The sequence below is a fragment of the Phaenicophaeus curvirostris genome, chromosome 5 (genome assembly GCF_032191515.1).
Source record: "Phaenicophaeus curvirostris isolate KB17595 chromosome 5, BPBGC_Pcur_1.0, whole genome shotgun sequence".
Taxonomy (NCBI): Eukaryota; Metazoa; Chordata; class Aves; order Cuculiformes; family Cuculidae; genus Phaenicophaeus; species Phaenicophaeus curvirostris.
This window is the reverse complement of record NC_091396.1, coordinates 53,435,741-53,507,829: the sequence shown is the minus strand read 5'-3', so window position 1 is coordinate 53,507,829 and position 72,089 is coordinate 53,435,741. Positions and strand designations below refer to the sequence as shown.

The window sequence follows — 72,089 nt, the reverse complement described above, 5'->3', positions numbered from 1 at the left end:
CTGTCTGCTGCCATAAGGCGTTTGCTTTTTCTGCAATCAATTAGTATGGAACTAGATGGCAGGAAGTTTTGTTTCTTGAATCTTTAGGTTCATTGTCACTAGTGTAACACAGTTCCACAACAGTTAGCAAGAGGGAAGCGAAGCTGGTGTTGGGTTTTGAGTGGCAGTCAAAAACCTGTTGAATCCAATTTGCTCACATTCTGTAACGTAGGCTGTCACAATGGATGACAACTGTGTACTCATGCCAGCTTTAATACTCACCTGATCCCCATCAACTACTTAATTCAGCATGCTGAACCAGCAGAAAACTTGCTTAGGTCAAGAAAAAATTATTTGGTTACTGTGCTGAACTGTTTCTTTCCCAAAGAGTCATGCAAGTGTCAAAGCTGTTCAGAGGAGGCAAGGAGCAGTGAGAGTGGGCATCTAGTGCTAGGTTGCCATGGGATTGGATCTGCAGTCTTGTGAAATCTAATCTCAAAATACTACTTTCTACTTGATTGTCATCCTTACTGTAAGAATAATGGTTTTGCACCTGTTCATTAATTTTTTCATGTATCCTCCCTCTGTACTCGGCACTGGTGAGACCGCTCCTCGAATACTGTGTTCAGTTCTGGGCCCCTCACCATAAGAAGGATGTTGAGGCTCTGGAGCGAGTCCAGAGAAGAGCAACAAAGCTGGTGAAGGGGCTGGAGAACAGGCCTTATGAGGAACGGCTGAGAGAGCTGGGGTTGTTTAGCCTGGAGGAGACTGAGGGGAGACCTCATTGCTCTCTACAACTACCTGAGAGGAGGTTGTAGAGAGGAGGGTGCTGGCCTCTTCTCCCAAGTGACAGGGGACAGGACAAGAAGGAATGGCCTCAAGCTCCGCCAGGGGAGATTTAGGCTGGACATTAGGAAAAAATTCTTTACAGAAAGGGTCATTGGGCACTGGAACAGGCTGCCCAGGGAGGTGGTTGATTCACTATCCCTGGAGGTGTTTAAGGCACGGGTGGACGAGGTGCTGAGGGATATGGTTTAGTGTTTGATAGGAACGGTTGGACTCGATGATCCAGTGGGTCTCTTCCAACCAGGTTATTCTGTGATTCTGCGATTACAGTAACCTTGCGGGTTTTTTATATGTGAATCATTTGTTATAAATCCAGGATATGAACCAAAGGGGGTGGGGAGGAAGCCTATGGTGTGTTATGAAAATGGAAGAAAAATTCCATTAGATTTAACTAGATTTCTTTAGTGAGTAATGGTCTGAGGCTTAACAACTTTTAATGAAGATGACAACTGTCAGAAAGTGCAGTGATTGAGATGGAACACTTAGGCTTTAGCAATTAGCTTGGGAAATTTAGATCCAAAGATATGCCTAGTTTAAAAACCTCATTTTTCCCTAGTGGTAATTGAAGTCACAACTCTGTAATTAAGGAGCTGTGCAAGAAACTGCTTTAAATTTTAGGACATATTTTCCAGTTTTCCTCAAGCGTAGTAATCCAAGGTGGCAATATAATCAAATGAAAATCAAAGCCTAATAACCTAAAAAATTAATATTTTCCTCAATCCAGTTTTTCTTTTCTTGTGAAAGTGATAGAGTGGGGTTTTTTTGTAATTTTGTGTTCAAGTTCACAGGCACACTGTGATTGGTTTTGAAAGCTCTTAAAACCGGAGTGGTTAGGCTTCAGTGAGGGAGAGGCAAATCATTGTCCTGATTAAGAAAACCCCAAAAGACAAGCACCTCCCCAAGGCCTGAAAAACTACACACAAACAAAACTCAAACCAAATCCAAACAAGCGACTCCCTAGTTTGTTTACCATCAACATGGTACAGATTTGTAATTCTTAGTTTGAAATCAGAGCCTTCGGGATGCTGTGCTATCCACAACAGAGGCCTTAAAATAACTCTGTTGGAAGTTCAAAAGCAAGAAGTTGGACTAGTTGAGAGAGGCAACTCACCTTTGTAGGTCAGGAAAAAGCCCCAATTCTCATTTTTTCCCCAGCTTGAGTGAGGTTCTGTTTCACCCCACCCTATAAATTTACTTTCAGAGTAGAACTGAGGGTTAAGCTATGCAAATTTTCCAGACCATTGTTTTTTCCAATAGACTAAACTTGAGTTTATGGTGAAAATTGACTGTGGTTTTTTTTTTCTTAAAACATGCAATCGAGTGGCAATAGTACAGTTATGACACATGAAATCTTTGAGCAAGAGTATCCAAAATGTAAACAATATGCCTTTCAGTGTTAGGAGTTCAGCACTTTAAGTGTGGGCTAAACTTTTGTATCCCATTGGATTTGTGGGATAAATGATATTTACAAGTTTTAATTATAGGTATATTTCTTAGAATATCAGTTGACTGTATGAATAACTTTCATATGAAATAGTAGCCAGTACTTAGTGCAGAATTATTTAAATGTAAATGATGCTATGATGCTGTTAGGCATCTGGGGTGCATAAACAGTATCTTGGGCTGTAGTTTGACATGCATTTTAGATGGAATTTCTGCCTATAGGGAAAATATTTGTGCGTCCCCAGCCAGATGTATTTGTTGTGAAGCTTTATGGGTTCCAGCATTCCTGAAATTGTATGGTAAAGTGGATTAAGGAGCCTAATTAATATAATGAAGTTTTAGTGTGATTTCTTTGTTCTGTTTTGTTCTGTCTCTAGATGTGGTCACAGATTACCTGAAAACAGTTATTCTAGTGTAAGAGAAGGTTGGAGGCAGTGTGTCGGTTGAAAAGTGAAGAAGAGTTATGTTGTTGTATGTGCAGCAGTGCCACATTAAATGCGTGTTAAGCTGTGGTCTGGGAGCCTTTATTGTACAGCACTTTGTCTTGCTGCTGGGTGAAAATGAAAGAAAAGTGACAAAATACAAAGTGACTTTCCTGTATCTTGTCGACTCCAGGGCTATCATATTTCTTCTGTGATTATTTTATAAAAGTTTGTACAACCAGACAGATTTTTATGAGCATATATGAGAAAGCTAAAATGAAATACCAATCTGGTGAATTTACGGTATGTTAAATCGCTGCATATGCTCTTTGTGTAATCCTACTAGAAGAGGAATAAGGTCACTCTTCTCAGTGACAGCTTGCCTGTAAGTACTTAACGTGCTTTTCCTTTTTAAATGAACTTCATTGCCTTAGTTCGTTAGTCTCAGTTCCTCTAAGCTCTTGTTTGTGCAGCGAAGTCAAAGTTTTGAAAATAGTATACCTTAAAAATTTCATTTTGAAACTATTCTTATTTGGAAGTCTTAAACGTCTAGACTTATAGCCTGGGATTTTGGTTTCAGGTTGTGTTTTTTCACCAGTTAGTTTTAGTATGTGCTTGAAAGATGCTGAAGTAGCTTAATTTGTAAGTTATGAACATGACCATTTTCAGATGAGAAAGGGAAAGTTTGAGTGTCAAAATTGTGCCTTACCTTCAGTAAGTATCTGCCTATTCAGTCCTGAAAATGGTGAGAACTAACTGTGTTTTTCCAGAGTACCGCTTTTGATTTTTGTTGTGCCAGAATGCTGTTGTAACTAATGTGTTAAGTAGGGAAAAGGTAGACATTTCCTTATGTTAGAGTTGAGAAAGCAATGCTGAGGAAGAAGTGGAGTGTCTTTCAAATCTCTACCGAAAGTTAGGCGTGTAATCTGCTTAAATCATTCTGTAAGTCGTACCAATCCATTATCTGCCTCTTTAGGCATCTTAGTGCATCTGTTTATGCCTACTCAACTAAGTCAGTTCATTAATTATACCCGGTAAAAGCATGATTAGTCGAAGAAATTGAAAGCTGGGGGTATTTAAATATTTACTTTGTGTAATATGAAATGTATTTATTATTATAACTTTAAAATATATTTGCATTGAGTGTAAATGATTTACAAATGCATTGTTATGCGTAATAGGCATGGGGGAAATTGGTCTACATAATGGAATATACCAATTAATAAGCTAAATGATGTAACTACTTGAATGTTAATAATGCTGTGACATTACCTTCCTAATTAGTCAGATACCTGTATTATTCTATGATTCTATTTGATAGTTGCAAGTCAAGTTAAATAATAACAATATGGAAGCACCTGTTTCTAAAGAAAACTACAAAACCGAAATTGATTTCTAACTGATTGAAGGGTTAGTTACGTAAGAAACCTCATGTGTAAGGTTTCCCAATATAAATCAAGATTAAATTGAGGGGTGTTAATGCCTTCAATTTAATCAAGCTTTTTCTGTATTGGGATGTTATGATGGAGTAATTTACCTTAAAATGCGCATTTTCCCACTTTTAAACAAAATTATTTGGTATCTTAAGAAATTCAGTGAAGTTGTTTGTTTCAAGCAGAAGTTTCTCTGCTTTTTCAAGACTTTTGTTGTTTTCTTGGTTTGCTTATAGAAACTTGCTCCTTTCCTTTTGTTCCCTCATAGATTGTATTCTTTGTGATTCAAGCACTGGCCGTTTTTCTTCTAATCCTACCTAAAAGGATACGTATTTATTACAGCTACTCTGCTTCTCATCCCTTTCTGTGCTACTTCATGGATGCCTTCAGAGGGTCTGAATCTGGTTGACCTTTGCAGAACTACATATTCAGTCTGACCTGTTAATACTGGCCACCTATGGGGTACTGTGAGGATAAATCATAACATCGTAGAATAGGTAGCATCTTGTTCCGAGCCCCCTGCCATGGGCAGGGGCATCCCACTAGATCAGGCTGCCCAAGGCCCCGTCCAACCTGGCCTGAGACTAATGAACTAGGGCAATGAAGTTCATTTAAAAAGGAAAAGCGTGTGAAGTACTACAGTGCAAGAAAGTACTCCTAATCCAGTACTCAGTCACTAAGGGAAGGTATTGAAGTATTGAAGTATTTGTAGAGTTGCCCCCAAAAAGGTGCCAAGGAATGTTTCTGCAATGTGTATGCCCTAGAAAGAGGTGTAAGATGTTGTACACTGGATTTTCTCAAATTAACCCAGATTGGAAGAACGGTGTGGTGATACTTTCAAAAGATAATGTGTGAATCTGTGCTTTTGCAAATTCAAAATGGTGGAGATGAGTTTTACCACTTTTTTTATTTTTTGTAGGTTAGGATACCAGCAGAAACAGACTAGGTTGTGCTGATGCAGCTGTCAGGTAAACCTACAGAATTTGGCTATTTTTTCTGAAAGCTCAGAACTAATGAAATAGTAGAACACCTCAGGGTTTCTGCTGATGATTTCTTGATGTTGGGTGTTTAATGTTGCTGCAGTCAAGTAACCTATAAAATGTCTGGTATTATACTTCCAGTACAGGCATAGTTCTGACATTAGGCATAATAATAGGTGGCTTAACAACTTCTGTGCAAACTACAACTGTTGTGGTAGAAAATAAGATAGAGTTCTTTATTTTGCTTCATATTTCCTATATTTTGACACTACTGTTATTCAAAAAACAGTGCTGTGGAGATGGAAATTCTGGTAAAGCAAAATCATTAGTGATATTTTTAGAAAAGAGGCTTTACTGAAACTAGTATATTTGTGTTCTGTCCTGAAAATGCAGTTCACAACTGATCGAATTATACCTTTAGACATTCTCACATATTCGAAGAAGAAATTGGTAGAATATGGAAATGTTTTACTTTATGATTCAGCTTTCTTCAGTGAACTGAAAGAATCAATGAACTATATTTTGAGGTTGGTTCCACTTGTACCCTCATCCCCTGCTCCCGGTTGGATTCTGTGGCATCTGAGCAGATTTGAATGTCTAATTGTTATAAACACACTCTGGAAACTAAAATTCCTAGTCTTTTATTGTGTAATAAAGTTAGCAAAGCAAGGTATACAGCACTGGGCACATGGCTGAGGCCACACCCCGTCTAGCCAGCGGTGCACTTGGTCCCGGCTCCTATCCCCTTCTATACATTTCTTTTGGTGGGAAAGCAGTTGCTCCTCCGACCCCCATCAGCACGTGTTTGGGGGCCTCTTGCCACTTGGGTCAGCCCAAGTAGTCCAGTGTGGGGAAGAAGGGAGGCGAGCATTGCCTGCTGCTGCAGAACTGCCCCTTCACTGAACCCGGCACTGCTGGTGCCACCAAAGAAAGAAGACATGCCCCCCATGACCCAAGCATTTGTCCTAAACAAATTTGTACAGCGATCACGATCAATACATTTGGATCTACACCTCCCCCGTGTTCCTTTATTCAAGCCAAAACACTGAATAGCCTGTTTTTCACAATTCCCCCCTAATATTTGATCTAATTTTTGGCTTGAAAATATAACAATCCATTAAATATAACCCATCCTGTGTCTGATTTTTAATTCCACCACTTTCCTTTCCACCATTTTTCTAACCCATCCCATGTCAGAACTAAAACGTGATCAAATCACTAAACCTAAATCAACAATTAGTGAACCCTACTTATCCCAACCATTTCAATTTCCTTTTAAGGTTCTTCCAGCAGAACCTTGCGTTTGATTAAGTTCAGGGTGACTGTTGGGATCTCAGACTTGGCCCCTGCTTTTGGGGTTTTTTTTGCAAAACCGAATATCCCGTTGTTTCGCCAGTTTACTCTTTCCCACTTATTGTTCCTTCACATTCGTAATGAGTGTGGTATATTAGGGGTTCGGTGACCTTCTCACCTGAATTTGTTTCAACTCTCAAACGACTCATCACTGTAAGAAGGGGTGTAAAAATTCACTGACTCATCTCTCCACCCATCTCTTGGCCTGTTAGGTTGCAGCTAACAGCCAAGGCTTGGTGGCAGAGAATTTTTGCCTGTAGGACTGACTGCTTCTTGATGAGAGTCAGAGGTTATAGTTTTTAATGGATTTCCATTTAAAGCGCTTTTTGCACCTTTCAGTGGTCTTTTAAAGCTGTGTGCCAAGTTTGAGTCCCTTCGCCTCCTTGAGGTTCTAAATTCCCACAAATAAATCAAGGGATATGCATCCTCCCAATCAAAGGTTACTACCCAGTTTAAAGGGGTCAGGTAAATTCCCTCAGGTCCCCTTTTCCCTACCACATTAAGGAATTTCAGTTATTCAGTACAAACCACCATAATAAGTTTGTTTCCGATGGCTCTGTAAGTCTTCTCCTTTACTTCTGTAGCGTGAATCTCAGTGCATCCTGGGAAGCTTTGATTGTCCACTCGGATTCTGGCTCATCCACCGTCCCTCAGCCTGCGAGGCATGAGTCTGCCCTCATCTCCTGGTCCATACAGCAGCTTCTGTAGTCAGGAGAACCTGAAAGGCGCCTTCCCATTCTGGCATTGGAGATTTTCTGAGTTCCAGTTAGCTCTTTTTGGTGAGTCCAAACAGCATCTCATAGGGTGACGCCCCTACATCCACACGGGGACGTGTTTGGATCCTCAAGAGAGCGGCTAGAGGGAGACACTGTATTCACGACAAATGAGTCTCTATATTCATTTGTTCTACTCTGCTGTGTAATTCTCTGGCTATGGGCTTGTTTAACATCTTTCTCCCATGTGGTAAGTCCCATAACCCTTCTGAGCTCTTGCTTGCCCTCAGTTTTAGCAGTACTCTTTCTTCCTCTTCACTAAATATAGAGGGTGCTGAAGGTTCAAGGTGCTGTTACAATACTAGCAACAGCTTTTCTTTTTCCCTTTATTGCCACCTGCCAACAGCCCAGTCCCTGCAAAATGCTGTGTTGCAACAGTTCCTCCAGAACCTGCCCGAGTAAGTTGGGAGACTCAGCAAGCCCCCGAGGCAGCCCGGTGCATCTCAACCACTGCTCTTGCCCTGTGTCTGGGTCCTCCCATTCAAAGGCGATCCCTACTACTCAAAAGAGTGTAGGGGTTAGGGACTACAGGGTATCAGTTCCATGCCCCCCATGCCAACTGGCTGGAGGTCCTGCACCAGAACCAACCCCCTCCTCACAGGGAGGACAGGAATATTGCAGGGCGCCACACACAGCTCCAAGGTCCCACGCTGCAATAAGCCCTCAGTAACTAGTTCTAAAAAACCTACTCTGCCAGTGCAATCTAGCCCCAAAATAAAGGGAATCTCGAGAACTTCACAGTACAAAGACTTCACAGCAGCTCTCGGTCTGCTCCCATGTTGGACTGCCCCATGGGGCAAGCTTTAACCTCTCATTCTTGCTCCATGCTCCTAGTAGGGGGGGCAAGCTTTTGTCCGGGGGCTGCTGCTTTTTTTGCCAACCGGTGCAGGTCAGCTAGGGGCAGGACTGGCATTCCTGCTCCCAAAATCCATTTCCTCCACTCCAGCAAAGTACTCTTTGAATCACAATGCATAGTGGACCTCAAGGTTCTGCAGTCCAGCCAGCTCTGTTAGGGCACATGTGTTTGCTTTCCCTACAGGAGAGGTTTCAGACTTCTCCCCTGTATCATTAATAATTAGGGGGTTGAGTTTGAAATCAGGATCTGTGTCAAGAGCAAGATCAGGTTCTGCCACACCCTCATTAATAATAATCAAGGGTTGGAGGTCAGGATTCGAATCAGGAATAGGACCTGATTTCACCACGCTATCCTCCCATGCTCCAAACTGGAAAAAAGTTTCACAACACCCCTGCCTCCGTCCAGCAGTGGCAATCTGATCCCTTCTGTTTCACCCCCAGCGCCCCGCTGCTGAGCCACACAGTCAGCCTTTGGGTCTGCATCCAACGGCAAAATCATTCCTCATCTGTAGAGTCCCTCAACTTCTTGCTCAGGAAGTCTAATCATTTGCCTAATAAGCAACCTCTGTTTTAATCAGGGGTTGGAGCTTGGGGTCAGGATGAGGCAGCCACCCTCTCATCCCAATAGGTGGCTGCTTCCCCTGACAGATCAGAAGCCTCATCTGTAAAACTTGAAAAAACAGGTCACACCCCTGAGATATAGTAATTACACAAGTCCTTTCTGCCCCCGTATCTCCACAATAATTTCACATGGGGGCAGCTCCCCCATTCTCCACACCATGAGTTCTCTTTACCCCTATAAGGGTTCCCTCCCATTTTGGAGTACCCTTAGGGGCTGCAGGGACCCTCGGGGAGGAGTCCCCAGGAGTGGAATCCTTCCCTTTTCTGTTGCTGCCTGTATGGTCTTGTATCAAATCTTTGGCTCATTAAGTCCTCTGGTGTGCCAGTCTTCTAGCTCCCTCTCCAACCATTCTGTTGGAGTCTCTTCCTTATACTGTCGAATGCCCAAGTACCATTCTGTCCCTGGCATTATCGTATGCCCCCTCCACCCCAGTTGGTGGCCTGTGCACCAATTCCCTTAATGTCCTCTCTTATGGACTGTCTGGAGGGATGTATATCAGCTTTTTCCCGGGATTAGGTTTACCTGCCCCCTGCCCCATTTCCCTCGGGAACCACACACCAACCCATTTGCTTCGTCCCTTCAGCGGCCAGGTCCCTTACGGGAGGCTGGAAGTGCAGCACTCGGGACTCCTCACTCACTTCTCAGATCTGTATCAGCCTCATTCACTCCACCCTTGCCACCCTGAACCCGCCCAACTGAATAGTACTTCCCAGTCCGGGGTTTTCCTATCTGGATCTTCGTGCACAAGAATTACAGGCAACCACAGTACCTTTCCCTTAAAAAAAAAAGGTGTTGATTTGCGAATTCCACCTCGTGGGAGATGGAGCAGCTGCCCCGGGCTGCCCACGAGGCCCAGTGAGACACAGGAACTGCCGTGGGGTGCAGCGCTCACCGAGACCCGGTGAAACAGTCAGAGCGTGGGTCGAGACATCCCGGACGAGCCCCCAAAGTGTTATAAACACACTCTGGAAACTAAAATTCCTAGAGTCTTTTATTGCGGAATAAAGTCAGCAAAGCAAGGTATACAGCACTGAGCGCATGGCTGAGGCTGCACCGCATCTAGCCAGAGGTGCACCTGGTCCCGGCTCCTCTCCCATTTTATACATTTCTTTTTGGTGGGAAAGCAGTTGCTCCTCCGACCCCCATCAGGACGCTTTTGGGGAGCTCTTGCCACGTGGGTCAGCCTAGGCAGTCTGGCGGGTGGAGGAAGGGAGGCGAGCATCACCTGCTGCTGCAGAACTGCCCCTCCACCAAACCCGGCACCACAGACACGCTGGTGCTACCAAAGGAAGAAGACATTCACCCCATGACCCAAGCATTTATCCTAAACAAATTTGTACAGCGATATGGATCAATACATTTGGATCTCCACCTCCCTTGACCCTCCCCCACGTTCCTTTATTCAAGCCAAAATACTGAATAGCCTGTTTTTCGCATTCTGAATTTGGGGGCAAATATAAGTCACTTTATACTACCTGTTTTTGTGAACTTAGTATTGACTTTGTCCCAGCTTCACAGGAAAGAAAATTCCAGTAGTATGCCCACGTTTTTGCAGGAAAAGAACATGTGCAGATGTGTAACTGGTGAGAAGCCTTGCTTTTTTAGGTACACTTATTAAAACCTACAAAACCCAAAATGTACAGGTGTAAATAATGTGCAAACCAATACATAATATAATAATTCCATATTTTAAGATTGCATTAGGATAAGTTAGTTTGTTAATAATAAATACTTTTTTTTAAAAATAAGCCAATTGTTTGTGCACTGTTTCTTAGGTGATACGTGAATTGGTATTATGGCCAGCTATTTGAACTCTCATTTTAGACTTGGTAGAAATTCTAGAGGGTGACTTAAACCCCAAATATCAGTAGGCCTTGTATCATACAATTAATGACTTCAGGGAAAGCCTTTTGTAATGTAAGAGTCAGTAATTTTGGCACTGAGATAATAGAAAACTACCAAAAAACCAATGTTCTGGGCTGTTTGACTTTTTGCAGTGTGGAGAGAAATGATTTATGTTTATGTATACATGGGCTTGAGATCCCCACATGGGGTTACTTTCAGAGGATAGTTGCTGCTTTTACTTATAAGCAAGAATAATTAGCGTTTCAGAACTGTTGCCTCACAGTTTGCCTCTGGATCGGGCAAGAGAGAAATCGTTGCCCTAATGTCGCCTTAACTGCTTTTGTGTTGAACATAATCTTTAAATAAACTAAATCACAAGTTAATAATTTGGTACTCAAGTGGGAGATCAAATCTTAAATAATTTCACAGATATGGTCAATTATCCTTTCTTGAGATATTGATATAATATTAGTACAGTTACCTACATAAATTGGGATCTGTAAACTTAACTGTAATTTTTCTGTGGCTTAGTTTTTCAAGCAGGAGCTTTAAAAAAAGAATGAAGTATTACATGGAATAATTTAATTCTAGTTGCTGTTTCAAATGTGTTTCACGGTATAGCTCAGATTTTTTGTTGAGATGAGTCCTGAATGAAACCTTTTTTCCTGGACTTTCATGGAGAAGACTTAATTCCTTGGATGCTAAGAGTATTTTGTTTCTGAGTTAACCTGAAGCAGCAGGGAGTTTTGTACTGTGGTTGCTAACTAACTTCATTATATGTACCATAATAAGCCAAAGAAAAATATTTGAAATATAAGATTGCTGGAATAACACATGGAAGAGAAGGATGAGTTCTGTTTTATAGTCCCCCCTGTGCACCCTCTCCTCTCCAGCATCTGTGACCAACTGTAATTACAGAGGGAGGAGATGGACTTTTCCCTTCCAGTCATAGTTGTAGTTTTTACTTTACCCCTCAGATGCTGCACTACTTTAATTCACGCTGGAATTAATTTTTTACTTGTATGCAGTTAATTCACTTCCTAGCTCTATTGTGAGTTTGAGTGCAGTTGCATGGATCTTGCAAGGTAATTTTCAAGTTGTTAATAGTTTGACTAGTGGTTTAATTAAATATTAACATCATTTTGGGATGAAGGGAATAGTTGGATTTCAAATTGTGGATGATGTTGATGAGCAGGAATGTTGATAGCCTTTGTTTCAGATTCAGCTGTTGCCCGTAGTGTGTCAATACGTCTTCTAAAATTTAATCCTTTTTCTGTCCATCTTTTTTTAGTAGCAATAGTTAGGTATCACATTAACATGATCATTTTCACATACTGAATTACAAAACCAGAAAATAAAAGTAAATTTGTTGATACATGCATCTGATCACTCTAATCTATTTGGATCTTGGGTTTTGGCTAACTGACAAATAGCTGAGAGACTTGACTATATTGGCTGAGATTTGTTGAAGTAACTAGTGGTCACTTCCAGGTTCCTAGAGCACTGGAGATCTCCAGAAGCAGTTGGTGTCGTTTCTTGGATGCTCCTCCTGATGTCTTTATAGGAGCTGATTTTTTTATTTTGTTGCAACTGCTTTATCCTTTGACTACTGGATGGTTTTGTGACATGTCTAGTTGAGCACTCCAAATGGCTACTTAGTTATCTTGGAACTCTCACCCTCCATCTTTGGATGAAATATGTGAATGTTGAGCTCCTAATAGAAACTTTCTTTTCTTTTTTTTTTAATGTTTGTCTTACTTTTCGAAAGAAGACATTCTAGAAGTCTTAATTTTCAGCAATGACAATGTAATTGATTTTTTTCTTTTTGTCCATTTTGTTTTCTTTCAACAAGATTCCCACTCACTGTAGAGTAAAATGAGATACATGTATAATTTTTTTTAGTGTGGTAAAAAAAATCGTGTCAGATTGGGCTCCAATGTTATAGTTAACAAAACCAATCCCTCCAGCAGGTATTATTCACTGTAGTAGCCCCTAGCTGTGTCCATTTTGTAGCTCGGATCCTTGGCAAGCAGCACATGCTTTTCGCCTGCAGAAGAGAAGATTTGGGAAGAATTGACTGTCTAGGGCAATGGGCTTTTGTCTAAGTGGGTGCACCAACACCATTTAGATGCTAATGTGATATAAGCTCACTGTTTTGTACTAGAACTTGACTGCATCTCAGGAATGTGGCCTGTCTGGTTTTATGTTGGTTTCAGCCTTAAAAGAGCCTTGTGTAATTGATGTCTGCCAATCGATTAAAGCTGCAATCTTCTGGCTTAGTGCTTCGATGTGCCAAAGGAAATTGTTGGCATTGGCGGAGAACTAAATACCAGATCGTACCTGCTGATCTGTGTGTTTTTGTTTGCCATCTCTGATTAGGGAATAAAGTAAATTTTATTTTTTCTGTTCATGTTTGTTATATGGTGGAGTAACTAAATGCTATATTGTTCCTTTAGGCATTTCTTAAAAATGTGGAGTATATTACCGAAGGTGTGACAGTTTTCTGTTAGGCTGTTTTCTGGTTCAGTGTGTTAAGAGGCAGTGAATAAATGAATAATCTAGGCATATCGGGAATGTCTTCTAATGAATTTAAGTTCTGCTTGCTCCCTCTTAGCAGCAATTTGCTGTATTCTGTGCAAAGCAAAAAGATGCGTATGTGGTACAAATGAATTAAAAAAGTAGCCCTGGGAATAAATTTTTGTGGGTCTGTTTTGTACGTGAATGCAGTGCTAATCAGATTTTCTGTGCTGTGCTCCCTGCATATTCTTGTTGTTAAACAAAGCAGTAACTGTTTATATTGTTTTTGCAAAGTATCATTATGATATTTTTTAAAATGTGTTGAATTAGAAGTTTCTTTAATATTTCATTACTGTATTAGGTGTAACATGCATGGAGGGAGCACAGGGAAGGAAAACTGTAAATCTAGTTGGACTCAGCTAGTAATTACTTTAGCAGATAAAACAAAATATGCAAATATCTCCTGAGCATTCTAAGGCAGATCTTTCAGACACTGACTGTCTGTATCCCTAGCCAAAAAGAGACAGATGATAATTAGATTTTGAAGGACCATGTGCTGTTGCTACAGAGCTAAATATTAAAGTGCAAGAAAGCAGACTACCACATGGCACAATTGACTTTTATGGTAGTTCACGTTAAAATGCTCTCTTTTTATATTGCCTTTTAGGTTACCTAGGGTGAAACAAAATTACAGGCTTGGAGACTCTGGAAAAGCTCAGCATCAGCATTTGAGGTAAAAATGAACATACTGAAGTAATCTTGGGAGTGTCCTTGTTAACTTCATGGAATTGATTGGAGTAGAAATTTTCATCAAGATCCATTTTGCATTTAAGTTTTCAGTAGTGATTTAAAAAAATTTGACTTCAGAATCCTTTTTTTGGTCTGGGGATACTCATACTTTAGGTGCATGTATTGTGTAAATTTTCTGGTTTAGAGCTTTGAAAACATTGTAATTCTGCTTAGATGCAGTATCTTTGTTTTAAGTTGTAGTTTTATAGAATGATTAATATAGCTATGGAATTCTGTGTCATAAATGACTGTCTTTCCTAATTCTGCTGGCATAGCTAAATGTATTTTTATGCAAATCACCATCTTAATAGTGCAATATTTTTACTTTTATTAAAAAGTGCGTGTTAATGTATTTAAGAAGTGATTGTTGCTTTATTGTGGGTATACTGTATTTGTGGCTTCAAATTGAAAGTTTCAGTTCTGATTTTTTTAACACTTAACTAGTGAAATGAAAATACTTGTGCATGAAAAAAACAGTACAATTATACACAACACAGTGAAATTATGTAGAGCATACTAAAACATAGAATATATTCTATTATACTACTGCTGTATTTGTCTCATGAACCAATTATTGACATTAATTGTTGTAACCTTTTAAGTGGGATTAGGGAAGTACACTTTACTTGCATATTTAAACTATGAAAAATTAGCTTTTAAATCACACTTTTAAATTTTTGCTTCTAAGAATAAACTAAAATAATTCATATTCAGGATAGAGTTAAATAGTTCGTTTTCTGTCAGGGTGTTATAGTGTAGGGTTGATGTGTTTTAAAGCTTTATAGGCAACTGCATTAACTGTGTTACTGTAGTTCCCTTTTCAAGTAGTTTTTATAGCTCATAGGTTTTGTTGTTATTGTTTTTAAGAGCCGAAGCTTGCAAATTATGTGATTAATCTACAAGCTGATATCATGATTTCAAGATGCAGTTCGGGAAGCGTGAACTCAGAGACTGCGGAAATTAAAACGGTAAGACTATACTTTGTAGTATGGGAGAAGCAGGTTTTTATGTATTGCTTCACCGTATTCTCCTATTTTGTATTTAAAGCTTCTTCAGGACCATAGAGTGAAGTAACTTTCTGTGTAAGGTTGTAGAAATTTACTCTGAATTTCTTTTAAAAGAATAATATAATTTCTTTTTATTTTATCCATACATGATTAGATGCAGATATGGCATTAGAAAAATTGTTGTTATGAACATGTGCTTTGATATTTCTTATGAAGCTGAAGATTAGAAACTGTTCATTTTTTAAAAGTGAGTTGTGTGTGTGTTTACATATTTCTTGTGGATTTTATATTTAAATGTGGTCATGTTGGTGGAATGCCATCAATTTTTTTAAAAAGAGTGGGAAGAGGGAAGATACGAAGGATTCGAATTAGAATTGAATTTACATGTTTTTCCACACAGAAGATATAAAGTAAATGGTGAAGAGGGTAAACGGCAGGTAAGTCATCAAGGCTTTAGTTTAAGTACTATGCTTCAGTTTGAGCTATGAGTTCAGCAAAAACAAGAGGAAAGACTGTGCAATTAAAACTATATAGACGAAAAATTGGTATGTAGTTTGATAACATAGTGAAGACAGAAACTGATCTTTTTTCACTGGTCCTCAGCTTGTCTTGCATCTTGGATGCCGTACACTTCACATTTTATCTTGTGTCCTTTGTGTTAAGGAGGTAAAAGAAGAGGAATCTGCGTAGCTCCAGTTCTGCACCACTGATTAAGCAACTACCCAGTTAGGACTGTTGTGCAGGGCTTTATACACATTGTTTTAAAAAGTGAAAACAATTTGTTCCAGAATCTGGCTGCATGTCTGTATCTGTTGAAGGAGAAACATCCCTTTATTCTAAACTTTTATTCTGAATGCCTCACATAATGGTGCCACTATAGATATGTTAGAGAACTGATTTTTGTTTTCACATTTTATTTCTGTAGCGGTTAATGCACTACAGGCCATGTATGTTATGCTGGTTATATAGTGGTGTAATCCTTTTGCTTTAGAGACTGCTAAAGTGTACTCCAATTGTGCTTGTGGGCTTTGACAGAACTAGGATAATTGCAACAGAACGTGTCTGTTAGGCTTTTGCCTCAAATCCAGGTTTGGTCATACTGCTGACTGGACACTAGATGAAGGACTTAAAGGGGTTGTGTGTTTTTCTGAGTCCGTTAAGTGTCATGTTGTACTCCATTTCACTCCTATATATAGACATTTAGGAGGAGTCTGCCAGAAAATCCCAGCTGTTAACTGTACTATATTGCCTGTAGGAATGTTCCAGAAGCAGTTTATTCAAATGCAGAGTCTTGATGTAATCTTCATTTAATAAGCTCTTTAATGAAACTTTTCTGAACCACAGAAAGCAGTCTTTGCTGATTTGGTATGTCTTGGTACACTATTAGAGGTCAACATTCTGCTTGTGCTCAGTATCAGAAAAAAAGAACATAAAAAATTCTTCCAGTTTGAGTTGAACTTTTGCAATCAGTATGAATAATTATGCCAGGGAAGCTCGTTCGTATAGGGATGGTTACAGTTGAGCTTTGTTTTGAAAATGGAAATATTTTCAAGATGTGTTGAAAATTGACGTTAATTTTCTACTCCATATTTCATATTTCTAATATTTTATGGTTTTCTTTTTATTGGTTCCTGTGTTACTCAAGTAAGAATTTTCTGTGTTAGATCTTTCAGCAAGTTAATGTTTCATGTAGCATTCAGACATAAAATTTACTATAAAGAATGTGATATTTGGACTCATTAATTGTCTGTAAAAGAGAATATTCAAGCAGTATGATTCTGATTTTTTTAAATAGATTGTACTTTACTTACTTTTAGAGTAAGTGGAAATTTTTTTCCTACCTCTTTTTTGTAACTTTTGGCTCACCCTGAGAATGTTTTTAGAGAATAAATTAGACATTCCTGAATGATGAAAACCTACAGCATTAGAAATTTTTGCACCACAAGGATTATATCAGGTACAAATTTACAAATTGATGTTCGAGAAGAAAGCAGATGAGATGCATTGTGCATGGCAGTAATATTTTTGTTGTTGTTGTTAATAAGAAATAGTTGTAGTTTTGCATTAACATACTAAGCACGCAAACAGTGGTACAAACTTGAAAGATGCATCCCCAGTGCTCTAGTATCTTCTCTTTACTTCAGAGTGTCATTCCATAAATGTTTTTAATAATCCTTGGAGCAGGACTAGATCCAGGATGTCTTACTCCAGAGGAGTAAACCTACACTGCAGTTCCAGAATTATTGTAGATTGGAAGAAACTGTTATTAAATGATGCCCAAACTCATGCCCTTCTGAAATAAGGTTCTTTAAATGGTAGAACCGAGGGGTGAGTTTTAGCTATGCACTTTATGGTTTAGTGGACAGGTATGGTTGGACTTGATGATCTCAAGTCTTTTCAACCAAATGTTTCTATGATTCACTCTTCACATAAATGTTCATTAAAGTAAGGACATCAAGTTGTGGGTTTTGCTCTTGAAACTCAAGATTGATGGCTGTAGAACTGGACCTTTCAATATTGTTTTATTAGAACAGATAAGCTTGGGCACTGTGCTGCTTTGTCTGGATTCTGTAACCTAGCCTAAAGCCACAAGAGGTAAGACTTGTTTCCTGTGTTTGTCTCCCATATTCAGCTTCAGGAAACTCTTACAGTTTCTTGTTCTGTCAATTTTCAAAATCACAGTATCACTAGGTTGGAAAAGACCTCCAGGACCACTGAGTTCAACCATTCCTATCCATCACTAAACCATGCCCCTCAGCACCTCATCCACCTATCTTTAAATACCTCCAGGGATAGTGACTCAACTACCTCCCTGGGCAGCCTGTTCCAGTGCCCAGTGACCCTTTCTGTGAAAAATGTTTTCCTAATGTCCACCCTGAACCTCCCCCTTGTCCTGTCACTTGGGAGAAGAGGCCAGCTCTCACCTCTCCACAACCTCCTTTCATGTAGTTGTAGAGAGCAATAAGGTCTCCCCTCAGCCTTCTCTTCTCAAGGCTAAACAACCCCAGCTCTCTCAGCCGTTCCTCATAAGGCCTGTTCTCCATAAAATAATGCAGTGGATAAAGATGCAGCATCTCAACAGTTATCACTGTTACTTAGAGTGGCTGAGCAGGACTAGTTTGTTTTTTTTCCTGCTTCCTCACTAGCTGGTTCCTGTTAGCTAAGTTCAGTTGAATTCAGTCCACAAATTCTGAACACATGTACATACACCTCAAATGTTTTCTATTTAAAACCTGTTCTTCAAGTAGATGTTTTTTCCCCCTTTTTATTTGTTTCTTTTATTGAAGAACTTGATATTTTTCCTTGCTATTGAAGCAGAGATTTAGAGTGATACAATTGCTTCGTTATTCTGGCTTACTCCCTTAATAATGTTGACATTGATCTTATCAGATCTTGTACATTTCCAATACAAATAATGCCATTGAAGGCCAGGAGTAGCAAACTAGCACAGCAGGGAGTAGCATTGATGGTTTAGGGAGGGGAGCTACGTCTTTTAACTGAATATGGTTGGACAGGATTTAAGCTATTTCAAGTGTGTTCTGCCTAATGTAAATGCAACTCTGTTATTAATTAATCATGCAGTTTATCACAACTAAATTCCCCCCCTCTTTATTTTTTTTTTTCAAATTGCAGGATAAAAATGGTATGGTTAGCAGTGGCAGGCAATGTTTTTCTTGTGCTCATTTTCAAGTGACGAATGTGCGTGCCTGTCTTCCTTTGGCACTTCAAAGGTTTTTCTGAGAATGCTTTTTGATCTCAGATGATTACGCTTTAGGGCAGGTCTTTCATCAAGGTAAACAAACCTAAATTGCAATTTAGACTATATTTTGTTTCACAGCTCTTCCAGACCAAGCTGGAACCGTACGTAAGTAGGTGTAAAATTGTCCTTGCTTCTTGCAGTGGAGTGATTAGCCTAGTATTGCTGTCGTGAAGCATGTAGCAAAGGAGATGTGTGTCATGGTTTAGCCCCAGCCTGGCCAATTTCAACAGCGAAAACCATGCAGTTGGACTCCGAATCCTCCCCCTGCTGCCACCGTAAAGGGGAAAGGAAAATGAGAGTAAAAAGATTCATGGGTTGCAAATTAAAACTATGGTTTTAATGAAATGATGATGATAAAAATAATCAGAAAGTAATAAAGAGTATACAAATATGTGAGATTGCACCCCCACCCCTCGATGACTATATGTCACCACAGATACTGTAGAGCAGACATGAGGGGATGGGTCAGTGGCTAGGAGTGAGCTGGACTCAGGAACTGGATTCAGGAACACATAGATCTGGGATCAGGAGCAACCAGGCAGATGAGGTCCTTGCTGGACATCAGCCATCGCAGAAGAGAGAGAGACTCTCGTGATCTCTCAGTTTTATATAGAGCATGATGTATATGGAGTGGAATACTGTGGTCATTTTGGGGTCACTTGTCCTGTCCGCCCCTACCCTACAGGTGCAGCCCTTTTTTACTGGCTTGGGGATTGCCTTTGTCACTATAGGAATAAGCACTGGCCTTTTTGCATACCAATGCCCTGTGCTACCACTTCTAGAGAGAAACTGCTGAAAAACGTGCAGAAAATGAATCTACTTAGATGAGACTTAGAGTCAAATGCAGTCTCAAAGCAGTTATTTCTCATAACCATTAGTAATACTTTTTGTTATATAACATATCATACTTTTTTTCAGTTTTTCTTCCCTAGTGTGTATTTGCAAAACTGAATTTTCTGTGATATAAAAAAAGCAAGGATGTTTTTATGCAATGGGATGATAATTAGCTTTTCCTGATGTGTTTCTAATGAATGGTTATAGTTGAAAGCGTTGTCGATTTTGTGCATTTTTCATTTTGAGATTGATACTAAAATGAATGTAGAACATCCCGGAATTTTGAAGAAAACTAGCTTTAGAAAAATATTATTTTGTTGAATAGGGTGTTTATCTGGTTTGTATTTGGAATTTCTAAGATTTGAGGTAGTATGTTTGTGTTATACTTACGTAATATTCTCTATCATCAGATCTTAATCAGTTTCCTGGACAAGGTAGAATTGATTGTTTTATGTGAGGTTGGTTTGTTTATCAATTAGAATATCTTGCTGGAAACTGGTAGTTAACCTGATAAGAGTCCATTTCTCTATTTGTCCCTACAAGTCATCAGCAGTTTTTTATAATACTTCTGCCAGTTCCTTAAGCAGATAACTTTATCAGTTGATTTGAAAGTACTGAGGTTCTTGTGTAGTAACTGTTCTTTTCCCATTGATTAGTCTTAAGTTCCTGTTTCATGTGTATATGTAAAGCTTCAACTGGTTTTGCTGGGTTTGTCTGGGTAGAGTTAATTTTCTTCATAGTAGCTAGTATGGGGCTATGTTTTGGATTTGTGCTGGTAATAGTGTTCATGGCACACAGATGTTTTAGTTACTGCTGAGCAGTGTTTACACTGAGTCAAAGCCTTTTCTGCTTCTCACACTGCCTCACCAGTGAGTAGGCTGGGGGCCGGGGTGGGGGCACAAGAACTTGGGAGGGAATACCGGTGGTAGACAGCTAACCCCAACTGACCAAGGGGATACTCCACACCATATGGCTTCATGGTCAGCATATAAAGCTGGGGGAAGAAGAAGGAAAGGGCGAGGGGGTGAACATTTGGAGTGATGGCATTTATCTTCCCAAGTAGCTGCTAGGCGTGATGGAGCCCTGCTTTCCTGGAGGTAGCTGAACACCTGCCCACCAGTGGGAAGTAGTGAATGAATTCCTTGTTTCACTTTGCTTGTGTATTTGCTTTACCTATTAAAATGACCGTATCTCAACACACAAGTTAACTCATTTTTACTCTTCCAATTCTCTCCCCAATCCCACTGGAGGGAGTGAGTGAGCAGCATTGTGGTGCCTAGTTGTTGGCTGGGGTTAAAACAGGACACTGGTCATAAGGACTTTATGGATGGAAGGACAAAAGGAAAATATGATATTTGTGCCTGTGCTCTAAAAAGGATTCTTTTTCTTTCTTGAAGTAAAGCTAAACCAGCTTTTTTTTTAAAAAAAAAAATAAGTTCCTTAAGATATTTTAAATAGGATTTTGTCAAAGCATAAATGGAACTTTATTCTGAAATGTATGTGTGTAAATGCAAAAACCTAGAATGAACTCCACAAAGTACAGGTCCTTTTGAATTTTTTTTGGTAAACACACATCTTTAAGTGGAAGAGTGCCCATATATTTCAAATTAAGGTTTTCTACTGAAAATAGTGTGAGATTTAGCACTTACAGGAAGTAAAATCAAGTAATGTTGTGTTCTTACAGTAAATTTTCTCTTCTTGCTTTATATTGTGACTATATCTAATACTGTTTCTTTTTCTTCTTGTAGTAGGCTGTGCTGGAACAAAAATGCAAGTAAAGAAACACTGGATGAATGAATGAAAAGCCCTGCTTTGCAATCCCTCAGCATGGCAGGACTGCAGCTCATGACCCCTGCTTCCTCCCCAATGGGTCCATTTTTTGGGCTACCATGGCAACAAGAAGCAATTCATGATAACATTTACACGCCAAGAAAATATCAGGTACTAGTGATAATACTATTATGTAATGTCAGAAAAGAAGCACAATTAAATCCATTAACTTAACAGAAGAAGAACCAGAGCAGCTGGAGAATGTGCAGTGTTGCAGGCAGTCTAGGCATGTCTCTCTCACAGCTCCATGTGTTGGGAGTTAACTGTGACTCTTTCTGTAGCTTGGCTGTGTTCTACATTCTCCCATCTCACTTTGCTCTAATAAAGCAGGATAACTTTTAAGCTGAATATTCTCTGTCCTCTGCAAAATACTGTTGGGGGCAACTACAGTAAAAATTACACTCTGCATCTAGATTGTATGCATGTGATCATGTCTCCTTCCCCCTCTGACCTTTTGCCTCCTGCATGGTAAGTTTTGATTTTTGGTTCACATACTGGTCAAAGCATCTGAGTAATATCAGAAACCCCATCCGGGCACCCTTCAGTTAAGGAACCTGTTTCTGAGTTCTAGAACTTCAGTTGTCTTTGCACTGTAGAGGTGCCTGACAGCTACCATTTGGTTAGTATTAGTGTAAAGCCTAGATCACTTTGAGCTAATATACTTGCTTGTTTGTCTCAATTAATGTGTATAGCTAGTATTAAAAGCTCTAGCTTCTTTATTCAAATAACATATCTAGCAACAGAATTCTCTATTAAAAAGTTAGTTAGAAAGCTATTTAAAATAGCAGCAAATTGTGATACTGAAGGATTTTGGATTTAGAAGATAAACTAAAGATTTGGAAAGATCTCTAGAGATACTGCTGATTTGTCTTTAGTTTATTTATCGTATGTGTTATGTTTTTGTTAGCTTTTTCACTGCATTGCTGCAGGTAAGAATGATTTTATTTCTTAACCTAGGTCGAACTGCTCGAAGCAGCTTTGGATCATAATACAATAGTCTGTTTAAACACTGGCTCAGGGAAGACTTTTATTGCAGTACTACTCACTAAAGAGCTGTCCTATCAGATCAGGGGAGATTTCAACAAAAATGGGAAAAGAACTGTGTTTTTGGTCAACTCAGGTAAGAGGAAAAGTATTCTAAGTTCCTAAATATGCTGCTAATATATTCCATAAAATAGTCTTTAATAGAAGTTGAGTGAAAGCAAAGCTGGGGAGGAACCTTTGCATAAAGTCTTCAACAGCAAGGATGCTAAACTGATAGCTTTTGTCTTTTGCTTATAATTCATTTAATACAACTAGTTTACATCTGATATCTTCTCTTTCCTGCTTTGAAATTAAGACATTCAATCTGAAGTGCAATTTAGTTACCAACCTGTGTTTTATTTGTGGTTTTACAGTTGCCATGTTTTAACATTAGTCTAAGCAGAAGATCATGTTATGAAACATGATACTAGGTAATTTTCAAGATATGTGTCATATTAATGTATGAAAAGCTATTTATGATTGAGATCTTTTTTAATATTTCTTTTCTTAAGCAAATCAAGTTGCTCAACAAGTGTCAGCTGTCAGGACACATTCAGATCTTAAAGTGGGAGAGTATTCAAGTTTAGAGATAACTGAATCATGGACAAAAGAGAAGTGGAATCAGGAATTCTCTAAGCATCAGGTAATTTCTTAAGTATAAACTATAAATATAAGCAGAGCCTACCCTACGTTAGGCTTGGTTAAAGCTTACACTTTACTTATACTGACACTTCTCTTTCAATCTAGGTTGTGGTTATGACATGTCATGTTGCATTGACTGTTTTGAGAAATGAGTATTTATCCCTATCTAATATTAACCTTCTGGTGTTTGATGAGTGCCATCTTGCAATCCAGGATCATCCATACCGTGAAATTATGAAGGTGGGTTTTAATTGTGTGACTTTTAATATTTGGTTGAGGAGGAAGAGTCAGGTGGGAGCGCTGCAGAAGTGGGTACCACTTAATGCAGTTTTTGCTACCAAGTAAAAATATCAGTGGAACTGTATATTAGCATGTTCTGGGACTGTAATGAGTTAAGACTTAAGTGACATTATGGGTTATATAGTAATTACTCTACTTTCCTTTTACAGTGGTGATTTAAAAAAAAAAAAAGTGGCAGTAACAGAGAATAGAGGCTAAATTTGTGGAATTAGGGGAATTCTGTAAATTCATTGATAAAATATTTGAGTTTGGGAATGGGTTGTACTAATCAGTTCTTATAATTTTTAACATACTGATTTCTAAAGATATTGGTAGGGCTCTTTGGCAACATTCTTGTCTCCATGTGGTATTTGGCTTACACAATATGAAAAACCTGTATAATGGATGTTCTTCAAAATTTCTTTTAAAATTTAAACAGAGCATGTATCTTTTATTTTTCAGATGATACTTTACTTTTTACGTGATGTGGAAGTTGTAATGTTGCACATGTTGTGGATGTGGCTAGGACATTTTGTGCAATGCTGTGTGTTTCTTTGTATTTTTCCACATTGTAAATACTTACCTTTAAAGATAATTACTGTTAAGTGTTATTCAATTTCTAGTTTAAACCTCCAGTCAACAGAATAGAAAATATCTTTATTCCCTTTCCAACACCTTCTATTAAAATACTAATTTCTAACTCAGCATCTAAGTTTGCAGTCTGCTAGCTTGATGGTAGATATGCAGAAGAACTGTTCTACTGTATTGCATTCTGTTTTACTTCACAGATCTGTGAGAGTTGTCCATCATGTCCTCGAATCTTGGGATTAACAGCTTCCATTTTAAATGGGAAATGTGATCCTGCTGAGTTAGAGGAGAAGATCCAGAAACTGGAGAAAATTTTAAAGAGCAATGCTGAAACAGCAACTGATTTGGTGGTCTTAGACAGGTATATTGTACAGTTATGGCTGTTAAATTAATGCTTGCGTATTCATTTTGGATGGAGGAATAAATCTGTAGAAATATTTCCTCTTTTAAATTTTAGAAACGTTTGTGTTTCTGTGATGCCTTTTCTTTTATTTGGGGTGGAGAGGGGATGTTAAATTGCTTCTTGAGTAACCAGTGCTGTGCATCTTCCCTTAAAGTTAAAGGCAAATTTGCCTTGATATTTTCTATAGCTGTTAAAAAAAAACAAACCGACAAACAAACCAGAAAAGACCCAACAAAACAACTAAAAAAAAAAATCTCCCAAACCCGAACAAATAAAAAATCCCAACCAAGCAGCCAATTGAAAAAAAACCCAAACCACAAAGCACGTCACCAACCTATAAAATTCACATTCCACAACACATTCCTGAACTTGTAAAATGCACTGTCTTATGTTTGGAGAGTAAGTGGTTTATGTTAGTATGTGCCATAATGCTGCTATTTAATTTAGAAAAATGTTGCAACATCCACAGTACAAGGCATTCTTCATGCCTGAATAGATACATGAATTTTATTTTTTTGTTTTTTTAATGAGTAGCCTGGGTTTAGAGTCTGATGAAAGACAGAAAGACAAGAAAATATTAAAAACAGTGTTTAAGTAGTGGAGTGAGTGAGTGTTTTCTTGTGTGTTCTTACAGAATGTGGAATCCTGTGGATGTGGTTTAAAATAAAGTTGGTGATAATGTGATAATTTGTTGTAGAGGACAATCAGTGTGAAATGATTCATGTGTAGCATGTTTTCTTGCCCTAGGTGTACTATGAAATATGAACTAAATTTCAGACAAAGTCAAAGATGGTTATTTCATGTTCTGGAATGGGTGTTTCGTGGATGTGTGTTTTTAAATGCATTTTTTTGACTTGTTTGAATGGATATAAACTGGAGAGGGACAGATTTAGACTAGACATTAGGAAGAGTTTCTTCACCATGAGAGTGGTGAGACACTGGAACAGGTTGCCAAGGGAGGTTGTGGATGCCCCATCCCTGGAGGCGTTCAAGGCCAGGTTGGATGGGGCCTTGGGTAACCTGACCTAGTGGGTTATCCCTGCCAATGGCAGAGGGGTTGGAACTAGATGATCTTCAAGGTCTCTCCCAACCCTAACTATTCTATGATTCTATGTTTACTTTTGAGAATTTGTCACTCATAGCTCTGCCATTCAAGAACAGTAAGTACTTCACTTGTGTAAGTGTATATGTAATCTAAATTTACATTATGGGATTCATATTTGTTTGGCATATCAGAAGAGTATACTTCAGAAAACCGAAAGTAAAGATGGTAGTCAAATAAATTTAAATTACTTTGCCTTAAATTGTCCTTAACTTGAAAAGAAGACAGCGATGCTAGCCTCCTTTTAGAGCATGTGGTACATAGAACAGTATTTTAGAATTAGTTAATTTAGTGTTTGGGGTGGTGGAAGGTATTTACTTTGAAGTATTTAACTGTAACTATTCATCATTGTTAATCTGTGGTGGGAAAAGAAATGTACTTGAGAATACTTTGTGTTGCTGTTATTTGCTGTATAACCTTAACAAGCTGAAATAGCTCTGACTTTCAGAAGCTATGTTTAACTTGATCTTTCCCTTCATTTAAGATATACTTCTCAGCCATGTGAGATTGTTGTAGACTGTGGACCGTATACTGACAAAAGTGGCTTGTATGGAAGATTATTAAAGGAATTGGATGAAGCACTTACTTTTCTAAATGACTGCAACATATCTGTACATTCAAAAGAAAGAGATTCTACATTAATTTCTAAGCAGGTAAGGACATTAAGCTATGTGAAAAAGTCAAGGAATAGAAATGAATGCCACATTACTGAAATTTTCTAAGCTAGCCAGCATAGAGTATTTAAGCAAAAATACTTCTGATTTTTGTACTCATTACAGTGTAGGTCTTTCCATGAATGTGTGGGTCTTGAAAGTCAACCATTTATTAGAAGCTCATCTGGTTTGAGAATCTTGTATTCAGATTTGCTTCAGGCAGTAAAATAATTCTGTACCCTGATGTTATGAGTTCTTATTTCTGAAGTCAAGAATTTGACACTTTTGAATAATTCAGTACAGTAGAAGAAATAATGCCTCAGGAAGTATTTGGAAAAACTGTACCCAGGTGTATTGAAAGATGATAAAGTAAGAATTCAGACAAAAATTGCAGCCATAGATCTGCACCTTGCTGGAATAGAATTTGAACCTCAAGCTTACCCTGCCTTTCTGTGAGTTTGCCTCTGTGCCGTTACGCAAGATGGCAGAGTGGAGACCAGAAGGCGCAATGTATAGAGCAGGGATTAATCACATGCAGGGTCTGGGATCCAGGCAGCTTTTTTTACCTCTTGGGCTTCGTGATTTGAAACTGCCTCCTGACGTACAACAATATAGGTATGTAAGTCTTTATTTAAAAAGAAGTCAGTACTGAGTCACATTTCTCCAGCCCGAAGTATTCCAGTTCCCATTAACGTTCTTAGAAACCCTGACACTGGCACTCTGACACTGTCCAGAAGTTTATTTGGGCCAGAAGGAAGTATGATACATAAGGCAGCCTGTCACAGCTGCATGGGGAAAGGAAGTCCTAGTTACTTTTGTACTAAACTTAAAATGTAGAAGGCTAAAATGTATAAAGAATGCTGCCAGTAATGTTCATCCCCAGGATTTCTGTAGGCCAAAAGAGTGAAATGAATGCTATACTGCTAGAATACATAGCCTCTGTGCTTGTTTTCTGATCCAGTAGCTCTTCAAGAAGATGGAGGCACCCAGAGTAAGAAGAAGAAATTGGCTTTCAGCCTGAGGTGCCTTTAATCTTGTAACTGGAGAGCATCAAGCCCCTGTGTGCAGTTAAAATTAGTTTAGATAAACTTTGCCTTTAAGTCTTACAGCTAACAGATTTCAGGGAGGATATTGTAAAAAGGATGATAACCTGGTTAGAGAAATTAAAGCAGCAACTGAAAACTGTATGATCCTGACTGTTGTTATAGTTCTGTCATAGTTCTGTTGTAATAGTACATCCATATTATGAGTCTTTTTAGTGGTATTATAAGCGTACCCCCTTTCCAGTTTCCTAGTTTATTGCTTGACTCTTCAGGAGGAAACAACATGCCATCAGAGAAGATGTTGATGGTATTCAAGAGCCTATGCTGTAGTCTCTGAGTAGGGTGTAGTTTGCACTCTTTTTCTTATTCCACCCATACATACAAATCCTTGCTTTTTTACCTTTGAGAGGCTAGACTTGCTAAGATTACCCTAAGGCCTCAATACAAATTTCTGGCTTTTTGAAACCCTAGCAAGCATTAGTAACAAATAAAGTAAAAATGCCCAGTATTAGTTGTGTTAAATATAAAAGATAATAATTTCTGCTTTGTTTATGTAGCTACCTCAAGAAGTATTCTCCTTTTTAGCATAATTATCTTAAAGGTAAATTTCAAATTACAATTGAACAAAATTATAAAGCACTCGTTAAAATTGTTATTTTGAGATTCAGAAATATACAAAGTTGAAAGTTTAGTGGTAGTGATTTAGGAAGGAGGGGGAAACTTCAGAAACGCCAAAGTTCCCGAGGTAATCTAAGTAACAAAAGCAGACTTCCACATACTTTTATAATAGAACAGTTGTCGTAATCCTTACAAAGACTGTGAAGATTGTGCTATACGAGAAACAAGATCCCAGTCTTAAATGAACAGTTTGTGAATGTACTCGTTGAACTGATATTTTAATTAATTTCTTGTAGATACTGTCAGACTGTCGAGCTGTGTTGGTTGTTCTGGGACCCTGGTGTGCAGATAAGGTAGCTGGAATGATGGTGAGAGAGCTACAGAAGTATATCAAACACGAACAAGAGGAGCTGCACAGGAAATTTTTATTGTTTACAGACACTTTCCTAAGGAAAATACATGCACTCTGTGAAGAACACTTCTCGCCTGCCTCACTTGACCTGAAATTTGTAACCCCAAAAGTAATAAAGCTGCTTGAAATCTTGCGCAAATATAAACCATATGAACGGCAGCAATTTGAAAGTGTTGAATGGTATAACAATAGGAATCAGGATAATTATGTATCTTGGAGTGATTCTGAAGATGATGATGAAGATGAAGAAATTGAGGAAAAAGAGAAGCCAGAGACTAATTTCCCATCTCCCTTTACTAATATTTTATGTGGAATTATTTTTGTGGAAAGAAGATACACAGCAGTTGTTCTAAATAGGTAAAGCTTTTTATTTGAAACAACAAAGAAAAATAATTTAAAAATAGGCAGACTAGCTGCCAGTACACAGATGTTAATGTTATGAATATATAGGGAGATTGTCTTGTATTTTCAGAACTTTATTCTATGAAGTTGCTTCAAGAGATCATACTTCATCTGTATAAAGAATAACAAAAGAATAGAAACTTGGGCTATGTGTATCTGAGGTGGATGGAAAGAGCATGTCTTTGAAAATTGTACTCAAGGGCTTCTTTTGACCCAAGTTTGTAATGTGATATCTTTAGAAGGCAATATGTGAAATGCTGTACTTAACCTGTAAAATAGCCATATACTGGTTTGTCTTAATCCTTAAATTTATATTTGGAATGGATGGTGGAAACTTCTCTAACTTACTGAATGCAATACTTCTGGAAAATTTACCATTACTTTACTAAATCACAATATTATATGATCCAAGTCCACAGAAAATCAAATTTGCCCTTGCACAAATCTCTCTTCAGATTTACCAGTGCTACTTTAACAGTTAGTGTTTATAAAACTCCTATTCAGTCAAACACTAAGCACTTTCTTGCATTCTTCACCAAGAAAAATATGAACCCTGGAATATTTGCCAAGATATACTTTGCAATACTCTCGTTTCTTATCAGTTCTTATTCCTGAATGTGATCCGTGTTAGTTATACAGAATGCTTATTTGTTAAATTCTGTTTGCTGCAAACCATGAATGACATCTGATTTATTCACCTATCTTGATTTTGGGGTTTTTTTTGATGGTGTGATAGATGTCCTGAGCAGTTTGTTTATTGCATTCTGGATACGTATGAATGTGACCCTTCTGTTGTTATGTTTTTGCCCTAGTTAGTAGTTTGAGCGCATAATATTTTCTTTGATCTACAGGCTCGCCTGTGTGGTTTTTTCGTGCACTTCGTCTTTTTCCTTTGACTCTTTTGCATTTTTTAAATGTTTACATAAATATGCAGTATGCAGCAAACTAAGCCATTGGGTGAGATGGATGTGTTCTATTAATAACTCCTGAAGAAATAACATTAACACATTCTGATGACCTTGCTGAGCCGAGTATTTCATTGTCCTACAGGGAGTGAACAGAATTATGAATATTTTTTCTTCTCTCTTATGAATGTGTTTTAAATTATATTTAATTCATACTTTTTCCACTGTGTGTTCTTATGGACTGATTTATGCACTGCACTATATCTTAACTGCTGTTGAATCTGACAGCGTATGGTAACTAAATAGGTAACCAGATTCCACCATCTTTAATCTTTAGACACCTTTGGTACAGGTTACTGGCAGCAAGAAATAAAACTATAGGAACATTTTACCCACTTTGAAAGCTAGATAGCAGACTCCTTTACCTCATGTTACACACCTGGTCTCAAAATACCTGGCTGACGGGCAGACCTGAGCTGTGGGTGTTAAGACTGAAAGCCTTTAGTGGAGAACCAGTCTGTAGGTTCACGTCATTTGAGTGGGTTTGGCTCAAGGGTCTCTGCTGACTGTAGCTGTACGTATGCTGTATGTGCATGTGGAAAGACTGTCTCCCGAATAAGGAAGTGATGAGTGTTTGAGTTACTGTATCAAAACCACTTGAGCTTCCAGTGATCTTGTATGGATCATTAAACAGAATTAAGTTAAAGCAGAAATGTATTTTTTCTTCATATTTATTATGGTAATATTTAAAGACTAAGGTCCTGTGTAATGAAATCTGTAGTTCTTGGTGACTGAGGAAAGGCAAAATTCATGGCAGTGTTGTACTTTCTGAGAGAAAAGGGTTGGTAGAAAAGGCAACTTTCTTTGAAGCAGTAATTACAGCTAATCTCTTTAGATATCTTTAGCAACAGCCACTGCACATGTTGTAAATACTACAAATGAGAAAAAAAATGAAGAAAACCCCAAACCCTAGCTTATTCTTCGATTATTATTACACACAACTGATGAAGTCGTTTACTTATTGTCTTGTTTGGTGTATACAGTTGAGTTCTGGTTCCTATAAGCTCTCAGAAGATAAAAAAATTTCTAAAGCGCAGCTTCCATTTTCATTGTGGTGCTTTTCTACTGCCTTACAAAAGTGTCTGAAAGCGGAACTTTTGGTACCTATTTGAAAAATAACACCTGTTACCTACCACTGATAATACTTTTTAACCACAAGTCTGAAGTCTTGATTGTTTCTTAAGAACTTGCCAAAGATATACACAGTGAAATGTTTATTCACATGTTTTTAGTTGTCCAGTTCTACAATAAGTGAGATACTAAACATATCAAACATTTTTACTGTAGGTGATCAAACTAAGCTATGTATGATTTGACAGAAATGCCATGTGGAAAAAGAAATAAAAAAAAAAATAATAGGGTTTTTGTCCATTTATTAACTCATACTTTCTTAGTATGTCTGAGCCTAGAGTACACACAAAAATGTGAATCCATTTTGAACTAACATATCGCATGCATTTTAGTACATGAGGATCCTTCTAGTGTGTCTCTGTAAGGATACCAGGCTGTTTTGAACTCCTCCATTCTCTCACTTATTATTCCCTGTCCATTCCAGTTTTAACAATATCAAAGGAAGGAAGTTTTCAAGGTGTTTTATGTTCCTATAAATCTTGTTTAAAATAGTGACCAGGTATGGGGGAGAGACTACAGTAGTTTTCTAGGGGTAGAAGGGGCAGTGAGAACTTTGCCGTTTTCCATATAGTTTGGCAGCAGCTTGTAGGGCATGTGGTAGACATGGAGCTGGGGACTGGCATAAAAATAGTCTCGAACATAAGGCAGAACTGCTAAAGATGTCATCACAAAATATTTGAATTACTGTTGGAGGTATATAAAGTCAGACTGTCCTTTGGATACAAGGAGCACCCGATAATGGACATGATGGATGTGCTATGAGCAAGGAGGTACTGGGATGACTATAGTGAGACATGCAAGGGGAGTAATTTTTTGTATGTGATCCCTTGGTTTTTATTGGCTCTGCTGCTCAAAAACTTGATATTGTTGGAAATTCCAGGTTCTTTCTGTGTGAAAACAGATCAACTAAGTACACCACAGCATAATTACTTTTCATTACAATGTAGTGTCTCTTTTAAATCCATGAATGCTCAGTTCTAGATTTAGTGCATTAGTTATATGGGCACTCTTCTGTGTTGTCTGTAAAATCAAAACACTGCAGAAGCCAGCCTTTTCTGCTTCTGTAACCTAAAGGAAGGAGTAAACTGAGAGCGTGAGTGATCCTCACCTCACTGTTGGTGTTCCTTTTAAAGAATTGGGTTAAGTTCTGATTGTACATAAGTTTTGGGTAAATTTCAAAAGTAGTTAAGTGGCTCGCTGTGTAGGCTGAGTATCGCTCTTTAGAAAAACAGGTCAAAATTTTGTCATTAGTATACCTGAACACAGTATGTATTTTAATATTAAAGAGAATAACAATGTATAATTTAACCTAAAAATTAACATCCCGTATTGAGGAAGCGTGCTTTCTTGAGCAAGCAGTTACAGGTGTTTCTGTTGAAATCAGTCATCATTTACAGAAAATGAGATTAACTAAGGTAGTTGTGAGTAGGATGCCTTAACAACAGGGAGCCTTAGAGTAATAGATTGGTTTAAAAGTAGCTGATTTTACCTTAAGTGTGAAATGCATGCGATGCATGCACACTTGTATCTTTGCAGTCTGTCATTTATCAGCCTTACAGAGGTTTCACTAGAACTAGTGTTTTTAGTCAGTTTCTGTTTTAGGGTGGCTTGATTGTAACACTTAGATTTTTTTCTTTTAATGTAGGGCTTGCAAACAAAAGATTATCTTCCATTTTCTGGGTTGTGTAACTTCTAAAAACACATGCTATATTTTTTAGGTTGATAAAAGAAGCTGGCAAGCAAGATCCAGAACTGGCTTATATCAGTAGCAATTTTATAACTGGACATGGCATTGGCAAGAATCAGCCTCGGAACAAGCAGATGGAAGTAGAATTCAGAAAACAGGAAGAGGTAACTTAAATATTTGAAACTAACAGAACATTTTGTTTTCTCATTTTGGTGTGTGCCTTTACAAACAAAACAAACCAACAGGCAAAGTCTGGAGCACACGTATTAGAAGTTCAGGGAATACCACTGGTTTATCAAATATGCGTACTTATTGGAGATACAGATGTTCTTCATAAAAAAAAACAACCAATGTTTAGAGACATTGCTGTGTCATGTTACACAAATTAAAACTTCATGTTAAATCATATTTCTGTCTAGTCAGATCATCAACCATCTAATTTTTCTGCATTTAAATAGCATGATATTTATATTCCTTAAAGCATGTGAAGTATTTTGAAAGCATTTATCCTTCACACAGCTGGATTTATCCTTCTCCCCAAACCTTTCCCTAGTATTGTTTAGCAAATCATATACGTATTAGATGTACCATCTCTAGAATGTGCTTCCCCTCTTGAGGATGTTTCAACCTCAGAAATGTTTGGAAAAGATGCTATCCTGAAAGCAAATTTTTTTTTGTACTGTAGCTGAAAAATTGTAAATAAGTGGATAGGATTCTGTCCATTGCTAGTGGCTGTAATAGCTTCTTGAATTCACGTAATTCCACATACCACAATTGATTGCTAACAATCTGCCTGTTCTGATAAATAGTCTTGCTGTGTTTGTGAAAAGATGTTTTTGTATTAGTTTTATATCTGCATATGTAGGTAAGTTTTTGTTCCTCTCTCCTTGTTTTTATTGGCTTGTCATGAATCTGAGGATAGAAACAGGTCTCAGACTAACTTCTCAAATTTATCTTCATTACTTTTGCAGGTTCTTAGAAAATTTCGAGCACATGAGACCAACCTACTTATTGCTACTAGTATTGTAGAAGAGGGTGTTGACATACCAAAATGCAACTTGGTGGTGCGTTTTGATTTGCCCACAGAATACCGTTCCTATGTGCAATCAAAAGGAAGAGCTCGAGCACCAATTTCCAATTACATCATGTTAGCAGATACTGACAAAATCAAAAGTTTTGAAGAAGATCTTAAGACATACAAAGCAATTGAGAAGGTATGATGTCAAAGGAATGGTCCTGGTTTTGTTAAATTTATTGTGGTTTTTTTAAGGGGAAAATCTCTCATCTTGTTCTATTCTTGAAATATTAAGATCCTCAGAAACAAATGCTCAAAATCTGTTGATACCAATGAAACTGAAACTGAACCCATTGTTGATGATGATGATATATTTCCACCCTATGTGTTGAGGCCAGATGAGAACAGTCCAAGAGTCACCATTAACACTGCTATTGGGCACATAAATAGGTAAGAAGCACATTTATTTTTTACCCCTTGTCTTTGAATAAGATGTTTCTTAGTCTGCAGTATGGAAGCATAGGCTGGGGTGTTGTAGACCTTTCCTCTTAGGAATCTGGACAGGATCTTCTTTCCTCAGGAAAGTGTTGATAGTGGTTTGAAGGGATAATTTGCTTTCTGTTTCTTTATCTTACAGAGGTTCTAGCTCTGATAATAAATCTAGTGATGCTGATTCTTGATTAATTAAAAGCTGCCCTGAAAACATTCAGTTTCAAAATGGGTAGCGAGATGGGGTCTTCTGTTGTTCTTGACAAGCCAGCTTTAAAAAAAGTGGCTTGTTAAAACAATAAACAAATCTTTCTGTTCTAACATCCACATTGGTAATAGCAACCTATTCTCATGTTTAAAAGCAAGTGTAGTAAGTTGAACATAATACAAATCCCCAGGACAGGATGGTATCCTTTCAAGGGAGCTTGCTAAATATCATCTTTGTAAGGCCATGGCAATTAGCGGAGGTCCTCATTGACAACAAAAGGTGAATCTTATGACAAGGAAGAAGATCCAGGAAACTATTGGCTGGTCAATTTTACCTTAGTCATATGGGATATATCAGACTAAGTTCTTACAGAAGCTGTTTCCAGGCATATAAAGAAAAAGGGAGTTGGCAACAGCCATCTGTTTTACTGAGGGCTGTTTTTGCCTGACCAACCTTGTAGTCTCCTGTATGATGAAGTGATTGACTTTACAAACAGGGGAAAAGCAATGAATGTCATTTACTTGAGTAAATGGCAATTGTCATTGCCATAGTATCCTAGTAGTCAAATTCTTTAGTTGCCGACTATTTCCATTTACTACCTGGTAAATTAAACCTAGCAAAGCAATCAGATTCAGAGGATGTAATGCTAGACAGTACTAAGACTATCTGGCAGCTGGTTGTGTGTAGCATTACTCATGGCCCTTTAGAGGTCCAGTACAGTTTATACCAGCACACTTGTGTTTGACATCAGACTGGGAGAGGAGGACATGAGTGCGGTGGAGGTATGGCCATCCTTCAAAAGAGAACTGTGATGAGTAGGAAGAACAGGACAACAGTAGGCTCAGGAGATAAATGCAAACTCCGGTACTTGTGATGGAGTACTCTTGTGCATCACTACAACCTTGGAACCACCTTGCTAGAGACTAGGTTTTTATTAAGAGACCTGGAGGTCTTCTGCTCAGCAGGTAGTTGAATATGGGCCAGCAGTGTTTACACTGGTAAGGCAAGATTCCACTGAAATGTGTTTAGGTTTCAATTTGCAGGTTCTGATGATTTGTAAAATGTTTTGTCGACATAGGTACTGCGCTAGATTACCAAGTGATCCATTTACACATCTAGCTCCCAAGTGTAAAACCCGAGAACTACCTGATCATACGTTCTACTCTACTCTCTACCTGCCAATCAACTCACCTCTTCGAGCTTCAATTGTTGTAGGTATTTGGGAAAGGAAAAACATGGATAAGCAAATATGTTGGTATAGATGTGCCTGTATTATTTCTAGAATTAGTTTCATTGTTGCTCACGCAAGTCACGTGATTTTTCTTTTCCTGTATTGTGCTCTGTAAATATATTTAGATCCTGGTTGTTATAATCTATTTTCCAGCAGTTACTGTTTATTCCAAAAGCAAAAATATTTGGATATGCTTTAAAGTGCCTTGTTATTTCACACATTCATGTAACATTTGTAGGAGAATGTCACAATGATTTTGAGTTCAAAAACTTATAAGTTTGGCTTCTCTGGAAAAACAGCATAAGCCTGAATATCTTCACAAAACTGTAATCAATGTAATTTTTTTAAACAAAGCTTTGCTTACCTAATACATTTGTGTTAAATGAAACTAATTACATGTAACGTGTATAATAAGTAATGTGCTAATCAACCAAAGTTTTAAAAAATTATTCAAATGTTTATAGGGTCCTCCGATGAGTTGTGCAAGACTGGCTGAGAGAGTTGTAGCTCTTATTTGCTGTGAAAAACTGCACAAAATTGGTAAGAAATGGAAAAGTAAAACCTCTTTGGTAAAGAATATTTTATAATTGAGAAATTGAACACAGTACAGATGATGTGCACTTACATGCATTTCTACTATAGCCATCTACTATAACTTCCCTATTCTTGCCTTGTTTTATCATACAATCATGTACTTACTAATTTAATTTACACCTTTTAAACTAAAGTTTAACGTCCCAGGGGAATCAATCTTGTTATTTTACATATTTTGTCTTAAATAGCAAATGCAATGTTAATACAAAACACTGTGATTTTGACGTTGAATTTACTTATTAAAGGGGAAGAGGGTCTTGTTCTGTAGAAGATTTTAATTGTAGGTCAGGAACTAAAACCTGCAGCCAAAAAATAACATGTTTTTTAAAATTATTTGTTACAAATTAAAACATAAAATGCACAGCCCTAAATTTATTGTAGTCTCTATTGTATCATAAGTCTTGTTCCAAAAATAGGACATTGCAGGATTATTTCAGCTTTTGTTTCTGTAGTAAGTATAATGAACCATATTCTTTATTGTGGAATGTTTTAAAGATAATTCCATGCTATGGGTGCTTTGATGAAGTACAAAAGTATGTATGTATCTTTTAAGCAAAAAAAAAATTATAGGTCTTAGATTTGTATTTTCTTTTCTCAATTAAACCTTTTGATTGCTGAATTCCTACCAATAAATGTTTCCAAGAATAACACTGAGATGGCTCAAGTCAGTATTGATAGTGCACATCCAACAGTAGAAATTCCCTTTTTAGAATGATAAAAAAAAATAACTGTTCTCTCTTTCTTGGCATAACTCCGTGTGAGTTATTTTTTTAATGAGTATTTCAGTCACTGGTTGTTTTTTATGGGCAAAAGAGTTTATTTTGCTTTGATATTTTCATTACAGAATTAATTTTTTTATTAAAATTTCAGAGATTTTTACTGTAAGTAAGTATTTCTGCCAAAAATTCAACCTTTATCACTCTTTACTCAGTTACACTTTTGGAGACTTGCTGTAGTAAATGTATTTTGAAAACTTAGGTATTTTCAAGAACAGTCACAACTACTACTTAGTATCTGAAGAACCAAGATTTGATGGTCATAATGCTGTTTCTTTATACTCTCATAATATTCAGGTGAACTCGATGATCATTTGATGCCAGTTGGTAAAGAAACGGTTAAATATGAGGAGGAGCTTGATTTACATGATGAAGAAGAAACCAGTGTTCCAGGAAGGCCAGGCTCTACAAAGCGAAGACAGTGCTATCCTAAAGCTGTTAGTATCACTCACTGCTGTACACATCTCTGATTAAATGATGAGGGGTAACGGTTTTAAGCTGAAAGAGAGTTGAGTTAGATTAGGCATTGAGAAGAAATTTTCTGCTGCTAGGGTGGTGAGGCACTGGAACAGGTTGCCCATGTAAGTCGTGGGTACCCTATCCCTATTGATGTTCAAGGCTAGATTGTGTGAGGCTTTGAGCAACCTAATCCAGTGGAAGGTGTCCCTGCCCATGGCAGGGGGTTGGAACTAGATGATCTTTAAGGTCTCTTCTAACCTAAACTGTTCTATGATTCTGTATACTGATAAGAAGACAAAATTGCCGAGGAAGAATTACTGACTTTCTAGACAAATAATTGAAGATTGAAGGAGTTGCTCACGGGATCAAAGTTGTCTGTCAGGTGCTAAACAAAGAATTTTTTTTTACACGCTTGGTTTAATTTTACAGAATTTCGTATTTTTTTTGTTTAAATCTTAAGAGTATCAAATAAGTATACCTTTTATAATTTTTTCACTTTTAAAAATAGTTCTAAATATGTAACCCCCGTTAGCATATTAAATATAATAAGATACTTAGTGTAGCTCTGCATTATTAAGTAACATCCACAGTTGTGTTACAAGTTTCAGTCACAACAGTTGGTAGATGTAGACAGTATTTTTGGGGAAACGTCAAATGCTTTAAAATAAAGAGTAAATGGAGAAAAGTAAGTTTGTCAGAGTATTTTGCAACTACTCCAGAACCTTGCTTCTTCCCCTGCAGTTGTAGGTTCTGCCTGAGAGGTCCTTTGAATAGGCCAGTTAACTTGTTTAAAATAGATTGCATACTAGCTTCTGATAATCTTTACATTTCATAAAGAAACTGATAGCCCTTGGTCACATATAGGAATGTCAGCATGTAAACTCACAGAGTTAGGTTACAATACTCTGCTGCACGTTCACGTGGAGTCTCCAGTTATGGTGATAGCCCTTAAGTTATTCCGTTCTTGGCGTCTTCCACATCCCAATTTTATTAGTGGCTTAAGCAATTGATCATTAGGAAAGCTTAGGAAAGGATACCATGGGATCACAGAGTATATTACAGAGGGAATGACAGATGGAAATACTTGCAAGACTTCACAAACAGTTTGAATCTTTGTGCAGCATTGTTTTGTGCTTCTTGTTGCATGTGCCTTCTCAGTCCTCTTACCTCATTGGCGATTTTTTGAAATAGGGGTGACTCATCAAATGTACGATTGTGGTATCTCTCATTCAGAGGAGTCAATTTGTGAAGTGATGCATTGTTTGTTCTTGTTTTTGAGGTGGTTTTTTGGGTTGTTTTCTTGGTTGGTTGGTTTTTTTTTTAGTACAGAATCCAAGAATAGTTTCCCTTGCATTTGTCCCAACTTTTGACATCTGGAAAAGCAGCTTTGGCAAATGTTTAAGTTCTAAAGGGTCCTCTTGGGTTTAATATAGTTATTAAACTTATGAGTAATTTTCCATTAAGTCAGGGCTATAGTTTTGCTACAGTATTATTTTAAAATCCAAGACTACGTGTATTGCAGTTTAGTTTTAGATAAACAGGAGGATCATTTTTGAGACCTAAAGAGTAATGAGCTCCTACCAAACATAAAGCATGATTTCTTACGGTCTGTAATGAATATGAGCAGCAGAGTTAAAAATGCTTGTGGCAGTTGTGAGTATTCAAATCTACACGCTAGCACTGTTATTAGAAAACTTCTGTAGTGTTGTGCCAGTACAATCACAGAATAAGTTCAACCAAACTTAAATTTAACAATTGAATTACTGGGATGTAGGGCTTTTTTCTGTGCATGCGTGTTTTTCTCCCCTACCCCATCCCTCTTTTTTTTCATTTGCTGGATCCAGAAACCTTGGATATAAAATGCATTTCAGAGTTACTAGCTAAATATGGAAATTGGCACCAAAACTTCAGTTTTATTTATTGTTAATTGCTCACTGTATTCTACAGCTAGACTCTCATTTCTATCACAGACTAAATATGGAGGACATTTAATGATGTAATGGAAGTTGCCTTTGCAAACAGGAAGATTGTGGAGCATCATGCTCCCTTGATGCAGGTGTTCAGATAGATCTCATGGCTGCCAGGCCAGGCTGCTAACCAAATATTTTTGCTTAAAAAAGAAAAAATTGCTTGAGATAAATTTTGGGTTTATTCCTCATTTTTAGGAACACCTTTCCAAATAAACACGTGAAGATTTTTTCAAAGAATTATTTTTAGGTGATTTTTGCTGATTTTTATCATGTTTTCTTTCTTTTTTTGATTTTTAGATTCCAGAGTGTTTGAGGGATAGTTATCCCAAACCTGATCAGCCCTGCTACTTATATGTAATAGGGATGGTGTTAACAACTCCTCTACCTGATGAGCTCAACTTCAGGAGACGAAAGCTATATCCTCCTGAGGATACAACGAGATGTTTTGGCATATTGACAGCCAAACCTATACCTCAGGTAATGAATCTAGCTCCTTCCCTTATTCTACATGCTATACAACCTGTCATTTTCCTCTTATTTCCAATGCCCAGATTGAAGAATTGGAAATGACCGTAAATGCTGCTTGTATCAAGTAACCTCCAGAAAATGAGCAATAATATCCATCCAATCCAGTCATTGCTTCATTTTCTGTTCTATTTTTGCCGAATTGTTGATTTACAACTTTATTTTTTATTTTGAATTTTCCACTGCGAGAAAATATTCCTCATTTTTTTTCTGTGATGTATGATAGGAGTGACATATAAGCTACAGAGAGGGCCTGCAGCCCTACCTTATGTGAAACCTATAGTAACAAGTCCCTTCAGCATTCCTGGTTTGCAGCAGCAGAAAAAGTAGGCTATGTTACTTGAAATTGGCACCTCTTGCTCAGGAAAATTTTTAATAAAAAGGCATTTTTTGCACATGAGACTTAGCTGAGGAGGCTTTTTTTAAATTATATTTTCTATTGTCTGCAGAAGAAAACATTTCGGGAATGTTACTTCTTTTCACATTTCTTCATCCACAGTGGAAAACAATTCCATTTTTACTTGATCTTATATAATGAGAAGAGGTATAAAACACAAGGAGATCTATTAAAAAACAAACAAACAAACAGACAAACCAAAGAAACAACAATATTCTTTATGCTATCAAAATTCCATACATAATTAAAGGTCATCAAAGGTCAAAATTCCAATCCAGTTTAATTCGCTCTGCTGTGGGGTCAGTCAAGTACTACCTCAGCATTTGAACTAAATAACTGTTACTCTATAGAGGAATCTTACTCTGGATTTTCTGTCTTGATTTGTTTTGTATTTTTTTTTCTTCTTTAGATTCCTCACTTTCCTGTGTATACTCGCTCTGGAGAGGTTACAATATCTATTGAGCTGAAGAAATCTGGTTTTACTTTGTCTCTGCAAATGCTCGAGCTGATAACGCGACTACACCAGTACATTTTTTCACATATTCTTCGGCTTGAGAAACCTGCACTAGAGTTCAAACCCACAGAAGCTGATTCAGCCTATTGTGTTCTACCTCTTAATGTTGGTAAGAACAGAGCTCTTTGTTTATTTTATGTTCACTTTTAATTCCTTTAGCAACGCAGTTGTTAATGTTTATGTTAAATCTAAGGTGTTAGCTGTAGAAATAATGCTTTATGTGGTACTATGAAAATTTCTCAACTATATTTTTATGACTTCTTCACAGTTCTGCATTAGTTTTAACTTGGTGATGTGAGTTTATAGTAGGTTTCAGCTGACCATAAGGCTCTAAAATCGTATATATGTCTCCTTTGAGATGTTTTTTGAAATAATCAAATATATGTATAGAATAAGAAAAAATAAATTGCGATTTACAACTTCCTAGAAAAGTCCAGCCTGGAAACGCCCCCGCCCCAATTAACTGAGTTATGCATTTTCCTTTAAGTTGAGGACTCCAGCACTTTGGACATTGACTTTAAGTTTATGGAAGACATTGAGAAATCTGAGGCGCGTACAGGCATTCCCAGTACACAGTATACAAAAGAAATGCCTTTTATTTTTAAATTAGAAGATTACCAGGATGCAGTTATCATTCCACGGTAAGTATTGTATGCATACTGTAGTTATGTACCTATTGTATTTATGCAAACACTTGTAATAAGGGAATGTTAGTATGTTCAACAGAATTTCTTGTAAGGAATATGTTGTATTAATCTGAAGGTATCTGTTGGTATCTCAGATAATGTAAAGAGGTTTTTTGTCGTCAATAGTTACTATTATATAGTAGGATTTAAGTGTTTAGGCCTTCCAAGACTTGTTACCTTTTTGTCAGAAATAGTAGAGTGCACCGCGAAACTTAGATAGTATTCTGATAAAGCACTGTGACCTCATTAATTGCTGACCTATTGGAACCAATTTTAATTTGGAGGACTGAGTGGGAGTCACACCAAAGGCGTAGTGAAACAATGTATGCTGTTGGTAGACAGAAAAATTAACAAGTGAAAAAGACCAGTTAAAAGATCCTTTCTATTGAGTGGTATTTAGAGAAGAAGTTAACATAACTTTATGTGCCTGGGTGTGCAAAGATTCTCCAGAACTGGTAACTTCTGTGGAGACTTAATTATTCCCTGTCCCATGTTTGGCATGACATGAAATAAGAAAATAGACTGACTGGCTAGTGCTTGTACCTAGTGTGTTGTAAACAACAGTAGCTGCAGAATGCTGTATGGAATGGTTTTGATAGGAACGGTTGGATTCGATGATCCTGTGGGTCTCTTCCAACCTGGTTATTCTGTGATTCTGTGAAAGATAAATATTAGTACTTTGTTTTGGCCTGATCTATCTTAGGCTTTTCTGTTTGTTTTCTCTTTTAAATGTCTTTCTACCTGTGGTGATGTCTACTGTGGTATAAATGCTGGTGTAAAAAGGCAGTGACAGACCATCGCTGTGTATAAAAGCATGACTTCATGTGATCAGACTTAACGCCACAGAAGTAGGTCATACGTGGTGTGAATTAACAGGTGCTGGACTTTAGTGAAGCTATGGTATTTCACTTGGCTGAAGATGTGGCCATAGCACCTAAAGCAGTATTGTTCTCCCCTATTGCCTCTCTAATTATGATGATGATCATCATGATGATGATTACTGGGAGGCTGCAGTGAATGGCTTTACATATCTTATGAGAATTATTAGTTGCCATCTGATGATGCAGGTCTTACGAGGAGCGGCTGAGAGAGCTGGGGTTGTTTAGCCTGGAGAAGAGGAGGCTGAGGGGAGACCTCATTGCTCTCTATAACTACCTGAAAGGAGGTTGTAGAGAGGAGGGTGCTGGCCTCTTCTCCCAAGTGACAGGGGACAGGACAAGAGGGAATGGCCTCAAGCTCCACCAGGGGAGGTTTAGGCTGGACATTAGGAAAAAATTCTTCACAGAAAGGGTCATTGGGCACTGGAACAGGCTGCCCAGGGAGGTGGTTGAGTCACCTTCCCTGGAGGTGTTTAAGGCACGGGTGGACGAGGTGCTAAGGGGAATGGTTTAGTGTTTGATAGGAATGGTTGGACTCGATCCGGTGGGTCTCTTCCAACCTGGTTATTCTATGATTCTATGAAATCATACATTAAGAAATCTCAGAATTTCAAGAACTTTCCTTTCAGTCAACATAAAAATGGTGGGAATACATGCTTGTCCTTCTCTATCCTTCTTGGTTTTAAGCCGCTGAGGGGAAGCAGAATACAATGACTATGTATTGGTACAGTTCAGATTAGGCATGACTGTGAATAAGATAAGAAAAAGGGATTTTGTGAAAGCTCCTTTCATGAACCATGTTCTTTTATGAAGAAGTTCAGACAGAAGTTCAAGAGAAATATGATTTTTCTTACCTTTCTTCCAAAGAGAATAATGAAGAGTCTTATTAATAGCGTGTTAATTTTATTTGGAGATGTCTATTTAGATATTTGAATAGGAACTTAAAATAATAGATGCAGCATGTCAATGTACAAAATTAGCTAATTTAGATATTGAATGTTGTTTTCATGATTTTTTTCATTATTATGATTTTTGTTTTGCAAGTTTATCATCAAGGTATCCAGCAACCTTGTGAATTTACCTTACTAGATACTTGAGGTTTTGTGTTTTAGCTTTATTTGGAGGATGACTGGTTAAAATGCCAGTTTAGATAAGATGTAGTACAATCTTTGTATGCAGTGGAACTCCATTTCTACTGATGGTGGCATACAGGAGACTAGACATTAAAAAGACAAATTATGAAGTTTAATTGTTAGGTGTTTGTAATTAAGGAATTCCCAAGAGGGAAGATAGTTGTCTGGAGCTTGATTTTGTATTAGATATTGAAGATGTAAATCCTACATTTAATTTATTGTTTCTGTAGGAATTTTATTCTTCCTTATCTTATAGGATGTCTCATTTAGTAGTTGAGTTAGGTAAACAAATGGTTTCTACAACACAAAAAAACACCAGTGGAAAATCTCAAGCAAACTATTTAATGGTATCACCTGACCATGTTAGAATGTGAAGAAGTTAGCACAAGCTTTAATGTAAGGTCATAAAATATGCCAAAATTTTTAATTTTTTTTAGGTATCGAAATTTTGATCAGCCTCATCGATTCTATGTAGCTGATGTGTACACTGATCTTACTCCACTCAGTAAATTCCCTTCCCCTGAATATGAAACTTTTGCTGAATATTATAAAACAAAGTATAATCTTGACCTGACCAATCTCAACCAGCCACTGCTGGATGTGGACCACACATCTTCAAGGTAACAACAGTCCTATTTTGTGTCTGGTGTTTGTAGTCTGACTATAAAGTTCTTTTTTTTTTTTTTTTTTGTTCAAATTATGAGATAAAGCTGAAGACTTGTTTTCCAAAATAATTAGTGATATTTTTCTGGAGGGCTACTTAACTTATGTTATAACAACTGTAATTTGAGTTCATTTTTTTTTTTCCAGAGGTAGCTGTGCTGTCACTTCACAATGTGTTAGAGTTGAATACTGAGAATAAGACATCAGTTTAGAAAGTTCAGGCTAGTAAGTTCTGTTTGTTAATTACGTACTTACATTAAAGTATTTTCACATGGTTTTTAGACTTAATCTTTTGACTCCTCGCCATTTGAATCAGAAGGGGAAAGCACTTCCGCTAAGCAGTGCTGAGAAGAGGAAGGCAAAGTGGGAAAGTTTGCAGAATAAACAGGTAAAATAGAAAGTATCTAATTAAAGTTGCCTTAACAGTGATCTGACTACCACCTTTACAGTTGAAATTATTTTCTTCCCCCCTCCTCTCCCCAGATATTGGTTCCAGAGCTCTGTGCTATACATCCTATTCCAGCATCGTTGTGGAGAAAAGCGGTTTGCCTCCCCAGCATACTTTATCGCCTGCACTGCCTGTTGACGGCAGAGGAACTAAGAGCTCAAACAGCCACGGATGCTGGTGTAGGGGTTAAATTGCTTCCTGCAGATTTCAGGCATGTATTTTTTCAATATGTATTTTTCAGTATGGTGTCTGACTTCATTGGAAAACAAGGTGGAAACTTAACCATTATTGCATAAATTTTAAACTGATCTCTTTTGTTTCACTCGTGTCATTTTTCAGTGAAACTTAGTTTAAAAAGACTTGATTGTGAATGGTGAAGGTATGTGCTGCAGTTACTGGTTTTTTTAGAAAAATATGGCATTTTTTAAACTTGTATGCGCATGAAGAGTCGTCTTGTTTTGAGATTTTTTTATTTTTTTTTTTAACAAAATCAGCGTGTGTCTTTACAGATACCCTAACTTGGACTTCGGATGGAAAAAGTCTATTGACAGCAAATCCTTCATCTCTATTCCTAACTCCTCTTTAGTAGAGAATGAAAATTACTGTAAGCACAGCACAATTGTAGTCCCTGAAAATGCTGCACATCAAGGTGCTAATAGAACCTCTTCTGCAGAAAACCATGACCAAATGTCTGTGAGTTACAGAACATTGCTCAATGAGTCACCCAGTAAACTCCAAATTGATGTCTCCGCAGAACTTGCAGCAATTAATGGTGTTTCTTATAATAAAAATCTTGCCAATGGCAATTGTGATTTAGGTAACAGAGACTTTTGCCAAGGAAATCAGCTGAATTACCGCAGGCAGGAAGTACCTGTACAACCAACTACCTCATATCCCATTCAGAATTTATACAGCAGTGAGAACCAGCCCAAGCCCAGCAATGAATGTACTCTACTGAGTAATAAATACCTTGATGGAAATGCTAACAGATCTACCTCAGACGGATGCCCCAAAATGGCAGTGACCACCAGTACTTCAAAAGCTTTTAATCTTTCAAAAGACAGAGCAGATTCTGAAAACAACCCTTCCAGTGGGTACTCCTCAAAAACCCTCGGTCCTAATCCTGGTCTCATTCTTCAAGCTTTGACTCTTTCAAATGCTAGTGATGGATTTAATCTGGAGCGGCTAGAAATGCTTGGTGATTCATTTTTAAAGCACGCCATCACTACCTACTTGTTTTGCACTTACCCTGATGCTCATGAGGGACGGCTGTCATATATGAGAAGCAAAAAAGTAAGTAGTAACAATCCAATCATACTAAGTAAATGGCATGCTGTAACAAGCAATACATATAAAAATTTTACTAGAAGATTGAGTGGCAACAGGTTGATATAATTTCACAGCTTTAGTGATACGTTGGGTTGCATGCATAGTAGTAATAAAAATACAGGCCGACAGGATTAAAGTTGCCGTAACTGTGAGTGAGTGAAACTTTTCTACAGCTCATTTTGAAATCTAAACCAGCTGATTACCAGCCTAAAAAAAAGGACAGGACTGAATGGACCTAAAAGTTCTGGATTAGTGAGGATGTTTGATGGACTAAACACTAGAGTTTTATTGAGTAGAAACTCTTCAACAGTAGTGCTTGAAGGAAGGAATGACAGTTAGCAGCACAGAACCTTACATTGTGACATTATTTGACCTTTCCTTTTTTTTCCCCTCAATATGCTACTTTCCTTGAAAAATTTTAGCATGATCTCGCAGAAACACTAAAATAATAAAATCTCGCAAAACTGTTGCATCAAAACTTCTGAAAGTATTTTAAAATAAGTGTAAACAGTAGTAAGCAGAGTATTCAGTTCTGTTGCTTCTGGTTTTGGATTCTGGAATAATCAAATATGAAGGTTTTGGGGTATTTTTTCCCTACATAATGTGGTAAATTAAATACTAACAGTTTTGATTTTCTGCCTGTAATAAAATGCATCACTAAGAGTTAAATGATTGAGTAGTTTAATCTTGAAAAATAAGGACAGCTAAATAAATTGCATAGTTAAAATAAAGAAAGTGATTGAATATTCAAGTTCAAATTTCAAGACTTTAAAAAGAAACATAGAAAGCTTATTTAAAATGAGGAACAGATCAGAAGTTGATAGTTTAAAAAGGAAAAGGAAGTATATTTCTGTATGTGAAAGTGATTTTTTTCCCTTCCCTTTAAAATATTTAGAATTTTACAGGCTAGCAAAATAACTTCTGGATTATGACTTAAGATTTGTTATGCAGAACTGTTTTAACACATTCTACTGCCAAGATTTAGTTAAATCTGCCCATAATAGCAAGTATTTTTCATCTAGTCTGAATGTTGATTATTAATATTGGTAATTAATGACATTTGTACAGATTGTATTTTCTGTAGTTTTGAAAGTAACGATTTTATTTTGCAAAGAGTGTTTAAGATATCAGACTACTATAATTGAAATTGTTCCACCTAATATGCTTGGCCTTAAAAAAATATTAAAAAAAAATAATCTGTGCCTTGTTGTAAACTGGTTGTACTGTATTGAGAAAGCTGAACCTCCCTTTTGAGATCTAGAGAAATTGTGTAGTGGTACAAGATCTGGCTTGACGTAAAATTTGTTTTGCTTCTTTTGCTTTTTAACCTGTTTTTATGTAAATATGTGTCCAGAGGTTTATCAGAATGTTTTTCTTGAAGGTCAGCAACTGTAACTTGTATCGCCTTGGGAAAAAGAAAGGACTGCCTAGTCGGATGGTGGTATCAATATTTGATCCCCCAGTCAATTGGCTTCCTCCTGGTTACATAGTAAACCAGGACAAGAGCAACACTGATAAATGGGAGAAAGATGAAATGGTAAGACTTCATATAACTATGTTGAGGAATACTTATTTGTGTATATATATTTGCTAACCACTACCTCCTCCCAGCCCTCAGAAATTTTGGTATGATTTCAGGAAAACGAAGTAAATCTGTATCTTTGTTTCCTTTGTAAAACTTCATTATAACTTAACGAAAATGAGAGGAAAGCTGATCCTGAATAGAACCCAAAGTAAGGAAATTTATGAAACATCATCCAGTAAGGAGTGTATATAGAAAAAGGTCCCAGGAATTTTTTTGAAATGGAAATTTTAAACAGAACTATCATTACTGGTTTTGATATAATACGTAAAGGCAGACAACTTGCTGTTTTTTAGTAAATAATGAGTTCACCTTTATAGAATATATGAAATAGAGTTGCTATTTTTCATAGTGTTGAGGCAGAATGATGATTAGAACTATCTTGAGAAAAGGCCTAATATCGGGTGTTCTTAGCTAAATCATGGGTATAACTGAGAGCTACTTCTCGTCCAAAATACAGTATTGGCTTCGACTCTCGTTATTTTTTACCAGAAGCTTCAGAATGACGAGTCTTAATGAGGAATGATTCAGATTATTTTCTGACTAAACGTGTTGTATGTTGAGAGTAGAAGTACAGGTATAAGAAGTATCTGCAGCAGACAGTCATGTAATATTTGAGTGTTTGAGACCAGTTTGGATGTCGGGGGCAAGGGCTTTTTGGTTTTTTTTCCCCATTTCTGAGGACCACACTCTTAGGCTGTAGAACCACCAGAGGGCACATGAGAGGACTGTTAGGTAAGATGTACTGTGCAAATAAATGTTTATTACAGAATAAACCAACCTGATTATTGTGGTTCTGTATTGTGCCAAGACTTTGTTTCAAAGAGACTTACTGCTGTACCTTTCTAAAAATAAAATAGCATTTTTGGGACAGGAGCTAACAATTGCTTTTAAAAAGCTTTCAGTTCTGTGCAACTTTTCAATGGCCTCTTCCTCTTTGCTAGTCACTGTTTATTTGTGAATAAAACACACAGTTTCAGATCAAGATGCAGACAGTGATGCAATTTAGAAGCAGAGGTTTTGTGGCAAGTAGATATTTTGCTTTCTTGAGTGTAAATTTCATTCTCCACCCATGTTCTATAACTGGAGCTAGAAATCTCATAGTATTATGACAAATTATTACTAAAGCATCCTAGTCAAGTGCTGATTTTTTTGCGTGTTTGTGTAATCAAGCTTTACTAAAAGGAAATGTCTTACTTTGTTCATTTGTTTAAATAGCCAGTTTCAAAAAAACATGAAAAATCTCTTGCATGTGTCTATTTTCAGCTTGTAGGTGGCCCTAACATTCAAAATCAATCAGTCATTCTTCAAGAAAAGGTTCTTTGTTGTGGGGTTCATTGTTGATTTATTTCTTAAATACTGTCTAATGATGAAAAATATCAACTATAATATTTGCTTCCTGGCTCCCTTAACTATTTCTCATTCTCATCAATTATTTCTTTTTTAATCTGAAGCAATGTGCAGACATTCCTAGAAGAGTTCGTGTAGCTGTTCTGCTAGTTCAAAATTATTTTTATTTTAAGAAACTAGTGAATGAAATTTTAGTAACAATGAAATTTATCATTTGTTCTTAGTGAAAATGGACATTGAGATCTGTTTTGAATCATCCATATAGACGTGTCTCATTCAGAGAGTTTATTTTAATTTCAGTGATGGATATGACAGGTGGTATGTAACAAGAAAAAATAAGCACTAGCTCTAATTGGGACTGGTTAAATTACTCTTATTTTAAGCACTACACTGCTACTAGTACGCAAAAGAACTGTTTCAAATCAAATTTTGTTGTCTCTTTCTGATCAGTTAAAGGTACAGAAATTCCTGCTTTGTGTATATATGAGATGGTTAATTACAGAAGCAGAAATTCTTCTGGCAAAATGTCTCAATTATGAATTCCTACAACCACTTTTTTTTTTTTCCTCCCCTCTCATTACTAAACCTTACTAAGTCTGTTCCACCCTGATGAGGCATGTTCTTGGTGTCTTTGATCCCTCGATGTTTTCAGGTGCTGCCTAGTGCACCTTACAGCTACTGGCCATCCACAGTTCTAGCTAGAGTTGTGCATTCAGCATCCCCACTGGTAGCACCTGGTTCACAGATTTGCGAGTTGAAGTGGCTGAGACCTACAATAATACATACATAGATTGAGGGTAGATATAGGCTGTTTCACTTGATTCGAAATAGTGTTGGTTTTCAGGACCTAATCCAGAAAAGCTCTTTAAATCTGATCTTGGTCCTATCAAATTCAGTGGTAGAATTCCTGCTGACATCAGTGATGCTGGGTTGAGCCTGTGAATAGCACTTTTGATGTTAGGAAGACAACTTGGGCATTTAGCTAGTATTATTAAAGTGCTTTCCTAGATTAGGGCCACAGCGAATCATACAGCATTGTATAGGTTGGGCATATCTATGTTCAGTATATAATTTACATCAGTCCGTACCAATTTTCTCCATATGAACAGGGAAAGGCATGAGACATTGTTAGTTTTACTATTGTAGATATGTATGTAAGTATTGGAATACTGGTGACAACTTTCACTTTTCTTTTAATTAGTTGAGGCTATAAATATAGCCTGAAAAAACCCAAAACAATAAATGAATGTGTACTTGTTTAAAAGATGGGATAATACTAGTTGCCTTTGTGTTGAGTTAGTCTACTTCATGATTTAATGTATGTGTTAGTACTCAGTTTAGAAACAAGCAAAAAATAAAAATCTGTATTACAGAAATGTGCCTTTTTTTCTGCTTTTTCATTTTTAGACCTGCTGTATTGAAATCTTGGTGGTATTAAATGTATGACAAAACAGAGGGACTTCATATATGTTAAAATTAAGAATTATTAATTTGCTCTTCCATAACCAGGAATTGGCCTATATCTCATGTCTAGTAAGCAGCAAGATTTCATTCAATGGGTTTTCCACTGGTGTCCCAAAACTGACGTTATCATGATTAAGACTACAGTAAACACTGCAACCCCCTTCATATTTACCGTAGAAGGATGGAGAAAGAATCTTCAAAATTTCATTGTTTCAGCCTTTGTACTAGCCTTACTTGGCAGCTGTAGAGAAGGATGGCCCCCAAACTGTTTCTTGTACTTCTCTAAATTATTTAATCTAGAATTCATTTTTTTGTTTACTTTGATGTGCAAGTATATAACGCTTAATGGATTTAAAATTAATTGTACATGTGTCATGTTCAAGTATAAGCATGATTTCCTATGAAACAGTGTGTGTTTGATGTGGAACATATGCTGTTATAGGTTAATAATAAAGGATTTGTGTTCAAAGGTAATTGTTCTAATTTCAGAGAGCTAGTGTTAATTGAAGTTGTACCACCTATCCAATCAGGCAGTGTAATTAGGAACATTAAAAATCAGTCATCTTATTAGCAAATGCTGCTCAAATTCTACACTTCTGACAGTTCTGGAACAAAAGTTGCAAATTTCCCTCTTTAGTATCATATTTTTTGTCTTTTTTCCATAGACGAAGGAGAACTTGTTGGCTAATGGTAAACTTGATGATTATGACGACGAAGAGGATGAAAACCTAATGTGGAGTTTACCTAAGGAGGAAGCAGACTTTGAAGATGATTTTCTGGAGTATGACCAGGAGCATATAAAATTCATTGATAATATGTTAATGGGATCAGGGGCTTTTGTGAAGAAAATCTCTCTTTCTAACTTTTCAACCACTGATTCGAACTATGAATGGAAAGCACCCAAAAAGTCATCCCTGGGTAACGTTCAATTTTCATCAGATTTTGATGATTTTGACTATAGTTCTTGGGATGCCATGTGCTATCTGGATCCTAGCAAGGCTGTTGAAGAGGATGATTTTGTAGTGGGCTTCTGGAATCCATCAGAAGAAAACTGTGGTGTCGATGCAGGAAAACAGTCTATCTCCTATGACTTGCATACAGAGCAGTGTATCGCTGACAAAAGCATTGCGGACTGCGTGGAAGCCCTGTTGGGCTGCTATCTGACCAGCTGTGGTGAAAGAGCTGCTCAGCTTTTCCTGTGTTCATTGGGGCTGAAGGTGCTCCCTGTAATTAAAAAGACTGATTGGGAAGGCACTTTGTGTGCTACCAGAGAGAATTGTAACAGTGAGCAGAAACATCTTTCACCAAACTCTGTTTCTGCTTCTGTAGCTAATTCAGAGCCTTTTATGTATAAAGACCTGGAGTATGGCTGTTTAAAGATTCCACCAAGGTGTATGTTTGATCACCCAGATGCTGAAAAAACCCTAAATCACCTTATTTCTGGTTTTGAAAACTTTGAGAAGAAAATAAACTACAGTTTTAAGAACAAGGCTTATCTTCTTCAGGCATTTACTCATGCCTCATACCATTATAATACCATAACTGGTAAGTTGTCTTAAAGAAACTAGGGGGGTGTCCCATATTGTAAATATAAGAGAAGTGGTGTATGTTGTGTTCCCATATGTTGTCTTCATTTAGATTTCACATGTTACTTGAATAGTCAATAGTCTCTGTATACAAAATCTTAGAGGGTGATACTTGTCGAAGCTGTAGCTCACGTATTGTTCATATTGTGACTTGATACAGACACAAGATTTACTGAAGCGTAGCTGAGTTTTGGGAAAGAGCAGTACTTTTGTCTCTGATGCTGTATCACTAGGTATATGTAACTGACAGTCGATCCTTGTTTAGCTGAAATAAGTCCTTGTAGGACATTGGAAAATTGCAGTGTACTTTTAGAAGTAGTAATTATGTTTTGCCAAACTATTTAGCAAATTTGTCTCATGATTTGATCCCAAGAATATTACCCTTTGACTGTGCTTCTGTAGATTAAAAGTAAGATTATACAACTTTTATTAACTAAATAGTCTGCAGGATAGAAAATATGGAGAATTCCATTTGAAGTTGTGAATTGGAAGGCTTAATTTAAGTCTAGGCATTTTATTGTGTAAATATTTAAAGTCACTTTGATTGACTAAATCGGACTAAATATTAATTTCAGGTTAAGTACTTAATGTTTCTGTACATGATCTTATAAAAGATTTTACAGCTGTAGAAATCTGTATTTCTGTAATCATCTTGAATTACTTTTGCTTATACTAATTAATTTAGTATTTGTTCATTCTAAAACTTCCAGTATTTTCCTATGATGATATGCAATTGAAAACAAACCATGGTAAAATTCCAACTCTGTTTGAAGTGAATGGCAAATTCCTGTGCAGTCAGCAGTCTGAATTTTTCCCCATAGTGAATTGGTTCCTTATTCCAGCAAGTAAGAAAGCTCTGCTTTAGTTAAAGAAATAAGTAATTTTGAAGTGTTAGTACCTTGAGAAACACTTCTGACAAAACACTGAAACAGTCCTTTGGTTTTTCATTCCAGGCAATATTGCCCACATATATACTTACATCTTACAAATATTTCTGTATGTATTTATATAGAAATTAACAAATAGAAACCTTGAGCCATGGTGTCTTGAGGGGATTGATGCACGGACTACTGCCTGATGAGCAGAAGACCTTTATTTAGGCTTAATGGCTCCTTTATGTATGTTAACTAGCAAGAATGTGCCCCAGTTTTTCTTTACAATGATTAGTTGGTTTTGCTACTTGTTCCCACATACAATGTGGTGTTATACGATTGGCTAAGATTAACTGTTCATGCCTTCTTCATGCTTCTTTTTCTCTCGGCCAAAGTCTTTCAAGGACAGCCTCCATTTTCTCGTGTCCTTCAGCCTGCAAAAACCTCCACAATTCCCCCTTTTTGTTTTTCAACTAAAACACCCAATAATGTCCACAAAGTCGGCATCCACCCCATCTTTGTTGGTCGCTTTTGCCCTTGTCTTTATGTATGGACGTACCCATTGAGGTTCTTTATCTGTAATGACACAAGCATAACCTCTTCCCCAAGTTAATAACTTGAAAGGGCCTTCCCACTTTTGTGTGTCTATAGATTTGACTAATACCTGTACATCATCATGTTGACTTAATCTATCTGTCATTGCATGAAAGTGTTTAACAGTTGGTGGTACTGTACCTGGCCCACTTAACCGTAAAAAATTCATAACATACAATGCTTTATGTAACTTACTTTGTGGAGATTCCCCAACTTCTCCCCGTTTTTGTTTTTCTAAAATTGATATCAAATGAGTGTGTTCAATGATAGCCTGACCAGTGGGAGAGTGGGGGATTCCAGTAAGATGGGTAATTCCCCATTGTTCAAGAAAGCATTGTGTGCTATGAGCAACATAACCTGGACCATTATCAGTTTTTAATTTGTGTGGAATTCCTAAAACAGCAAAAGCTTGTCAAAAGTGAGTTTGAACATGCCAACTTGTCTCTCCTGTGAGAGCTGTGGCCCATACAGCTTGCGAAAAAGTATCTATTGAAACATGAACATCCTGTTGCTTTCCAAATACCTTAAGTGAGTCACATCAGTTTGCCATATTTGCAAAGGGCCTAGACCTCGTGGATTTACAGCTGGCACAGGCCCTATCGCAGAGCGCTGACAATCCGAACAACATTGAATGATTGCCTTTGCATCTCCTCTGGAGATTCCAAATTGTTTTACCAATGTTTTAGCAGATTGATGAAAAATTTGTGTGAGAATCACGCCTGCTGCAAACGGTCTGGCAGCAGTGGTGCTGCCCACACGGGGTTGGTTAATTTGTCAGCGATAGCATTGCCACATGTTAGCCCACCAGGCAAACTGGTATGACTGCGTATATGAACAACATAATAACCATATGTTCTTGTTTGTAATAACCATAACAAACATTTAAACTGATTAAACAACATCTCGTTCTCTATATGACGCAAAGCTGACCTTTCTATACATTGAATGACCCCTACAACATAATGTGAATCCACTATGGATTGACGGGTTCATTTTGGAACAATTTAAAGGCCTGTATTACTGCTTGTAACTCAACAACTTGAGGTGATCCTGGACAAATCACAATATGCTTTTTCCATTCCTGATCATCTTTCCACACTACCACTGCTTTACCTGTTCTGCCACTTCCACCTGTAAATACAGTTTTTCCTTCAACTGGATGTTCACAATTTTTTGGCTTGTGTTCTATTTGTATTTGTTTTAAAAAAGTGATTAACTTATGTGCTGGATGTTGTCTCTCTACTCTCCCTTCATATCCTTGTAAGGCAACTTTTATTGGTAGACTGTTTTGGTAACACCATTGTAAATAATTGTCTGCCATAGGTATAATTATACTTTCTGGTTCCTGACCATGAAGGTCTACAATTCGTTGCTGTCCCTTAATAACTAATTCTGCAAACATTTCAACTTGTGTCAAAATACTTTTTTTTGTGTTGGTGAGGTAAAAATATCCATTCTAAAATCATTAAAGGATCTTTTACTGACTCGTCCCATTGGGCGATTATCCCTAAAGGCTGTTCCTTTTGATTACAAATGATGAATTGTATAGCTAAATCATAACTGACCCGATGACACTGTACTAAACTAATACGCTCACTGATTTCCTGCAATGCTTGTTCAGCTTCTTTTGTCAATGTTCGAGGGGCATTTAAATCAACATCTCCTTTCAGTAATTCAGATAATGGTGTCAGTAGCTGATTATCAATCCCCAAGAAGTTTTGAATCCAATTAATGTTACCCAACGATATCTGCACATCATTTACTGAATTGATTTTTACTTTTAATTGAACCTTTTGAGGTTCTATTGTGTGTTGTAAAATTTTCCATCCCAAATATTTCCATGGAACTTCTCTCTGGATTTTTTCAGGAGAAATTTGTAACCCATATTGCTCTAGACAGTGTTGCAACTCCTTCAGTTCCATATTCAGATCTGCCTTTCCCATTATCAAAACGTCATCCATATAACGATAGACAATCAATTCTTTATGATGATCTCTAAAACTGCATAGAGCACGATCTACAAGTATTTGGCACATTGTTGGCGAGTTTTTCATTCCTTGTGGCAAAACAACCCAATGATATCTTTTCATGGGTTCCCTTTTATTAACACTTGGCACGGAAAAGGCAAATCTTTGTGCATCTTGATCGTGTAGAGGTGTTGTGAAAAAGCAATCCTTCAAATCTATGATTAAAATATTCCAGTTTTTTGGTATCATTGCCGGTGAGGGGAGACCAGGTTGTAGTGCTCCCGCATCCTCTATAACAATATTAATTTTTCTTAAATCATGTAAAAGCCTCCATTTTCCAGTCTTTTTAAGTATAACAAAAACTGAAGCGTTCCATGGACTAGTAGTTGATACAATACGATTTTTCTCTAACTGTTCTTGGACTAATCCTTGTAAAATGGCAACCTTCTCTTCTGTTAGTGGCCACTGATCTACCCAAACTGGCTTTTCTGTTTTCCACTTCAGTTTGTAGCGTTGCCGCTACAAATTTTTCTGATTAGTAGCCAATGTACATCCCATTTGCCCCAAAACATCCCTTCCCATTAAATTCATAGGAAGAGGGGCAATGTGTGGCCTGATTTGACAGGTAAACCTGTCCTCTGTACTTATTTGAATTAGGTATTTACTTTACATAGTTTCTGATACGCCCCCAGCTCCCATTAGGCCTCCATTGGGGTTAGTCAGTTCCCATGTTTTCGGCCAAAATGTTGAAGAAATAACTGTAACGTCTGCACCTGTACTTAACAACATATTCATTAACAATCGCTGCTGTTGTTGCATATGTGTTACTGTTACTAACATTGTTGGGTTTTGAGCAGTTATTTGTGCCTCCCAAAAAATGTTTTTGTCATTCCCTGTAGAACCAAAACCTCCCTCTCCCCTGTGAATATTTTCTGCTTGACAAATTTGTGCCTTAAAAGGTATTAATTGGGCAATTCAGCTCCTCTTTTCAATAGTTACTGGAGGGCTGGGTGTCCACACCATGGCTTGAATTTGCCCTTCATAATCTGCATCAATCACCCCCAGTAATACAAAAATTCCCTGTAATGCGGTACTTGACCGCCCTAACAACAATGCACTCAGTCCAAATCCTAACGGCCGGTGGGCATCAACTGGAACACGCTGTACACTGTTGTTCCACAAAGTCACTGTCTCTGTTGTGGAGCTATCCACTCCGGCACTTCCAGTTGTCCTTGCTTGGAGGTGGGCCAGGCACCCTGGAGTCTCCTGCGAGCACAGCTCTGGTACGTTTCTCTGCAGCTTTCTAGGTGGTAGGGGTTTCCCATCCTTATCATACTGGGAACGACACTGATTCCCATAATGGGGTCCTTGCCGGCATCTCGGGCAAATATCAGGAGCTTGTGACTGTGCCGGCTGTTTTGACACTTGCTCTTTACTTTTGCACTGATAGCTTAAATGATCCGGAGCCCCACAGGTATAACAATGATGCTGATCACTCCCTTCTCTAGGCTTCCAAGCTGTGGACATTGCCTCTGCCATGGCTTGCGTGTGGTATTTTATAGAGCCCATCCTGTTATATACTTCTATCATTTCCACTAAGGTTGCACCCAGCGGCAGGCATAGCAGAATGTCTTTACAGTCCTCATTAGTGTTTTCCAACGCAAGTTTCATCATTAACGCCTGTTTTGCAGCTTCATTATCTTATCTGTTTGTCAATGGCATCACGCAATCGATCAATCATAGTCATGTATTGTTCAGTCATGTCTTGGCAAATACTAGTAAACGATTTCTCAGGCTGCCCTGTCTCTGGGATTGTTGGCAAGGCTCTGTATGCTGCTCGGGCTGAATCCCGTAAGACATCAGGATGTAAACATGCTTGCATATTCGGGTCTGACCACTGACCTCGTCCTGTTAGCTGTTCCATGGTTATAGCAAACCTGGGGTCTCCTTGTGGTCGCCCAATATTCTCTACCGCTAGTTCTTCACAGATTGCTTCCCACTTTGATGCCCATAACAACTTTTAGGTCAGGCTTAAGACCATAGTTGCATAGTTTACAATCCCAGGGGACTAGTACTTGTCCTAAAACCACATTCTCCAGCAATGACTCTGTAAATGGGGCTCTCAAGCCATTCATTTGTACTGTTTTTCGGACTTCCTTAATGAGATCCCATTGAGGTGGTGCATTTTCGCAGAGCTGAACTGGGTAAGCCACTTTAGGCACGATTTTCCCTTCAGCCACAATGTTTTTAAACACGTTGTCCCATCTGTGTCTATAATCTTGCAATGAGTGATACCGTGATTCCGTCCCTTTCTCAAATAGGGGAGCAGATGGATGTACAATTATGTTTTCACAAGCAACTTTTAGAGGTTTAAGAGTGGGTCTCTTGGGTCTCGCTACACTTTTCCTCTCTACCTCCGCTACTAATTTCTCCTCTTCGTCTTCTGACGAACTCAATGAGCTTACTTCAGAAATCTCCTGACCTTCTTGTTCTTCTGAATAATCATTTTGCATTCCTTCACTGTCTAATGTTTGTTTTACTGGCTCAGCTAAGGACTTCTCCTCTTTCAGTGCTTCTAAAGTCTCTAATACTAAGTGCCACGTGGTTGCTACACGCATGGCAATATCATCTCCATGGGAGACGTTTCCAAATTAAGTCCCCTGCACGTTTCCAGCTTTTGAGATCAAATGCTTGAGAGGCTTCTGTCAGAGCTCCATGATCTTTGAGCCATCTCAATAATAGCTGCAGGGTATTTTTATCATAGGTAACTCCTCGTTTTGCCAAAAAGTGCATTATCATCTTTACAATAGCTTTATCTTCTGCAGATATCTGGGCCCCCATCTCTACTACTATATCTTCAGCCGCTCACCTGAATTTGTGATTCGGTGATTTGACCGGGGGTAGGTTTGTCCGCTCAGTCCAGCTGGCCACACGGTCTTTCGGCTGAAGTTCCCCCCACCCCGAGCGCTGGTTCCACAGATCCAGACGCCTTGAAGACTTATCACACCGGGGTCACCATTTGAGGGGATTGATGCACGGACTACTGCCTGATGAGCAGAAGACCTTTATTTAGGCTTAATGGCTCCTTCATATATGTTAACTAGCAAGAACGCGTGCCCATTTTTCTTTACAATGATTTGTTGGTTTTGCTACTTGTTCCTGCACATACAATGTGGTGTTATAGGATTGGCCAAGATTAACTGTTCATGCTTTCTTCATGCTTCTTTTTCTCTCAGCCAAGGTCTTTCAAGGACAGCCTCCATTTTCTTGTGTCCTTCAGCCTGCAAAAACCTCCATAGTGTCTAGTTGAAATTATGTTGTTGGTAGCAGAAGCTTTTGATTCTATTTCTGTTTACCAAGTAAAACAACTGTGAGTTGCAGTTACCTGTATCTTTTAAGGAGTTGAGATCTGGCAACGTCTTAGGTTTAGCTCCTATAAAAGCAACTTAGTACTAGCCATTTCACTCTCATGTTACTTTTGTTGTAATTTTGTCTTCCTTCTCTACCCACCTATCCCTGTTGGCTTTTGAGAGGGTTTTTTTGCTTTTGTTTATATTGTAAAAATAGACCTCCATAGCTCTCCATTCCAAGTCCCCCATCAATTTTCCAAACTGGCAATTTTAGTTTCCAGTTTTAAAGACCCATTCTGAATGGAAGTCTTTGTTCACTGCTTTTTAAAAAATCTAAAAGTGTGGCAAATCGGATGAAGAGTCTCAGATTGTATATTCCTCTGCTTGTAATGAATTGATTTATTTTTTAGTTTTTTTGAGGTTTAATTGTTAGAATTTTCAGATAAGCCTGCTGGCAGAATCTCTTGATTTTACTTTTTTGAAGTCTCTTAGCACAATGTGAAGATCTTGAAGGAAAGCCTTAATTGATTATAAACACGAGTGTTTTGCTAGCCTGACAAAATAACATTTAGTTCAAAAGGGGCTTTATTATTTATTTATTTATTTCCTCCTTTCTGATTTTTTAAAAAAATAATTCACTAACAATTTCTTTAAACACAAAGATACCTATTTTAAAAAGACAGAGTGCTCTTCTCAGAGCGTTGGTTATTTTGTGGAATTTATGTGGCAGTCTACCAAACCTCTTATCCAGAAAGGCCTGGAAAGAATGTGTGTATTAAATTTAATTGTGTTTTCGTATGTTCTTCTATTTCCAATGCTTTAAGATTGTTACCAGCGCTTAGAATTCCTGGGAGATGCAATTTTGGACTACCTCATAACCAAGCACCTTTATGAAGACCCACGGCAGCACTCTCCGGGAGTTCTTACTGACCTACGATCTGCTCTAGTCAATAATACCATTTTTGCATCATTAGCTGTAAAGTATGACTACCACAAGTACTTCAAAGCTGTCTCTCCTGAACTGTTTCATGTTATCGATGACTTTGTGCAGTTTCAAATGGAAAAGAATGAAATGCAAGGAATGGATTCTGAGGTTAGTGGAAGTAGAAGGAATGTGTTCAGTATCTGATTTGAAGCAGCATGTAATTGGATTTCTTAGTGTGATGTTGTAATATTTTAGTTTTATGCGCACAGCAGCCAAAGCAACAGGCTCCCAGAAATAAAGCGTTCAGTGTGCAAAGTAGAATACAAACTTCAGAAGGTGTAGAGTCAATAAGAACAGTCAGAAAATAATCAAATTGAAACCAGTTTGCCTCTAGATCTTTCTGTGACACTTTATTTCAGTCATTGTTTTGCTTCTGTGTTGTTAGAACAACATGGTGGCGGGGAACCACTTAGTTTGCTTTCTTAACTGGCTGATCAGAAGCACCACACAAAATTGTGATTAAGAGTTACTAAGTCACATAATGCTGACTCAGCATAGGATAATCATGCAACATCATCAACTGTACTATCTTGGCGCAGTGCTGTGATTATTTAATGTAGCACAATGACATAAAGCATGAGTGGAAATATCTTTCCACTGGTTTACTTCTGATGTTTTCTGTTGGAACAGGTAGTCGGTGCACTGTACTCAAGTGTGTTTGACATGCTGCTAAAGGCTAGCCAGGAAATGCTGTTTGCTAGCCAGGAAAACTTATGCATCTTTCAGATAAGCTGCTTGAAAAACAGTTTAACTGAAGACTCTCAAACACATATAATCTGTGTGCTGTGCAGGAAAGCTAATGATAATAAACTTTTTTTTTTTTTTTCCTGGAAGATGGGCTAAAAGACAGCAAGGGCCTTGTGAGTCTAATTCTAATCAGGGTCCTGGAAGAGATCAACTTTCTCATTATCCTTTCTTTAAAAGTGTTATCCAATAGATAGCCTTAATAGTTTGTCTTTTGGAAAACTATGACCAATGTCTTAGAAAACTTTCTATCTGAGAATACTACAGCACAAAGTAAAGACGTTATCTTTGTCTTTAGTAATTTCTTCTTTCTGATACACAGTTTAAAAGCTTTGGAGTCAAAATACTTTGGTTACACATATGTGTGTTTACAGCCTTTGTGCTCTGTTGCAAAGTGAAATCAAATGTTTTATGGGAAGGTTCAGAAAACATCAGCTAAGAAATCTGTCACTGAAATTTAGATACTAGAAATTATTTTACATGAGAGGATCAAACTCTTATGTCTTGTTTTCCTCACTGTATGAGTGAAAAGGCTAAAAGCTTATTTTAAGAGCTCATAGTGATGATTTAGCTTTGTTCAGTTCATGCTAGTATGCATAAAGATTGCTTAGAAACTTCCACCAAAGTTGCAACCAAATTGTGTGATGGCTGTTTCAAATAAAATTCTTGTTTCACTCTCCGTACGCCTGCTCCCTATCTTGGTCTGGCACTGAATAACTGAAACTCTTATTTCATCTGAGTTAATGCAAGAGTCTTTGTTTCTGCAGTTCATGCCAGCTAGACTGGTTTCCATGTGTGTCTCCACGTCATCTGCTTTACTTCTTTTCAAATCTCACTCCCAAAACATCTGTTGTCCCTTGCCTTATAGCTCTTAGTTTCTCTCAACTTCTGTTATTTCAGTATAACTCAAAAGTGCTTCAGTTCACACTTGGTATGAAATATGCTGTTCATAACACTTTGAATTAGTCTTTTAACATAAAAATTCCCATTTGGAGTGTGTATACATATCAAGGGTGATTTTTTGTATTACTTGTTTTGGGTAGAAGTATCAGGTGGGACTAGTTTACACAGTATGTGGTGATTTAAAAGAATGAAATTGGGTTTTAAACCCTAAATAGGGGCCAAGTGGAGAGAGAGGGCAGCTGCTGGGGAAAAAAGAGTAACAGAAACTTATTTCTTTTTAATGGTCAGAAACTTTGTTTTCAGGTTATTTTGTTTGGACTTAAGTGAATGTATATTATATATACATATAAAGGATATATAAAGGATTAGGTAAAATCTTAACTTTTAAGACATCTACTAAAAGTTTAATTTCAATAATGAGAATTTAGTGGCATAGAAGAAAAGTGCCTGCTACATTCAAAAAATACCTGTGTGCCTGTTAGCTCAGTCTGATGTTGCTGGTTATCAGTTATTAATGGCTTGTTTTACTAATGGTCATACTTGTCTTTGAGAGTAGATGAGGTAAGAAAAAGGTACATCTGACTTTCTTCCAGAGACTGGATATTTTAAACACTGCTTCTAGAAGGTATTCAATGTATGAACTCCGCTTTGTTATGAGTAACTTTCTAGTATTAACTGATAGAGCTAAGTCGTTTTCTTATTGGAAAAAAACAGATCCATGGTAAAATCCTACAGAATTATTGCAGTAGGAATTTACGAAGCATATGAGGTTTCTGTATGCAGTAGTGTTTGGGATTTTTTTCACATTTGAAAAATGATACGTCCAGCAACTTGTTTTCATTGGGGAATAAAAGAACAATTTCACTTTGGAAAGTTGTCAATGAAAACTTAAAGGAAGCAGCTCAGTATAGGATGTAAGTGAGTTTGCAATCTGAAGATCTTTGTTCTGTTTTAAAAGAAGCAATTGTTTCTCTCTTTTCTCCTCCTCTTCTCTCCCCCTCTTCCCCCCCTCCCCTGCCTTTTTTTAATTGCAAACAGCTCAGAAGATCTGAAGAAGATGAAGAAAAAGAGGAAGACATTGAAGTACCAAAAGCCATGGGGGATATATTTGAGTCCCTTGCTGGTGCCATTTATATGGATAGTGGCATGTCTTTGGAAATGGTTTGGCAAGTGTACTATCCAATGATGCGGCCATTAATAGGTATCATCAGCTTTCAGAAAAAAATTAATACTGAAATGCCATCTGCTGTGAAGAGAACAAAACTAATTTTTTTCTTCTTTTCAAATAGAAAAATTTTCTGCTAATGTGCCCCGTTCCCCAGTGCGAGAGCTGCTGGAGATGGAGCCAGAGACAGCCAAATTTAGGTAAGAATATATTTTCTTTTGTACGCAGTGCCATAAAATGTATTTAAGCAGTGCTTCATAAACTACTGAGGATTTTTAAATGTCATGAATTAATTTTAATTAATTTTGCATTAAGCAGCTAGGATGGAATTGTCTTCATTAATGTTAATTTTTATCCTTGCATAACTTTCTTGAGAAAAGTAATTATTTCTGTCTAACTATACTGTTTTAACTTCTGTTGAAAAGAGAATTTCTGTCTCTTATTTCACATTAACTTGCGAAGGCAGTAAGTAATTCTTGTGTATATTTTTACAGTCCTGCAGAAAGAACTTACGATGGAAAGGTCAGAGTAACAGTGGAAGTAGTAGGAAAGGGAAAGTTTAAAGGTGTTGGCAGAAGCTACAGGATTGCCAAATCTGCAGCTGCGAGAAGAGCACTACGAAGCCTCAAAGCAAATCAACCTCAGGTCCCAAACAGCTGAGACTCCTCTTAAAAAATAAATAAAAGGAGGGGAAAAAGACATGCAAATAAAGCAAATTTTAAAAAATTTTGATGTTGAGAGGAACAAATTGGAAGACAGAATTTAAAGTTTGTTTGATAACAATAGATAGCAAAACATTTAACATGTATAAAATTTTGGAACTAATTGTAGTTATAGTTTTTTGCGCAAACACAATCTTGTCTTCTTTCCTCACTTCTGCTTCGTTTAATCACGAGAGTGCTTTAATGATGACATTTAGCAAGTGTTCAGAATAATTGTTGTCAGGTCTTTTTGGTTTACTTTTATTGTCAGTACAGCTTTGCTTAGTGTTAGAAGGCCAGGGAGCTTATGCCTAATGCAGTTGTTAGATTTATATATAGTAATCTTGAAATTCTTCAATCTGTGCACTAGTGCCAGTCATAAAGCAGTTGATAAACTGTACTGGATGATTGGGTGTAAGAAAGAATAAGTGTGCCAGTATTCTTTTTTTTTTTCTTCTTTTTCTTTTTCCCCTCTCCATGTCATCTTTTTACATTAAGATGGCATTCCAAATCATTATTGCACTTATTTGTTAGGGACAGATTTTAATTGAAATGGCTGGCGTACTGGTAGAATGAAACTTCAATTTCCTTATACCACACAGTCTTGCATAAAAAAAGGTTCTTGCCTTAAAAATAAATAAACCCTCATTAATAATCTTAATTTCTGATCTTTTTTGGAACAAACTGTTTTACATTCCCTTCATTTTGTTATGCATTTTACAATGATACAGCTCTATATTTACAGTACAACTCATTACTATGGCTGTAACTTATTACAGGATTATAATAGAAATTGTATTCATATATATGTAACTAGGTTATTTTTAACAATTCAGAGGAAGTGGTTAGTCTACTGTTTTTTTTATACCATAAACAAAATATGGTCTTTGGCTAAAATTCCAATTTTACACAAACCTGCAAGCTAGATAGTTCCAGTACTGGAAACAGTAACAAATAATTGCACAGTGCAAACTGTCACTCTAACAAAATAACCTTAGACATATCACACCTAAAATATGCTGCAGATTTTATAGTCAATTGGTTATGTATTTAACAAACAGAGCACCTTTACACTTAGAGATATTTCCACGTAAATTTCTTACTGTACTTTTCAGAGTTGCATGCATGTTTCACCTACCAAAGCTGTGCTGTTAAATAACATGAGAGTTGATGTTTGAGATATAACTGCCGTACTTTTGATACATCTGTGATTTAGGTCCTTAATTTAGAGAAACTAGCTCATTGGTGTTTTGGTCTAATAGGGGCGGGGGGGAAATCATACTTTTGTTTTTTAAGCTTTGCCTATACTTCTTTAATTAGAGTTTTGTAGGCACTCTTCACTTAAATACCTCAGTTCTTTTTTTTCTTTTCTTTTCTTTCTTTTTTTGCATGCATTGGGTTTTTTTCTGTTTTGGTGCTATGTTTATATATTATGCTTGAAATTTTAATTTTTTGCACTGTAACTATAATACCTCTTAATTTACCTTTTAAAAAAGCTGTGGGTCTTGTGTTCCCACCAATATCAGTAGAGGTTTGCTGCAATTTTGCCCTGTTAATTATGCTTGAAGTTTGAGAAAGCAGAGCAAGGTGTTTTAACGTTTTCCAGCACAATAGTTTGAACTTGATGCTGTGTCTTATGTATTAAATTACAAATAAATACTGTATTTCCTGCTTTTAAACCCTATTCCTTTCCTCACAAATGTACACTAAAACAAAACAAAAACTGTCAGCTCTTGCTTTCTTACAAAAATGCCTTAGTGACAAGGGGTAGACATTAAGCTTTTCTGAAATACAGTTTTCCAAAGTTCATAAATTTTCTATCTCAGTCATTTTTCATTCTGCAAAAAAGACCATTCTTGTATTTGAAGGCAGCATTATTATAGCAGTCAGACTGAGAATTAAAATACTAGCTTATAAAAAATTCTAGCATTTGTTTGGTACTTCAGACATGAAAATATAACAGAGACATGTTAATGAAATGGAACAGTAAAAACATGCAGTCTACATTTTCAAAGGTAAATTGCTTTGTGTTAGCTATTTAAAAAAAAAAACAAAACCCAAAACATCACTGATTTAAGTTACAGCTCTTCCTTTGTGGTAGGAGTGAAGTTTCTTAGAGGAAATACACAACCACTAATGTTAGCAATTCTGTGTTTCTGGCCAGATGTTAATCAGCAGATAAAATCAGATATCTATTAAGTCTTAAGTAGTTTTAACTGCATTATGAAAATCTTAAATTTAAGTTAGTCTTCTAATGCCTGACATTTCATTCTGGTTGTTACAAGGTTATAGATTCTCAGGGGTTTCAGGTAGTTGTTAGCTGTAAAGTGCTACGGAGTGTTTTGTTGCAAAGAAAGTTAACAGAACTTGTTCTGTGTTTCAGAATAGTTTAATGATCACTTTGTTACTAGATAAAGCCTATGAATTGGAAATCTGAAATGTGTAGTGGCTGACTCTAAAGTAGTTTCTGCTGCTGACGTGTTTTTAAATGTTTTAAATGCCGTGATTTTTTCCAATGTGACCTCATTGAAATATTTTTTTAAACTTTGAGATAGAAAATTCATATTAGTTTCCATGTTATACATCTGTGTGTTTTACCCTACAGTTGATATGAATTTGATATTGGACAGTGTATGATATTAAAGACCTAAATCTGATCATTTGAAGGTTGGGATAGAAATCACTTGACATGCTATAAGCACAAGTGTAAGCGGACTGTTGCAACCCATCTTCAAAAACAACCACACAGGCTCATCATAAATAGTGGGGGGGTTAGTTGGCATGAACTTTGTTGGGTTTTTTTATCTAAGTCCTGTTATACTGTACTTTAAACAGTCCTCCTAACTATGCTGCGTTTTTATTTTTATGGCTTTTTTTTGCGCTGTTCTGTTCATGTAGCACAAATAAGCATTGCACTTGGTACCATGCTTTACCTCATTTCAAGAAAAAAAATGCTTAACAGAGAGGAAAAATGTGGTTTGGCCTTGCTGCTGTTCTGATTTACTGAATCTGAAAAAGATAATTATAATGCCTGCAATGTGTCATTTACTTGCACAACTTAAATAGGTCATTTGTAATGTCTGTGGCATTTTTACTGTATGTGAAAAAATACAACAAAGAGATGTAACAACTCTTGATTGTATTTTAAAGCTATTGTTTTTCTACTACATCATTTTACTGTTATGTGAAGTAATTAAAAGTAGAATGACCTCTGACACTCCAGTAATTATCTCTGAACAAACCAACTTATTATGTGTATAATGTAGTTTTTGCAATAAGACAGCCCCTAGTAATTTGGTCAAACTCAACTAAATCTCTGCTCAGTCTGAATATTGAGTGCCCAGTAGCAACTTCTGAAGTGTTTGTTCAGCTTGATGCTGCTAAAGTCTGTACAGAAAAAAGCCCTACTATTTTTAAGTCTCATTACACAATGGTATGTTGTGACTGCAAAATACAGAACTCAGATGAATGAATTCCTGTGCTGGAGAGGAATGTAGCGGTGGCCTAGGGATGAGGGGCCAGATCCTCATCTAGTGCAAATTGATGTGCTGTCATTTAATAAATAGAACTGCATTCTTTGATGTACCTAAAGATCTTGTGCTTATGCCTATGTTGCAGAGTTTGGATTATCCTCCTTGTAAGAAAATATAGAACCATAAACTGGAAAATGTGGGGTTTATATCACATTACTATGCTACATGCATTTACCTGTTTAGAAAGTGAACTCTTTGTATCCCAGTCACAGCAGCACACACGATCTGAAAGTGACAAATGGTGTCATGGTCTGCTGTGACGCTACACTTGCCTCTGACAGTATTCTGGGTTTGTATGCTGGGGGGGGTCCCTACAAAAACATTCCCATGGAAATCTCTATATTTATTACATGAGTAAAGTGAGAAGGATTTGGGGTTTTGGTACTTATTTACTGACATTGATCCTTTTCCAATTGCTCTGATTTTCAAGAAGTTAATTTCTTTACTTTCACATTAGGTTTAAGACTTAAAACACTACAGTTCATGACCATGAAATGTAATCCAAATATCAACTGTGATTCAATCTGAATTATGGTAGCAAATATGTAGAGGTCATTGTAGTATACTCCACTAGCAGTTAAAGTTAACTCTGTCGAAACTACTACATTTCTTAAATTTTTTCCAGTGAAGTCCTTGGGTTTGTTCCCCTCTTATATTTGAATGGCAACCACAGACTACTTTAATTGCTTTGTAGATGCACTCAGAATTTACTGCAGCAGCAAGTTGGAGAGAAAAATGTTTGTGAACAAGAATTGGAAGTTGCAGGCCTTTTAATTGTAAATAGTTGGACTGAAAAGATGGTTAAAATCAAGTAGAATGAATGACAAATATAATTTGATGGACAATAAAATATTTACCATCACATGCTGCAGCTGTCTTTAAGGGACATAAAATGTAATTCATTCATACTGTAATCATGCTGCAGAAGTTTGCAATCTGCACCTTATGGATCACAATTACCTTTAATAGTTTTTTTGTAATAATTGTAGTTGAGTATATCTCCAATAAAGTTATGGTCTGTTCACCTTGTATTGTCTTTTTGCTTGTGTTTTGAGTTCCTCTTAATCTTTCCATAAATGTTCTAGAGTTTACAAAAAAATTACTTTTCGATCCCAGTCTAAATAAAAGAGAAATTGTGAAACCATTATTTCTTGGCCTTGTTTAAAGACTGCTTGTCTCCTTCCTCTGATGAATGAACTGTCTTCATAGCTGTGTGAAGCCTCTTAAGGGACACTCAGGTTAAAAATGATGATGTACGTGCTACAATTTGATCTCTGTGTTGACCATTATACCTGCAGAATTTCTGCTGGAGCTGGGAGGCCCCCAAGCACAAGGGGTCAGTAATGCAGGGTTGCACAATTCAGCACGTGTTTTAAGAATAACATGTTAATCTTTACTAATAGTCTCAACATTAATAAAGTTTATTTTCATTATTTTTTTTCCATTTTTTTTCCGTTAGTATTTCACTTACCCAGAATATACTGAAAGCATGTTTTTAGAGTGTTCTGACTCGTACACCAGCATCTTGACTGTAGTTTACGGGGATGAGATGGACTTGCTGGTAAAAGACCAGGAGTCTTCCTTTTTGAAAACTTCCCAATGCAACAGTCAGTTTCTTGACATCTGTGATGGGCAACATCTATCTCACATTTTGTCTTAAGTTATAGAGAAAAGCCTGCTGGACTGCTGATAGGCATGGTGGTACCTTTTTCTGGCACCTGGGGGAAGGCCAAATCACTTAAGTCTTCAACAGTGTCAGTTTGTTCGTTATCTCAGCTGTAATGAAGCAAGCAGTTCTCGGCTGAGAATCCTTCGGAACCTTGTGGATCTTCTATGGCTTTCTAGCTCTCCCCACCCCGCCCCAGTTTCTACCCTGACACTGATAGCACCGATAGGTAAGTCCTTTTAAGCTTCAACCTATAGGCTAGTAGGCTATAGTAGGGGATAACAATGCAGCCCCTGCCCCTTGAGTTCTAGTAAGTGCATCAAATCAGAAAACTTAATTTTCACAAATTTTCTATCAGAAAATAGACCTGAAAATAATAATTAAAAAAAAAAAAAGAAATAATAGTGGAAGATGCCTTTATCCATTTTGTAGGAATGAAATGAAAACAGCCATCTAAACTTGAGTCTCTAAAGGCAGTGGTCCATCGCTTGCTGGATAGTAATGTGAAGCACCCAGAGCTGTTGAGGAAGTCAGTGTAAAATCATCTGCATATAAGACAGGTGGCTATTTTTTCTTCAGTATGGGAGCATGACCTGCTTACTGCCAATTTTGAGTGCAGCTTCTTAGTGATGGTGTTGAACCTGTATAATGTAACATGAAGATCCTCTTAGTTTTTTTAAATTTAAGCTACTCAGAATGCAGCAAGTATTGTGCTCATGGGGCAGGAAGGAACGCCAGGCTTGACTTTAAAAGAGGAATTAGTAAAGTTGTAACGTCAAAACACAAGGTTGTAGGATAGTCACCACATTCACCCTGACAAACCTCAGTGGCCACTCTAGCAAATGAGAAGAGAATGCTTCTGCCTATCTGAAAAAGGGCTTTATTATAAGAATAAATATGTTTCATAATTGCATCAATAGATCTAATAAATATTTGATTAGCTGCTGTTCTTAAGTGAAACCATACAGAAGAAGGAAAAGAGTGAGAAATTGAGTGAAAACTAAGGGGAATAAGTATTTTAATATGCTTGCCCTGAGAAGAGGTAATAACAAAGCTAATCGTAACTTCAAGTCCACTAACACAGAGGAATGAGCAGATTTGGTGCTTGGCTGGCCTTTGCTTAATATTCTCCTAGAGTCCAGGTGCAAGATCTATTCCTTAGAGGAAATCTCCATGTCAGTGGACACAGGCAGTACTGACATCTATGTGGGTTTTATTTTATATTTTTTTTAACATTGCTTTTTATATATAATTCATGGAAAGCCTCATGCTAACTCTTAAATTGAAGTAATTTTCTTCTCTTAACTAGAAAATTTCCTGTACTTTTGGGTTCCTGTCCAGCTCCCACTGAAATCACTGGGAAGACATCCACTTGGGCTCTGTAATCTCTGATCATTTCAATTTAACACAATAGTTCTTCAGATATAATAAGCATAAACTCCAGACATCAAGTAAAGTTTAGATATTCAGCAATATGCAAAGGCAGACTCTTCTGTTTTTTAAGTAAAAAGGGAGGTATGTGAGCCGCGAGCCAGCTACATACTTTTAAGATACCCCCACCTATTGTGGTGAATATCCAACTGCTTGCTCCATTTTATAAGGACCATCTTCCTCAAAGATTCTGTTAACGGCTAGGATGCTTCAGGTAACTTCAGGTATGCGCTTTGCAGACGGCTGCACCTGGGTTAACTCCTACCTTAGTGGAGCCAGGTCAGCAGCTACAGTTGGGTTTTCTTGCCCTTGGGTCACCCTTTCAAAATGAAATTAGTTGATCGAGAGAGAGGCCCCTGCATTCCCCGCCAGGGCTGATGCTCTGCTGATTAGATGGATTCCACACTGTGGACTGAAGCTGGAAATGTTCGTTGAGGGAATTGATAGGACAAGGAGAAGAGGAGATTCCATCTAGCTGCAACACAGCCAAGTGAGTCACTAGTTACTCCAGGGTCATGCTGAGGTGAGGATAATCCCTATTCTTTACTGCCACTTGGCCTAAAGCAGGGGAGTAAGTATGCACTATTGCAGCTGTAGTAAACATGCTATGCTTGCAGACTTCACTCACTGAACCCTGAAGTACTGAGCTCTGTGAGTAAACTGCAGGATCACCAATCCATTCCTCAACTATATGTTCCTTTAAGGAACTATTTTTCACAGAAGTACTTGAAAGGCACTTTGGTATAAATTTTAGGATAGGGTTTTGAACTTTGTTCTATAAACAATATCCTAAATAACAGAGGAGCAGAGCTGTAGTTGTACGAGTCACCTATTTTACAACTACCAGCATTAGCACAAGCATGAGTGAACAGATATCATTAGCACAGGCATCTGCTCTCATGTTCTTATACCACAGTCATCTCCACCAGCCATTTTGATTTCATTTATTCACCCTCCCATCACACAAATCTAAGCAAGACCCTGGTGTCAGAACAAAACCCTCCCTGCATTGTCAAGCCTCAGTATCTTGATAGCTAAGATCTGCCCTATTCTAACTCATCTATAGAAATTACTAGCATTTTGTAGCACCAATTTGAAGTTCAGAAATTATTGCTTTCAGGGTGATTCTAGCTGGAAAAGTAGGGCATTATTTTCCTGCCAACAGCACTCATCACCTTCCTCTCTGGTGGTGGAGATGGGAAGGGATCTGTGGAGCATGTAGTAACCATTTTTCCCTGGACCAAATGCCTTTGCTGTTCTTTGAAACATTGCCCTTTCTATGGAATCCATCAGCTAGAAGGGCTCCTGCATGGAACTCTGCCTGCTGGGGAAGGCTGAATTCCCACAGAGTACCAGTGTCCCCAACAGGTGCAGCAAGGCAGAGGAGGAGGGTAGTTCAGACCTTGCAGAGCAGATTCAAACACACATCCTTGTGCGTGTGCATTGCAAGGGTCCTCCTTATTTTACTTAATGTTTGGTTGCAAGCCACTAAATTAGTGTAAAATAACCACAACACAACCTGCGTGGAAGATTTCTTGTAAAGTAATGTCGATTTATTGTCAGTTTAGCTAAGGTGAAGGGTTACTTAATGCAGCAGCTACATAAATCACAACAGAGCCTATGGTACATAGGCAACAGGAACTAAACTAAACATGAGTATATAATCTATGCTAGATATATAGCAGCTGCGTTTTGTATAGGGTATAGTGTGTTGATGTGTGTCAGAAAATCACAGAAGCTGCAGTGACAAGGAGTGATGGGGGACCTACAGAAATGCCTGAGTCATATCAACAAATAGAGAAAGTTGTAGGCTGGAAATATTTCAGAAGAAATGGTAAGATTCAGAGACATCTTAAATACAAGGAGGAAAGGTAACAGACCTAGGCAAGTTTGCTCTTAAATCAGCTCCCCAGAAAGGGGTAAGCATTGTGGAGGGGGCTGGGCAATGGTGTAAAGAGGCAGAGCTGAAGTTCACCTATTTCAGCATCTGGTTTTAAGGCGACAGTGGGACATGTGGGAGGGACTGAGAAGAGGAGAACAACTGAAGTAGAGCCTTACAAGAGATAGAGGTCAAGCTTGGACACCAAATACTGCAGAAGTCACTTATCAGGTTTTGGCACTTCTAATAAACTTTAAGCCTCACGTATCCCTGAACTTAGTCGTCTGAGGTCCAAAACAAGTCTTGTGGTCTAGGCATCATATTACTCTGAATGCTCCCTCCTCCTGCAACGGCTTAAAGCTTGTGACTCTGCTTGTCACCTCTATAGTGAATCTGTATCTTACCTGCAATTGTGAAAACTCTGTTTTGCATCCAAAGCAAGCCCATGGTGAGAAGAGCCATGGCCTGTCTGCTGTGCCAACAGTGAAGGAACAGTTTCTGTGCCAGCCACACCACAGACGGCAGGCACAGTAGAGCTGTGTTTTGTAGAGCTGTGTTTTATAGACAGGAAACTGGTTGCTATTAAGAGATAAGACTGTAGTTGTGGCCTTACTGGCTTAAAATCCTCTGCTGTTTTTCACCTTGTCATGACTGCTCACACTGAGAGCTACATTTTGCTCATGCCTTACATTGGCACAGTCTTCTGTCTTTTTTGAAAAAGCATCTCTGCCCTGAGACTTCACCAAGATAACATCTCAAACCAGAA

At 37.5% G+C, this 72,089-nt stretch overlaps 1 protein-coding gene across 1 annotated transcript; it reads left to right on the top strand.

Annotated features, from left to right (window-relative positions):
- Window positions 1-13,337: 13,337 nt before the first annotated feature.
- On the top strand, window positions 13,338-64,564 carry DICER1 (dicer 1, ribonuclease III). The gene is made up of 28 exons (XM_069858760.1): window positions 13,338-13,801; window positions 14,725-14,825; window positions 21,207-21,399; window positions 22,246-22,408; window positions 22,824-22,954; window positions 23,059-23,193; window positions 24,021-24,181; window positions 25,810-25,978; window positions 27,936-28,408; window positions 32,268-32,400; window positions 33,208-33,450; window positions 33,547-33,701; window positions 35,027-35,159; window positions 35,644-35,719; window positions 36,847-36,986; window positions 39,276-39,455; window positions 40,310-40,523; window positions 40,902-41,055; window positions 43,549-43,731; window positions 44,057-44,162; window positions 44,258-44,433; window positions 44,732-45,515; window positions 46,933-47,088; window positions 50,613-51,492; window positions 59,141-59,409; window positions 61,987-62,149; window positions 62,238-62,313; window positions 62,608-64,564. Exons 3-28 carry the CDS (start codon window positions 21,256-21,258, stop codon window positions 62,771-62,773), a joined length of 5,763 nt encoding a protein of 1,920 aa, XP_069714861.1. The 5' UTR covers window positions 13,338-13,801; window positions 14,725-14,825; window positions 21,207-21,255; the 3' UTR covers window positions 62,774-64,564.
- The last annotated feature ends 7,525 nt before the right edge of the window (window positions 64,565-72,089 follow it).

Coding starts and splice junctions, on each gene's coding strand:
- DICER1 (XM_069858760.1), top strand. CDS start 21,256: ATGAAAAGCCCTGCTTTGCAATCCCTCAGCATGGCAGGACTGCAGCTC. Junction 36,987..39,275: donor GACAGTGCTATCCTAAAGCT/GTTAGTATCACT, acceptor TTTGATTTTTAG/ATTCCAGAGTGTTTGAGGGA. Junction 62,150..62,237: donor AATGATGCGGCCATTAATAG/GTATCATCAGCT, acceptor CTTTTCAAATAG/AAAAATTTTCTGCTAATGTG.